The 70,024-nt window shown below is 53.8% G+C and overlaps 1 protein-coding gene across 3 annotated transcripts; it reads left to right on the top strand.

Annotated features, from left to right (window-relative positions):
• The first annotated feature begins 43,484 nt into the window (after nt 1-43,484).
• Nucleotides 43,485-67,420, top strand: MTCL2 (microtubule crosslinking factor 2). 3 transcript variants are annotated; one of them, XM_075438575.1, is made up of 15 exons: nt 43,485-43,783; nt 52,274-52,498; nt 53,899-54,057; nt 56,702-56,764; nt 59,568-60,800; nt 61,788-61,907; nt 62,073-62,198; nt 62,547-62,777; nt 62,955-63,062; nt 63,340-63,507; nt 64,535-64,786; nt 64,953-65,018; nt 65,386-65,456; nt 65,711-67,160; nt 67,253-67,420. In XM_075438575.1, exons 1-15 carry the CDS (start codon nt 43,652-43,654, stop codon nt 67,400-67,402), a joined length of 4,554 nt encoding a protein of 1,517 aa, XP_075294690.1. In that variant the 5' UTR covers nt 43,485-43,651; the 3' UTR covers nt 67,403-67,420. The 3 variants fall into 3 exon arrangements, with proteins under 3 accessions (XP_075294690.1, XP_075294689.1, XP_075294691.1); XM_075438574.1 differs by having other exon boundaries at nt 64,947-65,018; XM_075438576.1 differs by having other exon boundaries at nt 43,560-43,783; nt 61,791-61,907; nt 64,947-65,018.
• Nucleotides 67,421-70,024: the final 2,604 nt, after the last annotated feature.

The raw sequence follows: 70,024 nt of genomic DNA, 5'->3' as shown, positions 1-70,024 counted from the left end.
TAAAATAACTCACCCATACCTTTTCACACCTTGGTTCGTACGTCTTCTTTATGAGGCAGGTTACTGACAGCTCTGGTCCCATCTGGTTTGCACTCGCCAAAAGGGGAGAGTAGTTTAGCTTTCCCCAAAGAGCAGATGGCTGAAAGGCAGTCCAACCCCAAGCCACAACAGGGCACCAGTCCCACAGGACCTCCTAAAGAGTCACAGCAGGTTCCTTCTTGGAGGTTATACCAGTCTAAGGGAAAACACCAATAACTACATTAATATAATGAATGTCATGTATATTACTGTTCATGAAAGAGAAGCATTAACTTTCCTGCATGCTGGGTGGTTTAAAATGGGAGAGCTGACTGTAATGCTAGTCTCTGCCTGCCCAAGGTACCTCTGAGTAAGCAAAGCCGCGAATTTAAAGCACCTAATCTGCCCGCTGTAACCATCCCCGACAAACAGAAAAACACTACATCACTTCTGTCCCAATGTTCGTGTCCATTATATGCCTTCCTGTTTAGTCTGGCAATGTGCCGTTACACTTCCTATTCTCTATTGCTGGCAAGAAAATAAATAAAGCCAATTATTCTTATCAGAGTTGCATTAAGAAAGACTACTTCCTCCAGTGCAATGTAAATGCCACTTTTCATTCTTACTTTTATGATTCTTTAGCCAGTTATGGATCCATGTAGCTGTGCTTATATCAAAGCCAGTTTTAATTTATTTTGAGATTAAAGTTTTATGAGAGATTGCATCAGATGCTTTTCTAAAATTCAGATAGACTACACCCACCACATTCCCTTCAGCTAGTAACTGTAATTCTGTTTTAATAAGATATTGAATTTGTCTGCAAGATTATTATTTTTTCTGTACAAGTCCACCCTCAAAGAAATATTTATCTCCTAATATTTGTTTCAGCTTTAGGAATTCAGTGTACGGTAACTGACTGTGTCATTCTTTCTCTGATTTTCTGGTGAGTAGGACAATATTTGCATTTCTCCCTTCTTCTGGTGCTCCTCAGATACCTATAGTTTCTCAGAAATAAGTCCAGGCAAGAAAGTGACTCCATCTTCTAGTTCCTTTATCATCCTGGCATGCATATTGCTTCTCTTAGTTAGTCTCTGTGTTTTAAACTATCCAAGGATTTCCTTAATCTGCCTTATCTCTTTTTTTTAATTATTATTTTTTAATTTATTGCTCTCTTTTTGTTTGTGTTTAGAAACAGCTCTGAAACAGTTCTGGATCCCCTACACAGACATACAAATCCTATATCCTACCATATATCCCTACGCAGACCCGTGTACCTACTCAGAGGCGTTCATCAAAACGTAAGCGCAGTTCTGTTCAGCAAAGGGCTGTCCCTTGAGGTGTGCCACCGTCAAGATCGAACTCTCTGAGCTAGCTGAGACATCTCCATCTCAGAACAGTGCTCTCAGAATGAGGTGTATCACGAATGTTACTCCATGACAGCCTCTTACTGCCTGACCAGAGACTGTTCTAGCTGTAACACAGAGTTGGATGCTAGGATGTACACACTACATGTTGTAACACTTCCTAAGCAGGAGCTGAACCACCTCGTTCCAGAAAGAACCAGTGCGGAAGCATGTCCGTAGCCGAGCCGTGGCCACTTCATATCCAATTCCCTGCTGCCTTGATTACAGCAGCATCTGCCTCGTCTTAGTGTATTCTCATCTCAGGCGGTCAAGTTGCTTCTGTCAATAATAAAAATAAGTAGCAGAGCATCCAATGTATTATTGATCAGGTAATAAATATTTTACTATTTTTCAATAATTCAACATTTTCTTAAAAAAAAACCAACCCAAAGCCCCATGAACAATGGAGAGAATTCCCCAAATCCTGAGAGGGCTTTGGGAAGAATGTAAAAAGGATAAACTCAGTGTTAAAAGCAGACCTGCCTCTCATTTTAAATAATGTTTTCAAGTTCGATAAAACAGTAGAGGGTTTGATGCACTCAGTGATTCACATGAGCTGGTTGGGAAGGTAAAATATCTTTACTATCTCAATAATTTATCAGAAATAATGTTGCAGTGAGAAGTATATAAAGGGTTGCACCCTCATGGAGCAAAGCAGCAAGTATCTGCTCCAATACCATGTTTGCAAGTGACTGCTAATTTTTATGTGCTACCCCTTTCTTTCCTTAAAGAAACCGTGAGCTCCTTCTCTTACACTACAGTTTGTGTCAGATTTACTCATTTTTACCCCTGGGTGAAAGAAAACACTCTTCTACTTTTGATTGCAATGGACTGTAGAAGCATACACCTGGTGATAGTTTGCTGAGCATTAAACACTCGTATTGCTTTTCTCAGTGCATTTACTGGCAGAGCTATCATGCAAGCAGCGTAGCTCTTCGAAACTATAAAGATCACAGGAAATACATTTCTACTCTGAAACATGACTGTATAAAAAACGGCACCAAGGAATTCCACGGTTGCCGTCTTTTCTCGTATTTGCCCCATTTACAGCTCCAGAGGGATGGTTTCCCTAGCACTCCTTGCTGCATACTAATCCATACCTGATAATGAAGCTCCTTGGCTCTTAACCAGTAATCAGTCAAAACTTCAGCAGTGATTTAATTTAAATGATGCCTGTACTACGGCAGGATTTTGTTTACCCCTGGAATTTCCACCAACAGTTGTGAATTGATGGAATTACTCTTATTTTCACTTGGTTTTCTGAAAAAATTGTTTGCCTCAGCAGTACGCACACTGCAATGAAATAATAGGAGGAGGCAGATCAAGATATTCAGCCAGAGGTTTCGTTCCCAAGGTTCTTTCTCTGCTCTGCCCCGCTGTTCACACTGCAATAAATTTTGCTGTCGCGAACCCAGTCAGTGCCCATTTCCAGGGAGAGCGGGGCTGCGTGCGTGGATTTAGAGCCTGTCGGACTCCAGGCTGGGCGAGCTCTGCAGCCGCACCACAGACTGTGGTCCAGGCTCCGACGTCCGCAGGACCCTTAGGAAGGCTGAAATCACCATCAGGGGATAGGGCTGGAGCTGCTCAGCTTCACCTGAGCCTGAATCACCTAAAAGTCTCTCAGACCTGCGCCAAAAGGGTACTCGTGACTGTTGACGATAGTTTTCTGTATGGAGATGATGCAGTGCTAATCTCCCATAAAAGAGAGATGCTCCACCAGAGGGCTGATGAATTCAGATCACTGTGAGAACAGAGGAGATTTACAGGAGTCATTCTCTGTGCTCTTCCAGTTCTCTAGCCATCACCCCTCCTTCCATGGTCTTAGTAAACAGTGGCGTAGCTCTGAGAAGGTGCCTTGACTGGAGGATGCTACAAAAGAGGGGTCCCTCTCAGCTCAACGCAGTTCAGCTCCGACATGGCTGCAAGCAGAGCAGCTGTGACAGCGCTGACACCTCCAGTGTCCCCGGCACCTCATACTCTGCTTGTATGAGCCCACATTAAACATTCACGCTGCTGAGGCTTGGCTACTCTTATTATCCCTTAGCTAGAACTAAGTCACCCTTGCTCTGCCCAGCCATTCTTAGAAAAGAATGTGTGATTTGATTTTATTTTAGATGCAGACATTCACTTTATTAATAATTATGTGAGCTACAGCAGCGTGGACCAGACCTAATTCACATGAATGGCAAGCTCATTGAAAAAAATGGCCTAGTTGGGGGATGAATCACCATTTTTGTATCAGAGCGGAGAGGTTCAGATGAAATGCGTTACTGATGCTGATTCTCTCCTTGCTGAGCTCCAGTTCCTAATGGAGATCAAAGATCCCATTAAACTGATTTGATGAAGAGACAGTCCCTTATTATAGACTTCGAACAAGCTGAACAAAAATCATAAAAAAACCCAGGGCCTGCTCTTTCTTTCAGCACAGAACCTGCCTCTTCCTCCAGCAGAAGTGTGCTCATCTGAAACATCCCAAGTAAAAATTTTATAAGCTTATTTCCAGACCTTGCCAGAGTTCTAACAAATCTGTCCAGCCTTCTGACATCGAGGAAGGAATGCAGGAATAGCTCATTAGTTTAAATTAAAAATAAACAAGTGGGAAGAAAATGCTCTGAAAAGGAGTCATCAAGGCATTAAAGCTTGGAATGTAGTTTAAATAACCAATTTCTATGGGACACAAGCGAGAATTCAAGTGTTGGAAGAACTTGGGGTTTTGGGGGGGGTTTTTTGGGTTGCACTCGGGGACATCAGCTGTGATCTTCCTGCTAACACCCAGGAGAAAGGCACGCTCAGAACAGGCCAGGAGCAAAGCACTGGACAGGGGTAGGTGTTCATTAAAGGCTCCTGTTCAGGGCAACCCTGTTATCACTGTCTTCCAGAGGAGCTGCTACATCACCACTGAAGCCTGTGCTTGCCAGCCAAGCAGCTAAGTCATCTTTCCAGCAGCGTTAGTGCAGCCTACAGCAGCTGGGAAAGCTCTCTACTAGTCAAAGACATCGTCTCTGGTCCTTGTCCTGTCCTTTCTTGGCCACTGTATAAATAAGCGTGTATTCTGCTATGCCTTAGGGTCTCGTAGTACTGAGATCCCCTAATATTAGCTTAACATACACCAGATCAGCTAAATATCAAGATTTACATTTCCATGGCAAACATATTTCAAAACTTCATGTCATTCTGCGTTGCAAGCCTCTTCACCTTCTCCCCATTTAATCAATATTCCTGGAAAAAAATAAATATGTTTTAAAAGTACGTTTCAGCTTACTGGTCAAGATCTCTGGTCTTCACCAACGGAACTTTAGCCTGATGCACTTTTGAGTTTTAATCTGTGGGGTGTTTTAGTTGTCTGCTAGCTTTGTCTGTTCTTGATGACTGGAGAAGCATTTCCCTGGAGAGGAAAGTCCTTCCCTTTTGCCGGCTCCTGCTGTTCTGCTCCTACCTGGAGAGAATGAGACAGAGAGAAATTCAGTGCAAGAAGCCTCCAGTTTCCTCCCCTAGTGCAGCCCTGTGGCTGCAGCCTCAATCAGCTGCACGCTAAACGCTTTAGTTAATTGGCAACAAATTGGGAGATATGAACTGATTGCAATAAATATTTTATTAATTTTAAAAAACAGAAGGTTGCATCCCTTCTAGCCCAGTTTGATTGTGCACAGTCACACATATTAATATGTAATTGCCACATCAATTGGCAATCGTGGGCTCAGAAGGAGCTCATTATGAAAAATACTTATGTGTGTATCCTCAGTAGGTGTCAATCAGCATCGTGCCGTTGAGATCAATGGAGCTAGGCTGATTTCTAGAGTTAAAGCTCCAACAGTTCACCTGGAAAATAAACCCTACAGTATGTTCTCACTTAAGCTGGGCAGAGGAAGAGCAGATTTTTCTCTGCATTTTTTATTTACATAAAAATGCAATGTTATCTGTATCTCACCTATGCTAAGAAACAAGTTACCGTTTTTTTTTTGCAGTAAACCCCTCAACTAAAATACATATTTTCAAACCCAATAATGTCGTAGCTCTCCACGACCCATGTTTGCCTCCTTGGTTTCAGGGGATGTATTGCAAACACAAGCCCTGGGTTGCTGCCGTGCTGCCGGTGGGGCCAGGCTCGTTCCCATCCCTGCCAGTGCTGCACACTGCACCGGCACAGCGCAGGGAATATTCCTGGCTGAGGGGGGGGAACCCATGTTACCGTCTTTCCATCTCCAGCTTCGAGGTTTCAATGTTAAAATCAAATGTGTTGTATGGCAGAAACGTGTGGCAAAACAACGACAGTAAGCGGCTGAATTACTCATGGGGAATAGATCAGCGATGAGCACAGCCCCTTCCCGGCTCAGGAAGCCTCTCTGAGGTATCTCCGAGTGGACGGAGCCTTGTGTAGACCAAGAGTAACTCCAGTTAACTCAAAAGAATTCTGCTGAGGGGAAACTGGTATCAGGATTAGGGCCATAACTTGCAGGCAGTCATTAGAGCCGGCGCCGGAGTGGTGTTTCATTAGCAAACGTGGTTTTCACTTTCATCAAAATGTTACTCAGCAAACCGCTGATTTCCACATTTTTGATGGGAAAAAGTCAAAATAAAGAGCTTCTTTCTCATTTTGATAAGGAAAAAACATCACATCATCTCCTTAGCTGAGTCAATTCGCTGCTTTACTTTTCTGCATAATTCTGATGTTCTCACATTTTAGAAACAAACAACCTCAATAATATCAAATATTTTGCTCTACTTTTTGTAAGAATCTCATTCTATGGAAATGGTAAACAATTTTTCTTCTCTTTGGTTTTTAATTCAAGGGTTTTCTGTAGAACAGAAATTCCTTTTTCTGAGCAATTTGTTCTGCGGACGGGATGAATAATTTTTCAGGCTGTATTTTCATCATAAGTTGTTTACTTTGACTACTTACTAGTCATTCTGGGGGATATTTGAGCTGTCACTGAAGTCTTTTTGGCTTTCCTTCTGCTCCTGGAACAGAGGACAAACTGTTTAAACAGAAAAATAACAAATGATGAACAGCAAGTAAAGAAATGTAAATAATTCATAGATGCTTGTTCCTGCTCGTCCTGGCGTTTGTGCGCGGCACAGCCGTCCTCTAACAGCTACGCAAACAGAAAGCTGTTTGTGCATCGATGCTCGCGGCCCCTTTTCCCTCACTATTTGCAAACAGCAGCCTGAAAGCGGAGCAAATCGTTGCAACCAGTTGCACTGAAAGGGCCAAGATAAGGCACAGCAACAAATATTTGCCCATCGCAAAGGAGTGCGATCAGTCCGATCTCATCAGTATTTTATATGATACGAGTTCAGCTTTGTGCGAGGGCTGAGGGCTTGCAATGTGGCGATCTACCTGTTAAAGTCATACATCTTAAGGTAATGTCATGAGGCTAATTTAATCCATTTTGTTGAAAGTTTGGGATTTTTTTTCTCTTTTCAGACATGTAGGTGGGATGTGTGTTTGATTAGTAGGATCTGGGATCCCGGGATACCTGAGCCAAAGGTGCGGTGAGGATGACATTATTTATAAGGGGCTTCACTAAGGGCAAAAGATTAACTTGAGATGCTGAAAGAAAATAACAATAAATCTTCAATTAAGACCTAGAGGTGGAAAAAATTTCTATTGAAGATTTATGGTACTTAAGGAGAGAGGGCATAAAACAGGTCATCAGGGCAGGAGGCTTTGCAGGACGAGTGAAGCAGGTTGGGGCCATGGACAGTTGTGGCTCTTGTGCATGGGCCAGGGGAGGAGCAAGATGGACTCATGGCAAGGGTCCCTGCAGGACCAGGAGCAGTGGCCAGCTTGCGTCAAGGAAGGGCGAGTCAACCCAAACATTAGACTCTCCAACACAAGGTCTGTGGGAGATTAATGCCAGCAACGACGGTAAACATTCCCCAAGGATGTGTGTCTCCATCTGAATTTCCAGAAGCACTGAATTTGTCCAAGAAATAGAGCCAGGCATTTCTCTTGGCAACTCCTTCACCTTTTCCATGGCTCTCTGGTGCCTCTGAAGCAGGGATAACTCATTGCATAGCCAACCAGAACAACACCGGCTGCTCCAGGCTCCCAGGACCTCACGCCGGCTGCTCAGACGGATCCTCCAGGCACAAAACAGGATCTTCTAATGGTGGTGCCTATGGTCCACCACAAAGGTGCTCCACACTGGCCCATGCCAGCGGGTGGCTCCAGGAGGTGTGTGCAGAGCACTCAACATTTCATTTAAAGATGCACTTGAGTAAATAAACAATGAAGAATAAAGTATTTGAGACTTTTCACTTTGACATGGGAACTAAGGGTTTCTCCCACCATATTGCAATCTCCATGTTGTCAACTGAAAAGAATTGACAATAATAGCTAGATGGAAGTGGATAAAACTGGGTAACCCCCTGAGCCAGCTCCCCATGTCACCGTAGATTAATCAGTTACCTTCAAGAAAGTACAGGTTTACCATTGGCTCCCTTCTGACTCTTTTCTCCCTTAATTATTCTTATTTTCACCCACTGAGGCAGTCACTGTACTTCTCATAAGCAAAGGGACAGTATTTATGTAAGGTGAAACAAGAACAGGAAGAGAAATGAGTGGCAGGAGCACCACAGCTTTCTCATCCTGTGAGTCTAGCTCTCTGCAGTGCTTGATGGTAGGACAGAAAAAATCCAAAACAAAACAGGACAGACGAAAACCCAACCCAAAACAAACAAATCATGAGCGAACGTCTTACTCTACCACTTTTCCAGCGGAGGAAACTTCCAGGGTCGGAGCTGGGTGGATGAGCTTTTCCAGCGACCCCTGATATCACATGGCAGAGAGCCACCACGTCCCCTAACTCTTAAATCCCTCTTTGTGTTTTACCCAGCATAATTAAATTGCTTAATTCCATTTCGTGGATACATTGTGGGAGCAAAGCTCTGTTCCAACAATGTTAAAGAGCCTTTGTTAGAAGTTAAAGCACCCACTAATGTGTTGAAATGAGTTCTTACTGGGAGCTTTGCAACCAGCTGGAAGACGCCTGGCTTGTACTTTGGGTGGCAGCGGGACAGGACAGGGTCAGCCTCCGGTTAAGGTCCCTCTTCCCACACCTCAGCTTGTGCCCTGAGCTCCTCAGATTGATCACAGCCTGCCGAGACCACCTGAAAGAGCTGAAAGGTTCCCACATACCTCTTGAACTTTTCTCTTCGGAATATTTTTGAATGTCAATGATTCTGGTTTTTCCTAAAATGGTTCTTCTTGGGACCCACCTCCAACTCTGGGGGAGAAGGGAGTTTGTTGCAGATGACCTCTGTCCTCCTGCCAAGAAATCCTTCCGGTGCCCAGCAGCTCCTTCATCCCCCCAGGATTAATTCTGCAGAGGTAACTGATGGCTCCTTCATCAAGTCTTTCTTCTCTCTGTAAACACACTTCCTCGTAGCAAGCATTAGCACGGTCAAGTGAACTCTTTGCAATCAGTGGCCGAGGGTGAGGAAGTTTCTCTGAGAAAAAGACAGTGTTAGCAAACTTGGAGGCTTGCTGCTGGGGCAGAATGGGAGGGCTGAAAGGAACAGCATTCGGCTTCTCGTGGGCTGTTTTATTCCTATACTTTTTGTGTCCTTTGCATAATAATGCAATAGAGTTGACAAAAGATTTATTCCTGGCGCCTATAAAATGACACAATACAATGAGTTTTAAATGGAGAGGAGAAAAAAAATTCAAGAGAAAAAGGTAATTATGCAGGCTCTTCTTAAAGTCTGTAAACGTTATGGACAGAAATTCAATTAGTGCAGAGGAAGCTGCAGAAGCATTATTTTTTTCTTTCTTTTTCTTCAAGCCTTTTAATGTCCAGGCAACAGGGCATGTTTAAAAGATGCCAACTGTGCTTGTGCACAAGCATGCAGGCACATAAAGGCAACACACATCTGCGTGTGTACAATCATCGTTGTTGCTCTCCTCTGTATCCACACACAGCTGTTCTGTTTTATGATGGAGCACTTCTTGCTTAAGTAGAAGTATTTTTATAGGTTATGTATAATCTTAAACTGATGGTGCTCAACCACGGGCTATAGTGTGTGCATATAGTTTATATAAATCAATAACTCTCTCAGAGCACGTTTTGGTTTGAAGTACATGTTCGGACTGAAAAGGAGTTGTTTATATGAGCGCGGGGTCCACAGCCTTTTACAGCACGCCTTGCCTTTTCAGGCCTTATCAAATTCTCACCCTGAATAGTAATGGTCCACAGAGAGGACTTCACATGGGCGTTCATCCTTTCGGAAAATATTTTTGAGGCTTTACTTTATCTACCCATGGATATATCCTCTCAGGTACAAAGTATCATCAGCTCCCTCACAGGCCCTCACGTAAGCGAAACCTAAACATGCAAACTGTAATTGTTATGATTTAAAATGTGTAGCTGGACCAAGCAAAGTGGCAGAGCAGCCACCTGACCCAGAATGGATGGGAGAGCCCGTGGGGACACAAGCACCGTCCCTGCACCGGCTGCCTGTGCCAGGGACACAGTGCCCCAGCGATGGGTGCCTGCTCACCCCTACGCCAAACTTCCCCAGCCCCTTCTCCACTGGTTTGCCACTTCTCATTAAGAGGACACCATAAAACAGAAATCGTGCTTTATTCCTCCTGTCGAAGGTACGAACCAGCTCGAGCTGAGAAGGGTTTTGCAGAGCTGTAAACGCTCTGCTTGCTGACCAGAGTTGCTGGTGCTCTTACAGAAAGTGCCTTCACTGGACACGGCCAAGCACTGGGTACTTTTTCTTGAGGCTTCAGGTTTCTTTTGCTGATGGTCCTCTCTGGGACATGGTGCTTGCTAGGGTTGCAAGGAGCCATGGAGAAGCTGGCTTGTTGCCTATATGCATACTTTGCCTTGGCACCTTCTTGAAGGACTTGTCGATGGACCACGTATATGGTGATCTGGGGGCTGTGGCCACCGGGAGACTTCAAGGCTAACACTGTTTCACTAGGGACAGCCTGAAGAGTGGACGATCTCTTCATGCTGTGCCTGCAGACAGCTAATGCAAACCAAGAGCACCATCTACTGTCGCGTGTTGCAGGATGATGGTATTGACATGTCTGGGGTTCACTAAAGGGGCTGTCAGTACACTCAGGTTTCTTGACTGTTGCACTGAACGTTGTTCAACAGCTTCTTAGAGTTTACTAATAAGGAAACCTTATGGAAGAATGGATTTTTCTATTCAGCACTTACACCACATGCGAAACTCAGCATTTACAGTGATACAGTGAGCCACTCCTAATTGCACGTGGTTGAATACCACACTAAAGTTAATTTCTAGGGTACAATAACACACATTATAGACTCTGCAGCTGAGTAGAAGGATCATAAACCAAAACACTGGCTTCCATTTTTCGGTGGAAGTAACACGTTTGGACAGCAGCGGAAGAAACATGTTATCCTGCACTATGTCAGCTCTGTACGAAAGAGCTATTATAAAAATAGCAGATGAATTGCATGGCACGAGGGCTGGGACTGTCATCACCAGGCTGTGCAGAGCGACCTGCCCTCAGCCTGTGAGCAGCAGCACTCGCTTGCCATAGGTGCTCCTCCCCAAATGTTTTTCCACAGATACCCCAATTTTCCAGAAAACCCGACCTTTCCCTGGAGCACAGGAGCAGGACGAAAGCAAGAGCAAGTTACGAGGCTGTGGTCCGCGCTGCCGGCCAGGCGGGCAGAGGGGTGCAGGATGACGGTCGCCAGGGTGGCTCTTCATGCTGCCCAGCCGGCCACCGCAGCCACCCACACCAAGCAGGGTCCCCTGTCCCCCCCAGCACCCACACCCAGGGTGCTGCATGGGGACGAAGGGACAGCAAGCAGAGTCGGACTGAAACCTTGCTCGTTTGGGAGCAAAATCTTTCCATGCCTTAAATGCACGAGAGATGACTTTTGATTACTTTTGACAATCCTTTCACTTTTTCGATAGTTTCTTTGTGGGTCTTTACTGTATTAAATAGGCAGGGCTTTGCAGGGCAGGAGATTCCTAGCATTTTTGGGGGAGGGTGGTGTTAGTTTAGTTGTTTGTCCTGGTTTGATTGTTGCTCTGGATGTTATTTACTCATTGGGGGGGGCGATGTTGTCCTTAAATCCAGATTGGTGCTTTTAATTATTTTTGGTGGCTCATAGGGTCTTTTGCAGACAGCAGGCAGGTGAGTGCCGATGGGGTCCTGTCACAGAGGGGAGGATAAACAGGCCCATCCTGCTCTATTTAATATCTTCAGTATTGACCTGGAGGAGGACAGAAAAACAGAAAAAAAACCTGTAACGCCTCAGCTGGGAGCGCCTGCTAGGGCTGCAGGAACAGCAGCAAATCAAACGAAGGACTCATCTCTTTCTCGGCCATCACTAGACCACATCTGCACCCCATTTTGGGCCACCCAGTAGAAGACAAACTTCAGCGCAGGCGTGAGAATCAGGGCACCAATAAGGGGGACTCTGCAGCTGGTAGCAAGTGTTGCCGGTTTGATTCAGTAGCATTTTATATCCACTTTGATTTTGTGTAATAAACAGCCAATGCACAGATCAACTGGCCTCATTTTTACAGGGAGGCTTTTAAACCCTTCCTAGCCAGATGAAGAAATGCATCATTTGCAGTCACAGCCATCTAAAATAAATTTGTTTTGATGCACGCTGTTGCAGAGAAGGTGGAGGCCAAATCCCAGATATGGAGACACTAATTTGCTTCTGCTTCTGTTTTTTTCCGTTCCTCTTCCACTTTGCAAATGTCCTGAGTTTCAGCAGTTCAGAAAGTGGCTGCAAGCGCTGGGGCCAGGTTCTGACTGCAGGATTTTTCCTCCCAGTCCCACAAATCTCTTTCGATGGGGTCTCACTTTTCTTGCCACTGCTCGCACATGGACACGGAGTGGTGGGATCTGTCGTGGAGATGAACATGGCCAGTGACCAGAATGGGCTCACCAGCTTCAAGTGATTTGCAACTGGTACCTGCGGCGCAATGGGGCTCTCCAGAAAGCAATTGCTTCTCTTTTTATGCGTTCTTAGAAAACAGTTACCAGCAGGAGTGATGAATGCGCTTCTAATTATATCCTCGCTGTCTCACCCCCTCCTAGTCATGAACTACTTTAATAGCGAAGGCCATTCAGGAAAAAAACAGTTTCATTCAGTGGCAATTCACCCAACGGGAGGGACCTGGTTTGTGCTGGGGGGATGCTTGCAGTGCCCAGAGCAGATGTTGTGCAGGGCTGAGGGTGGAGGGCCAGCAGCCGTATGGAGCCCCCCAAATGCCTTCATGTTTTTTGCACGCCAGCTGTGTCACAGCTCTGTGTAGCACTGTCATTCGCCGGAGGCATTTTGGGCAGTGGATGTACGTTTTATTGTTTTCACTTGCAAAAGTAGCTCCGAGCTCAAGTAGAGAGGCTCACTTGCTATGATCCAGACAAGACCAACTAGCATGATCTTTTAAAGTAAAACACCTACCTGTGCTGTCTTTTGACCACACTTTTTAAGAGAAAGGTGAAAGACATCCTTCAGCTGTCGCCTTCCTGGATGAAAACCTTTAATTGAGGACTGCCAGTGTTTGTAGAGGAAGCCTGATCAAGTACCTGGTTTGGAAGACGTGTCTCTGCTTCATACAGCCTTGTAGGTCTGTTAAACAGTCCCAGGGAGACCACAAAACCATGCATTTTTTAGAAGAGATCAACACTCCAGCTACCTCTCTCAGCTGTCAATCTGACAGCAAACAACTCTGCAAGCAGCAGCAGTGATGGAGCAGTTCAGTCCTAGTTTCCTTCCAAATTCCCGCAAAGATCTGCATCCATCTCATTTTAATTGGCCTTTGCTGGGCCTGTCCTTGGTTTCTCTTAGTTCTTCTTCTCATTTCATCTAAATCGTTTGCATTTCATAAAAGCGCTGCGATGCTTGGCTCGTATTGGAAAGGCTGCGCCGAGAGCCTGCCTTTCTCTGCAGCTATTGAATCAGCTCGCTATTGTCTCAAAGCACTTTTTTCCCCCCTCCCTCCGAAAGTCTTTGAGAGACGTATAATACCCTCTTTAAAATGGCTCATCATGGATGTATCACCTGAGGTTCTATTTCTAACGGAGATTCGAACTGAATAAGCATTATCCTTGATAGAATTTCTCATGCATTATATTGGAAGCAAGCAGTGATCAGTGCAAGTTAAAATAACACGAAGCTACATAAATATAGAGCTCTATTTTGTAACTATTTGCGATACTTGACTATAAGCTTGAAAAATAACAATTCTTATCTTATCAAGTGTGACCTTCTCCATGCGCCAAACACTGAGCAGCTTTTCTACTGGGGTTTCAGACTTCCCTGCTAAACCAAGTAGCCCAGCCAGCCCTGGGAGAGGGCATGTTTCTGGGTGCCAGAGAAAAGTTACCATTTCTAACCCTGGAATGCAGAAAATAGGGCAGCTGCAGAAATTTGATGCGATATCCCAGCCTTTAAGAAATGTGGGTGAACAAAAGGAATTTCAAATGGGTTAATATCTAGATTGCCAAATGCCAGCAAATAAATTGAGCTTATTCTCAGGTTTGGTAAAGAGCACAGATCAAGGCAAGATGGGATGTGATCAGGGACTACTGTAAACCGTGGGTCCTTGCAATGGTGCTCAGAGATTCGCAGCAGCGAGTGTAACAGGGATGCTGTAACGCTTCCCCGCATCAGGGCGGGCTGAGGGTTCCTCAGCAACACACGGCTGTCAGAAATGCATCTTCACATCTTTTTCCTAAATCCCTCTGAATACCGCTCTGTGGTGGCTGAGGCTACGGCCCCAGCTGTTTTGCCGTCACTGAGGCTGACTCAGTATAATTTTAAATCTATTATCTAAAATACATAATGAACTCTCTTTTATACTATAATTGAGACTCCTCTTTTCCACTGCGGATTAATTTTTTTCTTTAGTTGGCTCATGGCGATCAGATAGATTACTTCATCTTCCCAGGAAAACTTCCAGTTCATTAAAACCCCCCTCTTTTTTCGTTCTTTTTCTTTCTATAATTAACGTGAGTCACAGAATATTTTATATTTGGAATCATGTTATTTGTAGACAGTAGTCAAACGTGTTTGGTTAGCAGCCAGATGCTAAGCATATGCAGCAGAGGAGTGAAATGAAAGGATGTAGGTAAACAGGGAAGACGCATGCTGATCGCGAGACCAAACCCCCCCTCCCTCGCCCCGTGCTGCTGTACTTGCTGAAATAGATGCCAGCGTTCACACAGTCTGAAAGGTAAATGAAAGCCAAATTTGGGTGGAAACCAGAAGTAATTTGGAGGATAAATATTTAATTAAACAAGAAGTATGGGACAGCAAGTTTAAAAAGATTGCTCCTAAAAGATTCAGGCTCTGTATCTCTGCCCTCTATCTTTAGCTTTTTTCATTGACATGGAATGAGGAAAGAGCTTTTTCAGGGTGCATTGTAGGAAAGTACAATTCATGCTATAAGCATCTTTCTTATTTCCATCCGATATTACTCCTATGCCCCTTGAAAGGCTGCAAAAAACCACAAATAGAGCAGAAAGGAGCTAATTTCTTGCCAAATTGTATGTTTCAGGCAGGGAGCATATGCATCCAGAGCTGTAATATCTTCTAATTATCTTGCAGGGGTAATTTAAATTACTTCAACTCTTATTTATGAGTGTGACATTTATTTCTTTGTATTGCAGCTGTTCTTAAATGCCTTAATGCAGGATCAATATCACTTTGTACCAAGCCAGACCGGCACAACGTGCTACTCCCCAGAAAGCATTTGTTTTGCCGGTCAGGGCTGTTAGCTTGACCCACCTGCCAGTGAAGAAGCAAAGCAGAGGGCCTGGCGAGGTGGTGTTTGCTTCCTGCCTCACGGCTGCTTGCCTGCGTGTAGCTCCTGGTGTCCAGCTGGGAGCCTGCACAGCGATGGCACCAACCCACCACAGCATGCATGGCCCTTTGCCTGGATGGAGATGGAGAGAAGACATGAGTGTTGCTGAGTATATCAGTACTGACTGTATAAAGCGGGGAGCTGGAAATCTTGCTGCATATAAACAAAAATATTCCCACTTCTACACATTCTTTGCAAATTCCCGATGTATATCTGTATGACAGGGAATACGTTTTGAACCCTTTCTTTCCCTTTGTCGTGCTGTTCCAGTAATCCAGCTTGGTAGATAAAATCAGCCAAGAAGCATCCACGTGGTTCTCTCCAGATTTTCTCGCTGGAGCACCAATGGCAGGTGAATGTGCTGCTTTGCAAATCTCTTTTGCCTGTGGTTTGGAAAGTTTAGGCTTTTGATTTGCTTTGTGCAGCCACAAATGGAGGAGTTTAGTAAAATAAATTACTTCTATACAATCACATGATACAGACACTGCATCTCAGCAGAGGCCAGAGGAAAGTATAAGTAATGGTTATGGTAGGAGAATAATATGAAATCGAGTCTTCCCCAAGGTGCGCGGTGCTGGAGACTGGAAGCTGTTATGTGTGAGAAAGAGATCAACACTGAAAAATGTTTTTAGAGGAATTTCTTACATGACAGATCCCTCTGCAAGATGTCACAGGCAGAAACCTATGAGATTTAGTGTAGCACTAATGTGGTTAGCTGATGTTTTTAATCACTGACATCTATACGGGGAGAGATGAAGTCAGCAGGGTCTGCTCACTCTGAAATGAAGAAGGGCTGGAGATCCATCCACTCTCCACTTACTTTCATAGGATGCAAAACTAGAGAATAGAGACATCAGTATTTGCCGTATTTTTCTAGGTCATTTGCCTCCAATTCATTTTATGGTCAGACATCCACGTGCACATCAAATGTTTTGGTGCAGATTCACGCTAAGCAAACTCCACCAGCTTCAGGATGGTTGGGTCAAGGATGAACATCGTAGCTGATGATTCAGTTCTTGTAAACGTACTCAGCACTGAGCAGAACATGCTCAGCCTACCTGAATGGAGGCTACGCGGGCAAGCGGTAGGGATGGAAGTGATGCAGCCCCCAGCAGCTCCAGCGCAAGGCTCACTCAGTGCTGCTGACATCAGCTTCAGGTTTGCAGATCATCAAACGAGTTCCTGCATGCCAGGCTGGACCTGACTCCAAACAAGCAGGGAAGTAGAGAGGCAGGTACAAGGCAGTTGTGACCTCTTACAAAACAGGAGGATATAAGTTGAAATATCTTTAAAAATACAACTTATATCTTTCAAACTCCGAGACAAATATTAGCTACTCTGGTCTCCACTCTCAGTGCTAACTCCTGTTACACCAATAGAAACTTCTCTGCAATACACATCTATGCCTGTCAGCAAATAATAGACCTGCCATTCCGAAACCTTGGGGTAGATAAATCAAATGAGGGAGGTAAAAACGGTGCTCAGTTTCATCTGACTTTAACAGATAAAAATCAGAGCAGCTCTAGCCAAGCCAGAAGCAATGCACTGAAATCAGATTAGCAAGTGAGAGCGCAGCAGGTCCAGAAAATGTCTCTAGAGGACATTTCACAATCCCCTGATGCTACTCCCCAGCCTTAGCCTCAAAAGCACTGCAGTAACGTCCTTTCTGACGTAGGCAGAGATATTAAAGAGCCAAGTGAACATAGTTAGCTAACATTGACTGTCTGGTCTTAATATTCATCAGTGGCCTCAGAGAACAGCTGATACAGCACATGATTAGGCATGACAAGTTGAACCTCTGAGATGAACAAGCTTGTTGATAAAGGACAAGCGAGCATTATATTTTAATGGCATTTGAAATTAACATATCAAAATCTTGTTCTTTCTTTCCGTAGCCCACTTTTCTGGATAGGGAGGAAGGAGCTGCAAAACAGAGGGCTCTTTTGCATTGTAACATATGTTTGTGTCTCTGTTTGGCCGGTTGAAGTCCTTCATTAGAAAACTTTATCTGAATCTGTAAGTAGCTGCAGCAGAAAAACGGTTAACAGGACCACGCGACAGTGCTTTAAGTCTGAGGATGCAAACCTACAAGGTCTCTCCTTTCCCTCTTAGCTGCAAGGTATGTACAAGAGAGGCCACTCACTGTCAAGATGAAAAAATATATTAGCAATTCATCCTCAACATTACTGCTAAAACACCTTAGGGGTGTTTCACTGTGGCTATTTCAGGAGGGGAGCAAGCTCTGCTGCTTGAGTCCTATGGCATAAAGCAAAAACTGCCAGAAAGAAACCCAAGCTGCCAGCAAATATTCTTGTAACTATCACCTCTTTTTTCAAATCCCATGTGGCAATAATTATTTGCCCATAAAAGTGACATGTACCAAAGCAAAGGAGCTCCGATGAGGACTTGTTCTTTGTCTGAGGAATCCAGATAGCTTTGCAGCTCAAGGTGAGTTGTAAAGGACAGGCAGAAAGAGAAAAATTCTGGCTTTTGTGACTTCTACCTGCAGGAGCCTAAAGGGAGGGGATGAGTGGGTGGAGGGAAGTTATTTGTCCCATTAACTAATTTGCCAAAACCACCTCTATTACATATATTTTTTACCCTCTCACATACTCAACAGACAAAACTATGAAATGCGACTGATGCAGGCTCGTGTCTCACCAGCCTGTCTTGACAATAGGCAGCCTTGACATCTTACAAGTAATTTTAAAAACTGTTTAGAGTCAAGATTAGGGTTTTTTATTTATTTTTAGGTTATCCATTTAAAAGAAAACAAGTGTGAATTCATTGTGTTCTCCAGGAAAGAAAGCTGTTTCCAAGGTTAGGTTTCTGAGAACTTCACTCTAGCTGTATCCTAATGATATTCTGTAAAAAGAAATGGACACTTCACCGCTGGAGATGGAGTCATTGTCTGAGCTAAAGCCCGGCAGCTATTGCTACCAAAAAAAAATTAAATCCATCCACTTTTAGAGGGAATAGGTATACCCATCCAGTAGCATATTATGAAATTTGCATTGTATGCCCAGTTGCTCCCTACAGAAAAGTAGCTTGTGATATTTTATTCCTGTTTATTTAGAGGAATCTCTCAAGACCGACATTAAGAAAGGGAAATGATGCACAAAGTTGGAGCGTCTAGTTGGGTTGTGGTGGTATAATGGCACCCAATGCTGCCTCAAGAATAAGAGGCAAGTTTTGCGGGGAGGTATAATGCATCTCAAATCAAACATACACTAATGTAAGCAAACCAGAAAACCAGACACACAAACTACAAAGTGCTACGTGCAAACCATGCGTGTCCCTTTCTAGCAAATTTCAAAAGGCAAATGCATGCACATTTTGTTGTTTTATTCCAGCTTGGCCCTTTCCTTACTCCTTACAAAGGATGTGGAAAGCTTATTTACCACTGGATGCTTTAGCCTGCTGCTTGTTCCTAGCAGAGCTGGCATGCCTGGGACTTGTACTTTAAAGCATTAATATTGCTCTCTGATATGCTGATGGGGTTGCAAAAAAGTATTCTGGTGAAAGCGAACTGCGATCTGCTCAGAATTTAAACACAGAAATCAAATGCACAGTGGGATGCACCAGCCATAAGAACTGTAGACAAATCTTTGAGGTCTTCCCCTAGACACGCTGGGAACATTTTTCTACTCGGCCTTGAAAGAGGCAGGACTGCTCCAAGTCACCCAAGTAAAGCTAAATCGTTGATCAGCATCCAGAGCAGACCTGCCTGGTCGAGGCTGCAAGTGAAAAATGGCTTTATTAGAACCTGTCAAAGCATAAACCTGATCCCATGCTGAAGACTCTGCTCACTGTCTGTGATAAAGAACCTCCAGGTAGTGATAGGTTCAGCCCCTGCAGTAAGACAAATAGGCAGCAGAGCCTGTCCGGGTGCACGCCGCTGTTTGCACTGGATGTGTCCTCATCGGGGAGCCGCTGCGGGGGACACGGTAGTTCCAGCTCTCAAAGCAGCAGCTCAGCTGGGTTTTTAAGCTGCCGTGGACTCTTACAGCATGAACTTTCCCTTTGTGCACCAACATCAAGACTTGTCCGACTTGCTTGCGTGCAGCACCTCTAGGCTACTTCAGCTTGTGGGAGAGGTGCGCCTGCGGAGCCATCCTCGCTCCGGTGGCACGGGCACTGCCCTCAGGAAGATCACAGTGAGCATCTGCAGGATTTGACTACCACATGCTCAGGAGCGCTATGTCAGACTCCTGAGAGTAAACGAGTCTCTGTGTAAGCCAGGAACCTCTTCACTTCAGAGGGGAAACGCAAGCAAAAACCTCTGGAAACACTGCTGCCCTGCAGAAAGCAAGCTACAGTTCCCAGAAGTCCTTTCTCCTTCCATAAATTCTTGTCCCGAGTAGATTTTATACAAATGAATGAAGCATTTCATGGCATGGGCAAGCGCTGTCCTAGCAACACATCAACTTCTGCTATTCTTCTGACTCATCAAGACAGGAAAATTATAAGACCACAAACTTACAATTAAGAGAAATGCAAAAATCAAAATATCAAAGCATTGTCTTGCTTCTACTGGCCACCAAGCCTGGGTAAAGCAAGGTGAGAGCTGTAACGGTAACCTCGTGTTTGTTTCTATTGACTGGGGTGTTCAGATGGCACCCAGAGAGAGGGCATCAGATCTGTAGTCTTCTTATCAGAGTAGAAATATAGTTCAGACCATCTTCAGTCCTAGCCTGCAAAATTGAGAAGCAGGAATGTTCTGCCCAGTGTCACGTGTGTCCACTAGCAAACTGCATGATGTATGCCTGTGGAACCAAAAACAGAGTTTCAAAATCAGGCTGCTGAAAGGCAACCGTGTGTTATACCCTGCGCTGCTGATGTTTCAGCAGGGAAGACTCTCTAGTTGTGGCAGGGAGGAATCGTTCAGCCTGGTACTTTGGGACTCATGGTGGTGCCGAGGAGGCTGTCATGCTCAAGGTGTATGGGCATGGGCAGACGCAGACAGCTGCCTGTTATCACCATCTCCTCTCCAAAGCCGACAGATACAAGACAGCTCTAGACCAGATAATCTAATAGTCATGTTAGCATGGCATGGAGCCCAAGGTACTACGCCAAGCCTCTCAGTTTATTCCTACATTGTTTATATGTGTTTATAATCTTTAAATCATAGCTCTCTCCCATAGTAAAAGATCCCAAACAGCTGCAACAATAAACTGGAATGCAAGATGAACAGATTGTGAGGCAGAGAGACAGAGCAGAAAATAGCACTGGTGAATCACAAATACAGAAACAAAATAAATGAATCAGTCCTAAATAGTTTAATTAATAAAGGTTAATTTATTTATCATCCTGGCTATCTCTGAACTCCTCTAAATTAATGCAAAAGGAACAAAGCAAAAAAGGGCAGCAGTAATTGGAAAGCCTCAGTAGATACATTTTCCAGAAGATTCTTTTTCTGCTACATAAAAAGCATCCTAGATTTATCAGTACATCAATGTGGTCAAGGTGTACAGACATGCTCGCTCCCATCCTGACTGGCAGCAGCATAATTAAAAGGACATTAACAGATCAACTCTTTCTGAGTTAGAGACAGATCTTTCTTCTCTTTCCCTTCTCATGAAAGGCATCAGATGGTCATCAAGACCAATCCTGCTCACACATAAGATGATGCCTCCATCTTACCCAACACAGTCTGCAGGGAGGAAGAATTGATCAATCCCAGCAGGTAGAGCCTGGGACATTACAGACTGAGAAATAATTGTTTACTGAAGCTAACTACAAAGTCCTTCCAGTGTAACATGCTATTACTTTTCTATATCTGTATCTACCCCAAACTAGTACATGAAATTCAGTATTTGAAATAGCAAAAACATCATTGCACTTACTGGCTCACAGTAACTATAAATGCAGTTCCCCAGAGAAGTGCCATACACATCTGTCCTTTCCAAAGTACACAATCTCCCAACCTTGATGTCTTCAAAAACAGTCACTAAATTCATCTTTAAGATTCAAAACTTCAAAATAAAGGAGTTGCATGGTTCAGCAGGATGGGGTTGATGTGAGCACTGTCCTAGAGGCTGATACAAGAAGTGCTGGGAGCAGCTGCAGGTGTCCCAACCCTCCCACTGCCCCCTAAGCCATCTTACATGCAGTTCATACAACAAAAATAATTTCCTAATACTTCAAGAACACAAAGAAAATGTAAGTTTTGTGCTTCCTGTTGCACCATTAAAACACTTCAACACATGCCAGGTAAATTCAAGGTTCCCATGGAGCTGTTACCACTTTTTAACTTGTGGGCCTCACTAGGTTCTCCCCTTCCATTTTGGCTTCTTCGTATGTCAATTATAAGACTGATTTCTAATATACTTAAACAGGAAAAGAATTGCCTAGAAGGTCTACAAAGACTGCTTCATTTTGCTGATTTCTGATTTTGTTGAGGTTATCTCGATATCCACCATTTGATGCCCTTTCAAACGCCATGTACTTGGTGGCTTGCCCAGGAGGTACTTCTGCTGTCCATCAGGAAGGAAAGACATGACCCTCACTGATAAGCTTCAATAAATACCTATGAAACTTGAAGGCTTGAAACATGGAGTTAAAGAAACCTTGTGGAGGTAAAAAAAGTAGAATCTGAGATTATACAGCAGAGCTATGGTCATAAAGTTACTAATTTTCTTTTTTTTTTTTCTTCTTTAAGAGTCCTTCTGGATTATTGTATCCTGTACACTGTAGGTGGCTGCGTTTCACTGCTCAAGGCATAAGTGGCTGTCATTTAAGCAGCAACTAACTGTGGGAAATGGTAGGAGAGCATGTCAAAATGTTCAGTTTCAGATGGGCATGTGTATTTTTCACTACTTCTTTCCTTGACAATGCTGCAGAAGTTAAGGAATTCTTTCTTCTTTCAGAAGAAGAAAAAAAAATAGACATTTAAGACTATTTTTCTGGTTTTAAAGAGGTAAGTGCAGTTTTTGAAAGTGAAGATAGCTTCCCACTCTGTCTGAGCAGAGCTGGGAGCTCTGACGTGTCACTGGAGAAAACAGCAGAGCAATTCTGGGAGGTTTTAAAGGTCACAGCTTAGCTGAACTGTAATTGACTTTCAAACATTGATCCATTATTATTAGTGTTTGTTTGAAAATCAAAGGTTATTTGATCTGAAGCTATTTTGCTGCTTTCAGAGGCCGGAAACCCTCAGTTTGACTGCACTAAATTTGGTCATTTCACCAAAACAAGAAGCTTTTGATAAGCATTTTTTCCAGTAGTGCTATCTTCTTCCACTCACTCCAGAATTAACTTTTCCATACCCGAATGCCTGTGGAGAATTTGCTTAGCTCTAGAGCAGCTTCTGCTTGGCTTTGGCTTCTTTATTGTCATGAGTACTACCCATCAATATCTTCCAGCTTCCAAATGTAGACAGCAACACTGGATAGGAGTTCTGGATAAGGTCAGCAAGGTTCTTCAGAAGTAGCTGCACAGTGGAAACAGCAAGCTTTTCCCAACACAGTTACTGGAGGTAAAACAGCTCCTTTCGTGCTTTCTGTGTTCAGTTCTATTGAACTGCGAGAGGCAATTATGAGTTGTGGCAGTAGCCACAGGATAGAAACCCTTTTGCATTTCAATTCCACTGGTCCAGATGACTTTATTGCTGACATCTTGAAAGAACAGATGCATTACAGCCAGAGTGCCCAAGTGGGTTACAGAGAAATCATTTCCAATTGCTTATTCATGGACTACTGCAGAGAAGAAAGCTCCAGATATTTCATTTGATGGACAACATTTAATCATTTTTTTCAATTACTGGGTAAATAAGAAAGCAGACAGTTTAAAAATTGTGTATACCTCCATTACAAATTACCAGACATTCTTGGAACAGAATTGTGATTATTAATCCCAATTCTCAGCTCAGCCCGAGGTTGACAAAGTCAATGTCATCTTAACCTTAAGCTTATAAGAAATCCATTTACTTTGCTGGACCCACTGAGGCTTGAGTCTTTAGGAGGTTAAGTTTTCATAAGAAAAACTATGGTGATATAAACTTCAATTTCCTTTTTCAAAAGCAGTGATTTTCATATAAGCACATGACTCCACCCGGGACTCGAAGAAAATGGTCAAATGCTGCAGAAGAAAAGCTATGATCCACAGTGATTGACTAGAGAAAGTGTGTGAAGCCAGATTACATTACAGCCAGATATGGAGCATAATTGGTACTAACATGTATTACTCCCCAGCGCAGGGACTGGTTTTGTATGATTCTGCACAGTAGCTAGCACAAAAAGGTCCAGGACCTAAGGCACAGCAGTGGCATGAATAATATAAATAATTTGGGCACCAGCCATATGGGACCAAAACCGAAGCTAGAGCAAGACGAGTTGTTCTGTTATGGAGGATGGAACCACGCCAGCTTATGCTGAGGAAACGGCCCAAGATCTGATCATGTTTGTGGGAAACAGATGGTGTTTTACAATCTTTTTTTTTCCCCCTCCTCATTTAAACTTTCTCAGAATGGCAAGGGGAAAAGGGAAGAGAGGAATGGTGTGTTGCAGCAGGTGGGTGAGTGGTGATGTGGGGGAAACAGCAACATTTTCCTAGCTTTGTGGAGTGTGACGTAGAATGAAACAGCATCAGAGACTAACCATAGTGTTTGATACTCATGGACATGAGTATATACTGCTATTATTGGATAGAAACTTTTCCATCTTCTGTTCCACTGAAGCCAACAGGAGACCTGGCTGTTTTACTCAGCTATGGGTCAAGTCTAAGTCTCCTACACCTCCACCCTGTGCCTCTCCTTAGAGGCTACAAGGAGACTGCTAATGAACATGAGCCCATTGGTTCTCCTGCATGTTGCTCCACTCAAACCTCTACCCACACTTCTCCCATGGAAAGAGTGAGAAACTACACTACTCCTATCCCTTTTCTTTAAAAGGAGTGTTACTTAAGTTGAAATGTTGAAGAGCAACAACTCCACAAAGTACAATGAGGAGGATAAGAAGCTATTTAAGATCTTCCCAGGACCTTCACCTTTTGGAGAAAATAAATAAGCTACTAATCAGGCAGTAGCGCAGAGCAGTGACTTTTCAGAAGAAAAAAAGCTCAGCAGCAGCTCTGCCAGGCAGAAGCTCCCCTGGAGAGCTAGATGGATGGCAGGAGCCTTGGTAGAGTGGCTGTCGGGTCACTGACTGCCCCAGAGTGAATTTGGGCTTGTGCTTTTCTTTCTCCATACATGTATATGTAGCTATATGTGTGTGCATATACACAGATTTATAAAATCTCAGTCAATGCTGTGGAACATGGGTCTTCAAACACTGTATACAACAATTTTGCAACAAAATGAAAAGCCATTTGCAGTCAACCCAGCTAAGGTTTGCCAAGTGATTGTCACCCAAGTGGGCGCAGTGGAGGCACGGGTGTCCCTTTATTAATAGTCTCTGTGGATATTGTGATTTTTGTATCTTGAACTTGGAAGAGTAGCCAAGGTAGGCAGAGAAGTCAGAAGTTACATCAAGAAACCCCACATAGTCAGCCAGCCAGAACATGGGGATCATGATCACCCCCTTCCCAATAAGAACCAGTTGATCCTCCAGATCATTTGGTTTTCATTGCTGCGCTGGGGGTAGCTCCCGCCATCTCCCCTCAGCTGAAGACTGTGGGCAGCAGATCCAATTTCCTCATTCGCACTCCCAGTGCCTATTCCCAACTGTAGAGAGATATGCCAGGTGGCGAGAGCACAGTGGGAGCTGCTTATTCAAAGGCAGAGAACAGCAACAGTCAATTCAGACAAAGCCTATCCGCTTGCAGGGAAACAGAGACAGTGATGAAACCTCTGATACTGCTTCTAATTGCAGCCTTTGCCCGTGGGAGCTGCAGTCTTTATTAATGCAATTATGATGTAGCCAAAGGCAGCGAATGCTTCTGCTGACCTTGGTAGGGGAATGGAGGCCTTTAGTCACCACAGGAAATTGCTTCCTCCCCTGGCAAATGGCACATAACCCGCTGTGTTCCCGTTCCTGCAGATGCACCAGCTTCTCATTGAACCAGAGAGTATGTAAATTGCTGTTTCGTGCCACCTCCTTCACCCTCGCAAATCAGAATGGTTTTCAAGTTAGTGTTTGGTTTTCAAGTTACTGTTTTCATAAAGGAAAATCAACAAAAAAAAAAAAATCAAACTTTAAATTTTACTACAAGTACACTCTTAAATCTTGACTTACAAGAAGTAGTAATACTAACAACTTAGAGTCCTAATTACAACACTTTTTGAGCTCCAATTTAATTGTAATTTGATGCTCCAGTTCAATTACCCTAAAGGCATTTGACATGGAGACCCGCTCTCAGAAAAATGTTTTCATGAATTGAAATTCTGTATCATGGCAAGAAGCTGCCATTAGCAATAACAATAAGGTGTTTGGGAGAACACATCTGAATCATTCAAGATGATATTTCCAATCACACTCTACAGACTTATAACCAAAGCAAGCCCTAACCTCGGACCATCGTCTAGTCTTAGTCAACAGAGCATTTCATAAGGCTGCTATATATGCTTTGTAAATACAGCACTTAAAGCGGTATCCCAGTGGTGCTTGCATTTTAAAGGACCATATAAAACCCTCTTCTCCAGACATTAGTCCCAGCACTTTATCCCCACTAGTTGTAAAACTGCACTGACTACCATCAATGTTTGAGATTCCCCATGTAATAGATCAATCACAGAAGGAAGTAAAGAACATACCAGGACTGAACATGTCTATTTGACTCCTCAAGGCAGGCAGCAAGCGGAAAAGTGAGAACTGTTATTTTACATGAAGAGATAGTGAGACCTTGAGGAGCTGGATGGCTTGGCCAAGGTTACTGAAGAAATAGTCAGCACAATTATGGTGTATGCTGGAGGCACTGGGCCTACTTTTTCTGGTGCTGACTGTTGTATGCTGGTGGTGGCCCCAGGACAGCCTGTGTGCCAGCCACGAGATCTTCACCGTGGAAGAAAGTAAAGCCTCCACCTTCGCTTTTCACCCTGAGGACACTTTTCCTTGGTGCAACTGGTAGATACTGTGACCAGGCCCTGGGGAAACTGTGTGGCACCATCTAACGGCTCAGAGAACTAGAGACCCTCCCATAGTGTGAGGGAAGAAGACACAGGCAGAGGCTTTCAGTCAGATGGCTCATCTTCAAGAAACCTAAGGGCCAGATTTTTTAAAAGACATGATGCATCAGTCAGCCTGAAAGTAAAGGCTTCTGTGAACCTCAATATCTCAAAACAATTACGCCTTACAGACTTGCCCAAAGTTGCACAGAAACTGACAGCATAGGGAAAAAAGCATGCTCCTTACAGCCCCAGACCACCACGCTGCTCTTCAGGAACACCCATTAATGAGCAAAGGGGGATTTGCATGAATTTTACTGTGCTGCTCACAGCCCATGATAGCTCTCCATTTTGCATGATGCTATAGTTTAGTCTCCTGCTGTTAAGCATGAAAAACAGCCGTAAAGCAACAGCTGGTGCTAGCAGTATCTGCTCAGCCTCCAACACCACCCAGCATGTGCTAGTACTGAATATTGATGAAACTCCAGTCTTATTACAATGTAGCACAACATGTTCCTTGCCTATACATTCCCTTTACACAGAGTTTTCTTCTTACAGAAAGCTAAGATGCAAAATGAAGTTCCAAGTCAGGTCCAAAAATAACTCTCTTAACGCCAGGTTTTGGGGGACCCCATGGAAGGAGTGCTTCCTACTGCAGAAGTCTAACCCAGCTGCCGAGTGAACCCAAAGTTGGGGGATGACAGGGCTTGATCCATCCATACTTCAGATTGCACCAAATTGTGTTAGGTCTTGTGTCCTGAAGACAAACAAACCACTTCAGACCAGCGAGAATTTTCATGCACAACAAATTTTGTTCTCTCTGTAAAACCCAAAATTAAAATCCTCATTTATCAACTTTGGTTTTTCATTTTGATACCTTTTTCAAGTTCAAAACCGGAAATGAAAAAATCTTATGAGCTGTATCAGTCCAGAAATAGAAACACAAGAGTAAACTAGAAGACAATGCTATTCCCAATACAGATAAATGTTGGAGGAGTTTTACTTCTGGGAATTTAGTGAACCCAGGAGATCTGTGCATCATTGATTCACTCTTTGATAGTGATCCAAATTACATAAGATCCACATTATTAACTTGTGTAGCTGATAAGACATTATGAATTCCCATATTCACCCCCACAGCCAAAGAAATTTGTAGAAACAGCAAAAGCAGTGTTTTGAATACTCTGGCGGTCTGCAAGTCAGTAGAAGATGCTCTATAGAACAAGAAAAGATAGAAAACTCAGTGGCAGGGGAACATACATGTTATTTTCCCACCAGCACCCATATACAGGGCTGATTTCTGACTGCTTGTAGTGATCGCAGACAGCAACCAAACCAACCTCTCCTGTCTCACAGACCAGAATCAAGGAGGGAGGAGACCTCAGCAGGCCAGGCCTCTACACTGGGGAACGACCACCTTTGTACAAACCACACATTAATTTCCTTCTCTTACATCATGCTTGTGTTTAAGCTTTCACACTACCCTGAGGCAAGTGATGCCAGTAGTTGATTATCCTTCCTGCTGGAAAGCTGCACTCAATGGTCTAAACAGATGAAACCTAAACCCATGACTTCTCCCATGAATAGCTGTGGTGAATGATTCCACAGACCCCAATCTGTGCTCGATCAGAATTGTTTTATTGCTCAAGGGAACACCTTATATACTAACACAACAGCTACTAGGGCCAATCAGCTTTGGATTCATGGCTTTGTGGATGCCAGTTCACCATTGCTGTTTACCAGAATCTTTTGCAGCTGCGTCTGCGAAAACAGCTGATCTCATGGGAACAGCAAAGGGAGGAACAGGATGCGCCGATCCCTCAGGGTCACGGGACAGTGCTGTTCTGTCTCAAGTTATACCACTTCCCACAAACAGAGGCATGGAGAGCATTTTATTCCTCAGCTCTTTGTTCAAAATAGTTTAAAATCCTAATCCTTCTCTGATATATTTGCAGCTGACACCTTCTCTTTGACCCCATTTGCAAATTTAACAAGAACAATCTCTATCTCATCCTTGAGATTATTAATGAAAATACTGATCAGGATCATTAGTGAAAGTACCAGTTGACAGTAAACCCAGGATAAACCTTTGCAGAATCCCACTTTGCTAAGTCTTGTGTTCTGATGAGAAACAGCTTTCTAGCATGACTTTTCAACCAGTTTAGCAACCACAAAAATGAAAGTTTTCTTCTAATGAGGTTTCTCTACCTTGATTATCAAAACATAACTAGAGAAAATACAAAGCTTTATTAGTGTCAAGTTATACAGTACCCACTGCTTTTCTTTTGACCATAAAACTGGATTATACTGTCACAGGAGAAAACTCAAAATGTTTGGAAAGCAATTTGTTCTAGACAAAGCCCGAAGGATGCTGCTGACCTCCTCATTATGTGCTAACAGTTTCAATATTTGTTCCAGTATTTTCCTGGCAGCTAAAATTGCACTGCTGGTCTGTACATGGAGCTTGCTTACCCCCATTTGAAACAGAATTACTTTATCTTTGCCAGGAGAAGTCACCCGTTCTTCATAAGGTCTCAAAAATAGCAGTGAACAGCTCTGAGTTTGTGGCAGGCTTTTCTCTACATACCCCATGGTGATTTTTCATTGCACTTCGCTGATTTGAGAACAACAATTCACATCCTTTTCTTACATTCTTCTATGTTGGCTGCAGCATATTTTAGTTGAAGCAGTTCAACGTGAAACACTCCAGCGTGCTGAGTATTGCTCATCCACAACCTTCCTTCTTCACTGAGGACCAGACCAACGTTTCCCCAACTTCCTCTTGCATCTAATACTTGTGCAGTATCTTCTTCTCATCCTCTCTATCCTTCCTAGCTCCCTCATCATTCTGTGCCTTGGCCTTTTGGTTCCATCCTCCCAGGCTCACACACTAGCCTTTTGTATTCCTCCTTAGCAATTTGACCCAGTTTTCATACTCCAAACTGTTTTGGTTTGCATTTGTGGTGACCAAAGACATCGTGACTTAGCATGAATAAACAAAGCCTATTAGCTGCACAGACAAAGCATGGCAGAGAGATCCAGGCCACAGCCCTCCCAGCCAGCACACCCAATTTCTCACTGCATACCTGAGAGACCTTTGCCTGCAGAAAAATAGGAGACAGCCACTTTTCCCTGGGATGCAATTAGCAACTATTTGCACAAATGTCTGTAAAAACTGGCCTATGACTCAGCTGTTGTAGACACCCAATGTACAGAACAAAGAAGTCCCTTCCTTAGATGACAAAATTGATGGGATAGCAGAGGGAATCGGGAGCAGAACTCCAGGCCCTGGGCTGGAAGCAGCAAGAGGCAAAGGGCAGGGAGCTAATCTGAGCTCCTGCACAACACTGCTTCCCCCTGTGATCTACTGCTGCCTTCAGTAAGGCAAGAGAAGCACGAAGGAATCGGGGAGACTGCCGAGCAACTCCACAAGCAAAAAATCCCGTGTCAGTGATCTACCTGGTGTCAAGACTGGAGGGTGCAAAACTCTAGAAGTGTTAAAAGAAGAAAGTAAAGGACCATCATGAACAATCTAGCAGGTCTTTATAGGCAGTATGCCCAGCTGTGGGAAGCTGCTCAGAAGCAGCTGCAGAGATGCTTGTCAAGAGGGCGGATTAGCATAAGGGAAGGGATACATCTGAAGAGCCTTGAAGAGTGAAGACAACAGCTTCACTGGCACTTTGGGGCTGTGGCAGGGAAGGGGAGCAGCAGGGGTGCAGGCAGAGGAGAGGTGGTCACAGCAAATTGGTAAAAACAAGCTTCTAAAAGAAGTATGCTAATTGAGCAGAGTAGGGCAGGACTGCATTTGCTGAGGCCCAAGGCAAGGGTAGGGCAGTAGTGGAGATGAAGTCACACTCCTAGGTTTCTGGCATGTCTGGATTTACCTACTTGTGTTGGGTTCTATTCCTTCTGAATGAAAAAAGTCTTGGGGAAAAAAAACAGGATTCATGGTACTTCTCCAGGTTTTCCATTACTCCAGAAGCTAAAGTTACATTAAAGAAGTAATTGGGGTTGGCTTAAAGGTATCCACAAGCCTGCCTATGCACAAAGAAAATCTCTGGCAAGCCTGCAAACAGTTGGTCGAGCCCCAGCCCCACTGTGTCCATGAAAGCCTTTAACACCTCCCCCTGCTCTGTGTGAGCCTGGTAGCACCAGAAGAAACATAGGAGCCCCAGATAAGCTAACAGGCACGACACCCTACCTGTGTGGATGGGTCAGAAGGGTTGAATTCTAGAAATGTTGATCAGTTGAGAGTCTGGAAAAAAAAAAAAAAGAAGTCAGGACCCAGAGGGAAATCTTAGTCAAAGACAGCAACAGAGAGCTGACCTGAATGATAATCATGGTATTGGCAGCAGATCAAGGAGAAGGACTGAGGGAAGTAGATGGGGAAGAAATTGAGGGCTCCCTCAGCCATGTGGAGACTGAGCTGATGGTTGCATCTCCCAAGGATGTTGAAGCAACAGGCCAAGATCTTTGGACAGAAGGAGACAGTACTGCAGTGATTAGGCAGAGATACGAGTCACCAGCACAGAATCGGGAGCTATTTCTTTGCAGCAGAATTTGTGCCCAGGTAAGGCCTAAGGAGCAGAACATGCGAGTCAGAGGTAGGTGTCATCACTGCAGAAAGCCAAAGGGGCCAATACCGCATTGCAGCCTTGGCCCTAGGTCATGCGGGTGCCAAACACCCCCAAGCCAAGAGCAAGAGCCCAAGCACGACCATGTTGCTCCACCAACAGCAAGTCACCATAGTCTTAGAGCAGACATGCATAACATCACAAAACAGTTCATTAAAGGAAGATCTGGGGGAAGATCACACCTGAGTGACTCCATTCGATGAACAAATAAGAGGAAACAGTACTTTGGTGAAAATACAACTGATCATCTTCCTTACTACTGTAGAAGCAGAGGTTAAAATCGTTGTTTGGACAGTAAGAAAGAGCCCTGCTGATCAAAAATCAGCATGAGAAAAAACCCAAACCAGGATTACTTTGGTTTTGGCATGTTGCAGAAATAGGTTGCAACTTGTGTTACGCTTGTTACTTGTCCAACCTATTCCTCAGAATAAAAACAGACAAAAAAAAGACATATTTAACTAACTGAATTAACTAATTGCCCCAATACAACCTAGTGAAGATGCATTGCAATAACTCTCCTGGGTACAGAGACACAAGCATCACTGGGCAAGAGCACACACCTCTGTTCTTCACCTACTTACACCCAGGTAGGACAAATCCACCCCCCCCCACCCCGTGGTGGGAACATGGACAAAGCCCAGCAACTGCCAAAAACAAAGGTTTTAAGGACCCAGGCAAACTGCGAGAGGCTCAGCTGCTGCTGGACCCAGCCTGTGCATTGGCAGTTGAGGGGGATCTCCGCATTCACGGACATCTCGGTGCACCCTTTGGCTCTCAGCATGTTTGGATAGCAAACACACAGCAGTGGGAATTTCTCACTAAATTATTTAGTCTCTCAGTCCAGTATTAGCTGTTACTGAATCACTTTGAGGAAAAAAAATCTTCCTTTGGCTTCAGAGGACTTCAGATCAAACCCCAGTAATACTTTTATTTCTAGGTGGAGAGACTCTGAAATTAAAAACAAAAACACTGTTTGACATGTGATTCCTGGATCTTTTTGTATTTTATATAATATCTTTTTCTCAATTGGAATAACTCAGGTGTAAGCTTGAAAAGAAAGAAGGATCCCTGTGGCAAATATTTGTTCATCCATTCACTTTCATTCAGTTTCTTTGTAAAGTATCAAATCTTTTCAGAACTGCCCACATTTTCCATGATGCTGATCAAAGGTATCATTATTAATGAAGAACAACATCATCATTCAATGCATCAGGCTCAGAAAAAACATTTTCCCCCTAACAAGAGTCTCGGAGATCAGGAGCTGGGCATCAAAAATGCCCCAAACAGCCCTCCTGTGTGCAGAGCATCATAACTGGAGGGGAAAGGCACGGACAGGGCTGCAGGATGGAAATCCCATGCCTGCTCTCCACTGCCTACACAGCCGGGGTAACCATGCACCCTGTCACAGCCTACTGCCATCACCAGTAGCAGGCCAGAAGTTTTGTACCAAGCTTGCAAAACCTCAGGACTGCAGAAGTGGAGACACAGGAGGCAGCACAGAGACATGCAGCCGTGGGGCGATAGGAGCTGGGGCACAGGCTGGCACCGGCACCCCACAGCTATAAACAACTGTCTAGCAGTCAGCTGAAGAAATGCAGGCCTGGAGCTGGGCAAAGTTGGTTTTAGGTGTGACAGTACAAAGAAGCAGAATCTAACACATGAAAAGGCCATAGCATATGATAAATTTCAACAGAACACAGCTGCAGACTGTGAAGAAAGAAGAAATGATGTAAAGGCTTCTCTGCTCCATGAAGAAAGAGCAAAGGTGTAAAGGCATGTTAGCAAGTAAAGAAATGACCCCCAAGAGGACCCTAGAGCAAGCAAACCAAAATCACCACCAAGAACACCGTACTCTTCCCAAAGGACTCGGGTGCTGACAACTTGCTGTTACATTCCCCATTGCTACCAGAAAGACCCCAGCAACCTTAAGAGCCAGGGGAGGAAGGCAGGGATGAGCACAACCCCCAGAAAAAGCGGTAGAAGCCAAGTGCACGTATAAGCATTTTAATTGCATTATTTCTTTTTCTGTAACAACCTATCTTGTCTAATAACCATTAAATTATTAAGGTACTGTATATATTTGCAATATGTTCTTGGCTTTAGGTGTGCTCCCTTTTTGCCCATAAAGATTTTGAGCATTACTTTAGCAGCATTAATTTCCAAGTGAAAAGGGGCTCAGCACAAGTTGTCAATTATGTATCATTTAAAGATGTTTGGTGATTATTTTCCCTTGGATTCGGTTTTCCTATTGAGGGGACTGTCTCTGTTGCAGCCAATGTTGCTCACTCCCCACCTCTGCCCCCTGAACAGACCTTTGCAAAGACAGCACGAGGAACGCTCTGTTCCTCTGCTGAAGCCAAAGATTAATTTTCTGTAATGCCCAGTGCCATAAAGCCGCAGCGAGGGCCCTGTTCGCCTCCCTGGCAGCATCCCCTTATCCCACAGCACCATCTCGTGGGAGACTGCAGTTTGTGAAAACCCACCAGCAAAACCACCCGCTAGGATTAAATCCACTTCCAAGGGTCCCGTCGCTCTTCCCATAGCTTCAAACCTCTGCAAGAAGCTGCCGTGGCACAACAGGACCAGGGCTGCAGCTTTGTAGTGCTTGCGCTGCCTCCTGATTGCAACTGAAAGAGCAAGGAGTGACAAGCAGCCCCCCAACATCACACAGCCTCACCAGGGGTTTATTTTTCCAGGAGGAAGCAAAGCATCCTGCTCCACGTTGCAAAAGCCATGCCCTTTAACATGCTGGGAAGGGTCAAGGCTCAGAGCAGAAGTGCAGCAACTCTTTAGCCCATCTATAAGGTGCCCTGTTGCAATTCCCTCTCCTTCGCAGAAGACCTTCAAGTGCTGCATGCTCAGCTCTCGGGACATGATCAATAATAGGAATAGCCCATGCAAGCCCCCATCGCATATGGTCATGTCCAACAGATAGTAAAACCTCCAACTCCTCAGCTGCAACTACCTTCCTTGAGCTCCAAACAAATATCCCCAAAAAGTCTCCCCAAAGTTGTTTCACAAAACCTCTCTTTGGACTGTCTGGGAGATCTCACAGGGGACCCCAAAACATACATATCGAGGATATAAAAGGTGCCTGGACCAGAGAAATTTTTCATTATTTCAAGAAAAAAGTTTATATTTGTGGTTCTGTTCCTTTGAGAGCACAATCGAAGTGAACTGGCTCTTGCTTACGTGGTTCCCTCCATATTTACAGGCCGTCCCACAACAGTCCTGCTGTATGCCAAGGCAAGGGGAGCTGGGCTCAGCGAACACGGGCGGGACTCCTGCCCAGAGGCTGTGCCAGGCTTGGGCTCAGGGCCCACCCTTCCTCCTGAGGTTTCCTGAGACCATATTGGAGGGTGGAATTACACCCCTTCTCAGAGGAAAAACTAACATTGAAAGAGTATGACTTATTTTCTGCCTGGTTTTAGGGAAAAAACATGACTTCTCATGTCTTAGGAGCTTGCCTGCAGCTGCAGATGATTTGCTGGGATACAGGGGAAACCAGAGGAAAACAGCTCTCCCAAGCTTGGGTTCTGCAGGCCGCCAGCTGGGTCCTACCACGGGGCACAGAGACACCCAACGCTTTCCACCTTCCAAGGCATCTCAATGGCACTGTTTTTCCTGATGGGCATCCACAGCAACTCTCCTCCCCACAGAAACATCTTCTGCTGCCTTTTTAATAAAAATATCACCCTTCTTAGCCAGCACGGCAGTGAGAAAATAGTAGGAGTAGCAAACAGCTGCTATCTGCTACACACATTTGACATAAAGCATATCAAATCAGCTCTACCACTCAGTAGCTAACGCCTCGTAGCTACACAACTCAGCAGTGCATCGCCCTCAGCCACGTGCTGGGAACCCCGTCTGGTAAGCAGCAGTCTGCACGTGATGGCAGGAGACCCAGATGTCTGGCCCCATCTCCCACACACGTACCCAGGACCAGAGTTTAGCCTCTGGCTGGCCACTGCAGGAGCTCAGCGCTTCCCATTTCTTTAGGTACCAGCCCCAAAGGCTTATTAACGTGCTCAGTTTGTAGCAGCACTTTGGAAGCGTGGTGTCTCAGCCATCCATTAAGCTTTCAGGTATCCTGCTGAGCTAACAACATCCAGGCTGATTTATTTTTCCAAACAGAGCAAGTCAGATCTTGGTGACAGGGAAAGCACTGTCCCGCTGGTCCCACAGCCAGCATCAGGTACAGGCAGCAGGGCGAGCACCTTCATCTGCCCCTTTAGACCTCTCTGAGGAGCGGCCAGCAGAGGGGTTTGTGGCAGTGCTATCCGTCCTCGCCCTCTTCACTAGATGCTCTTTGCACAGCAGTGACTCACGACCACTGCAAGTCCAGCCCTGTGAAGCTCAGCAGGGCAGAAACCAAGGTTCACCCTGCTGCTTTGTCCATCCCCTAAATGAACCAGCCCTTGCAGTAAGGTTCTATTATTTCATGTCCTGGAGCTCATTTTGCACAGACTTTCTTCTCAGCCACGAGCATTTTGGGCTCCCTCGCACCCAGCAAAGGCTGGCCTGCCCATACAGGGAGTCAGCTGCAAGCGTAAACCTCCCAAAACATCCCGAGAGCCCACTTCCATGGGCTTTCTCCAACATTTATTAACCCATTATCATACTATCAGCCCATCAGCTCCCCACTTCTCTTCTTCCTTGCAGGAACCTGCTGCCCCAGTCTTCTTTCTCAGCCTTTTCCCCTTCCCACAAGAGGACAGCAAGTTTTTTCATTAAGCCTGATCAGCAACAGTTGCCTGAGCAAAGGGCTTGGCAGAGGAAGGCATGAGCAACCAGCCAACGTTAACCCAACAGACCCCAGACACAGAAAAACACGCAAAACAATTTGCTGCTTCTTCCAAACCCTCAAAAGTTATATCCACATTTTCCCTAGAGAAAGACCATGCTGAGCAAGATTTCTGGTCACCCAAGGTAACAGAGAGCCAAAGCAACCAGGACACACTACCCAAGGACATGCACCACAGCCACATGCCAGAGCCCCATGGGACAGACCCCAGCACATCACGGGGCTCACTGAACAAGGAAGCAGCGGCAGCACAGCAACAGCTAAGAGTTTCCCATCAAGGGCTATATCTCCTACTAGGAAAGATGCTCCGTACAAGGCAGCTCTTCTCTGGGGCTTTCCAGAGATACCTACCCTTAACAGAAACAACACAGGCAGAAACCTCCTCAGGGCTGAGCAACCACACACGTTTCCTCTGTATGCAGAGGGAGCTGTTCACAAAGAAGCCATCAGATCACAGAACCATCACAACACTTACCATCTTCTAGGAGGACAGTAGAAGCAGACGAGGACTGCAGCAAAAACACCCAACAACAACATTTCTGAGAAGCCTTGAGAGAGAGAGACCACCTCAGGAGGTGCCACAGGCAAGAATGGAGAAAGGCCTGGGTCTGAGCTGAAATGGAGCTCCAGGAGCACAGGTGGAGGGTGTTAGCAGGGCCCCAGGTGAGGGTCCTCAGGGGTTCAGGCTTATCAGTGCACTCAGGGCACTGGTTGAGTACAGGTGCTGCTGGGATCACTTATAGCCCACATGATGAGCTGCTCCGAGCTCAGCTGGTAGAGAATTTTGACTAAGGTATACTGAGAGTGAAAAAAAACCAAGATTACGTGGGGGGGTAGGTGTTTCTTCTTTGTGTTCACTTGCTGTTTCTATCCTGCTATTAAATGTTGGTCTGATATTATTTTGTTTTTAAAGCTACTAAATGTCCTTTCAATCTTTCTTAAGTGATCTTCTCTAGGAAGAGCATTCATTGCTGCTGTAGCTCTCTTCCTTTATGCTGTTCTGGCCTGCTCTGGGTTTCTGCCCACAAAGCCTGCTCTAAAGGGTGAATGCAAATATAGCTGGGCTTGCACTGGGGTCAAAGCTTTAAGCTCTGAACACTACTATGGCTTCCTGCTTTGCTGAGTTTCTTTTTTTTCCTTTCTACTAGATATATTTTTCAAAAAAATCTAGATCTATGTCCTGGTGATTTCTTAAAATCCAATTTGTCATCAGCACATCAATGTAACCAACTCTGAAATCTTTCACATAGCAGGAGATGATAGTTTCTTAGTAGCCAAGTTAAGAAATAAGAAAAACTTGTGTAGGCTTTTGCTTATGTATGCTTGGGCCCTTGGTTGAACCATAGAGTTGCTGTCCTTCCTCCCTTCCCAGCACAGACCCACGGCTGAACGTCCTCAGCTACCTTCGGTGGCTGTAGGGGAGATGGAGCAGTGCCCACACCTGTGCTCTCGGCTCAGCCTTCGGGCTGCCCTGACTGAGTTTTGTGCCTGGAGTGTTGCTAGATGTTCTGCTGGGTATCCAGAGAAAAATAACCAATGAATAATTAGCATCCTTTAGATATCAACCTAGCGTTTGCAGTGTGACTTTCCCTACCACATCACCAGCGGTGAAATGGGAGCAAGAAGAAGACTTCTTACCTTGCTAGCGTGTTGCTGGTAGTGCTCACTGGGATGCTGGTGCTCTGGGCAGTGCTTTAGCAGAGCTCTGGTCTATGCCCCTCGCTGCTCCCAGAGGAAAGGCACAAAAGCATACAAGGTATCAGGCACAGGGATGTGAAATACAAATTAAAAAAAATAGATGAAAACTGTAGTAACTGTGTATCACATTTATGTATAAAACTGAACATAATAACATTTATACCTGTAATGATGTGTAAGCCCTGCAGAGTGCTGGAAGGTGCAGTTTCCGTGCCTGTTTTTACGGAGCTTGCCCCATGCCGTGAAGCCACTTATGTTCCCCGGAGCAGCACCCAGAGCAGGGTCACCAGGCAGCAATGCAGCCACCAGCAAGAAAAGGGGCAGAAAACACTGATTTGGATGCTTATCACAGAACCTGGCTTGCTAAGGACCTTGGTTTGCTTTGGGCTTTTGGGGTGCGGGGCTGGGAGAAGACTCATGGGTGGGAAGACCCCCGGTGATGTCCTTGCCACTGTCCCAAGCAGAGCAGCTCCTGTGAAGTTGAGCTGGGGGAGCGGGCAGCCTGGGAGATGCCCTCAGCTTCTGGGGGGACCACTCTAATGGCCTAAGTCCCCATGGCTATTCCTGGACTTAGGTACCCATCTCCAGCCTGGGAGAGCTGGGCTGGGGTCCTGGGTCACAGTGCTGTGGCACTTCCCCTGATGCCCAGGGGTTAAACATGGGCAAGACCTGTTGAATGCTGCAGTGGGTTTCTGGAGCAAATTTCTCCCTGTTGGTCCTCGTGAACACCCCCATCCTGCCCCGCTGCGGTGTCACCGGTTCTGGAGACAGCCAGGCTGGAGGGCTCAGTGTGCTGCCTGTACCTGGCCGAGGACCTGACCTTACACTCCCGCGCTGCTGCCGTCGCAGAGCCACATTGCTCAGTGTGTGGGAGAGGAAAGATGTGCCAGGGGAGTGCAGCCTGGACCCGAGTGTGGTGGCTTGGTACACCAAGAACAAGAGCCCCCCCCCCCCCCCCCGAAAGCAGCTCCCAGGAGCGCTACTGCAGAGAGAAGGGGAGCACTGAGCAGCAGCAAACCAGCCCAGAGCCCCTCTGGATCATGCCTTGAGGGGAGGGCAGGCTGAGGGGGGGCTCTGTGCAGGTCGGGAACCCGCACCGAGGGTAGGGTGAGGAACCACGGGCATCACCGGTGATGGCAGGAGAGGAAGAGCTACAAAGTCTGCAATGCTGGAAGGTGGGGTTGGCTCAGCGAGAGGCCGTGGGGCTTGTGGCCAGGCTCAGCCAGCACGGGGACAACACGTGCCACAGCTCCAGCAACCCCAGTGCCTGCTGGCGTGGGAAAGGGAGCAGCTCGGGACCAGGGAAGGGGAGTCCAGGGTGGGTCTTGTGTTTTTCTCATCCTTGTATTTTTTTAATGCCTTCAGGTCGGTGAGACGCTGCTGTTGTGCTGTGGAACCCAGACGCTGCTCTGACCCCAGGGTGCCCTCAGCATCTAGGAGGGCCACTCTGACACTCTCTATGACCATTCCTGGACCCAGGGACCCCATGTCCAAACCCCAGTAGCCATTTTGGTGTGCAACACCATCATGCTCTGTTGTGCAATGCTGTGCTGGCGCTGCTCTCTGCTTACAGGTTGCTGCTGATGCCAGAGACGTTTGGATGCTTGGCTCTTGCTCGCTCCTCCTCCTTGCTCTTGTGGGATCCAAGCTGTCGGGGCAGGCAGGCAGTGCTTCCTGCCCTGCTGATGCTGGATGGGATGCGGCTCGGGGCTCTGGGGAGGCTTGGGATGGCGGAGGTGGGACTGCCTGGAGCCTGCGGAGCTTCTCTCCAGGCCCCACAATGGAGTCCTCACCAGGCACGGGACAGCAGAGCCCCAGCCTGGGTACCTTTCTCAGGGGCAGATCAGCCCCTCTTTCCTGCCTGGCCAGAGGTTTTTGCTGGCGTCTCTCAGGCAGCAGCAAATTTGGGAGAAATCATTACCATTTCTGCTGGGAAAGGTGGCAAATAAGGCAGCCCCGTTGCTATGGTTGCCGCCGACCGTCCTCGGTGCAACATCATGTCAAGCAGCTCTGCAGGCAGATGTGCCGCAGCTGGAAAGCAAAGCTGTTCCCCAGGTGTCAGCATGGCGTGGCAGGCCACACACACTGTCCCCTCTGCTCCCGTGGCCTCCCCTGGGATGCTGGCTGTGCCCTTGGCTGCGTGTCCCTGTCCTTGCTATCCAGGACCCTCCGTGGCAGCAGAAAGCCCACCAGTGACAGCAGCGCTGGGGAGGGGGAAGCATGGCACTTACAGCAAGCAACACCTGCAGGTGTTTAAAAATAAAGCAATCAGAATATTTGTCATTCAAATAGTGCGTGTATGTATAAAGTGCTTAATATCAGATTCAAATGTTGTTTGAACAAGTGGGATGCTGAATATTGGCAAAGCTTTACCACCATTTCTAAATATTGTTCTCTAAGAAATTACAGGATCATCAGTTTATGAGGTTTTCTCACCTTTGGTCAATACACTTCGGGCCAGTGCGCAGGTTCACTGGGTCCTGCGGCACCCTCGGAGGCTGAGGGCTCCGACTTCACCACTGTCCGGTGCCTGCTGTTCTTTGCTTTGTAGCTTTTTGCTACGAGGTTTTTAGCACCTTAACCCAAAAGGCACCTGACAGCCTCATCAGAGGCCTGGAGCGACGCCAGCGCTGCCGCCGAGAGCCAGAGGAGAAGGAGCAGGCAGCGTCCAGAGCCCAGGGCCTGAGCCAGAAAGGTGTTCAGGTGTGAAGACCTGCTGCTGCGGTGCTCACCCGGGCTCTGCCCTGCATGCTCAGGACATGCATTTTGCGACACATCCCCCTGAACCCCTGGGGTGCTTCTGCCCTTGTCCACAGGGGCCGCCGAGCAGAACTTTCCCTCCGCGCCGCGCAGGGATGCGTCGAAACCTGGCTCCGGCTGGCTGCCGGCCAGACCTCCCGAGGGCCCAGGGGGCTGGTTAAGCTCATTGCTTTTCTTTCAGAGGCTTCAGAAAGCCGCCCGCCCGCATTTAATTCAAATTTATTGAATACTTCTCCTGGGAGCAGCTAGTTCAAGACCAGCCCCTACAACAGGCCATCAGCGAGACCAGTTGGCACTGCCCCGGCCATGTGTCCTCCAGCGCGTCTCCGCGGCCGTGCCAAGGGGACGGTGAGCACGGGACCAGGCGCCTGGCGCAGGGCAACGTTGGCTCAGCTTTAAACCCGGCTGCCTGCGTTGTCTCCAGCGCCGGGGGATATTTTGAGGTCTGTTGATACCCCTCCTGCTTCCACCCCAAACCTGTTTCTGGCTTTGTCCCCAGGCAGCGATCCCAGAGCGGGGCTGGCCCAGCCCTCGCCTGCCTCCAGCGCCCGCTGCCCGCTCGCTGTGCCGCCGCGGTGGGGAGATGCCACGCGCCTGTGCCGGGACACACGTGCACCGCTGGACGCGCACCCTGCTGCGATGAGATTCGTGTCCGCCATCGGGCGCAACAACCTGAGGCCACGTGGAGGGGAGCAGGGACGAGCCAGCGCCAGGCTGGGAGTGCAGGGATGTGACCCCAGCTCCAGCAAGCGGGTGGTGGGACATGAGACCTGCTGGGTACTGGGAGAGGAGCTTCCCCGGAGGAGGCTGCTGTCCGGGAAAGCCATTTTATTCTGTGCTCAGCCCCGAGCAGTTTTGGGGGCTCATCGTGTGCCCCATCCTTACAGCATCCCGGGGGCTGTCCCCAAGGACAAGGCTGGGGACAGGCTGCCCACATCCCTCGCTCCTCCGCCGCTGTGCAGCTCCATGAGGGCAGCCCACGGCGTGCCTTGCGTGACGCGATTAACCACGGCTCGGAGGAAAAAGAATTATCTTCATTAACGAGCGCAGCACTCGTCGGTCAGGGCCTGCCGTCCCACGCAGGGGCATGTGCAGTCGTGCAGCGGGGATGACTCACAACTGCGCTGACGACGCTGCGAGGCCCGTGGGGTGAGCAGCCTTCCCGTTAGCTGCGGGCACGAGTTGCTCCGCAGCACGTACAGAAAGGCAGCTCCGTGCCCGCCCTCCGTCCATCCCTCCTGCCCCAGGCTGCAGGGTGGGCTTTGCAACGGCTCAACCTGCTTTCCCGCAAGGTGCGGGATCAGGCGATGTGCCAGAGCCTGGAAAACCACGGCTGCCATTCGGTCTCGGAGGGGCTGCAGTGTCCGGGGGCCTTGCCCCAGCGTGGCGGCTGTGCTGCAGCGCGCGGCTGGGGCACCGAGCCCCCTCACTTTCCCGGGGTCCCTTGTTCCCCCCACATCCCCCTGGTCACGGTCACCAGCTGCCGACTGGCTGGAGCCACCACCCAGGGATCCACGGAGCCACAGGAGGGGCTCAACAAGCCGTGGCCAGAGGCACCCACCCGATTTATTGCGCCCTGCTCACGCCGCGAGCAGCGCGGAGCTATTTCTGCAGCCAAAGCCCGGGTTCGCTGTACAATCCCGATTCTCCCTGTGCTGGGTGCACGGCTGGCTCGGGGCAGAGTGGGGGTGCAGACCCACCCCGTGTCTCAGCGGGTGCCTGGGGAGGGCAGGGGGCTGTGCGTCGGGCAGGGAGGGGTGCGGAGCAGCGCCCTGACAAACCTCACACGCGTTTGTCTCCGGCAGAAGCCGACCGAGGCGTGCGGTGGGCTCTGCGCTCCCGGCCAGGCTCGCGTTTGCCCCCGGAGAAAAGCAGCCGTTGCCCCGGGGTCGTGCTGCCCGGCGTTGAGAGCCGAATCTGGGCAGCGTGGGGGTCCGGGGGGTCCGCACGAGGCGGGTGAGCACGGCTTCCCGCCGCCGGCCCCGCTGCTGCCGGAGCAGGCACGGAAGAGCATTTTTCAAATCCAGCCTTCGGATGCTGGCGGCGGGTTTGGTAACGTACGAGAGACGCGGGCGGGAGGGGGCTCGCAGAGGGGCTCCCCGCCGGCGGGGTCCCCCCGGAGACACATTCGCTGTGCGGGGCAGGCAGCTGGAGCCGGCCCTGGGCAGCGGGGTGGGGGGCCCCAGGGGACCCCCCACCCCCCCCTATGGGAGTGCCTCGCGGGATTCTCACCAAAAGGGGTCCTGGGGACCTCCCACCCATGGGGTACATGGGGGAGCCCTGCATTTACAGTGGTGCCCTGGGGGACTCCCACCCACGGGAGAGCCCCAGGGACCCTCACCCACAGTAAGCCCTGGGGGGACCTGCGCTTGCAGGGGCTCCCAGGGGGCTTGCTCTGCTGAGAACGCCCCGCGGACCCCCGCCCCCAGACCCACCCTGGGGGACCCTTCCCCTCAGGGGCGTCCCAGGGACACCCCGGGGTGACCCTACTCCAAAAGCACTGCCCCAGCGACCCGCTCTGAAGGGGACGCGCGAGGGTCGTCGTCCGTCGTCGTCCCCGCCCCGCGTCCCCAGGGATGCCTCGGGGACCCCCACCCCCAGGGACGCCCTGGGGGGGGACCCGCACGGACAAGGCCACCCGCCAGGACTGAGGATGCCCGGGGACTCCTCACCCCCGGGGGGGGGTGTGCGGGCGCGGGGCGGGCGCAGGGGTCGCTGTTGCCGCCGGCGCGGCCGCCCCCCCCTTCACTCTCCCCCCCCCCCCCCCCGCCGCCTTTTGTTCGCCGCCCGCGCGCGTCCCCGCCCGGCGGCGGGGCGGGCGGAGCCGGGGCCGCAGCCGCAGCCGCAGCCGGGGCCGAGCACAGCGCAGCGCAGCGGGACATGGAGGCCGCGCCGGCGGAGCAGGGCCCCCCGCCGCCGCCATCTCCCCCCCCTCCCCAGCCGCCGCCGCCGCCGCTCCCGGAGAAGAAGAAGAAGCCGCAGCGGGCGCCGTCCCCCGCCCGCCCCAAGGAGGTGCCGGGCTGGTCGCTGGCCAAGAGCCGGCGCGGCGGCGGCGGGGGGGGGGGGGCAGCCGGGCGCGGCCCCGCGGCTGGCGGCGGGCGGCGCGGCCCCGCGGCGGGCGGGCGGCGGCAAGGAGGGGCGCCCCGAGAAGCGGGCGGCGGCGGCGGCCCGGGCCGGCGGGAAGGGGCCGGCGGCGCGCGGCGCGGCGCGGGCCAAGGGGCGGTGCCGCGGGGCGGAGGCGGCGGCGGCGGCCGGGGCGCGGCGGCCGGGGCCGGCGGGCGGTGCGGGGCCCGGGGCCGCGCTGACCGACAGCAGCTCGGAGGCGTCGGACTGCAGCGCCTCGGAGGAGGCGAAGCTGCTCTCGCTGGAGCTGGGGCTCAGCGGCAGCGACGGGGAGTCCCCGGGCAGCGCCCCGCCGCCGCCGCCCTCGGCCGGGGACGCCTCGCCGCTGCCCTCGGAGCCCTCGGCCGCCTCCATGGCCAGCAGCCGGCTGCAGCTCAGCACCTCGCTCGCCTTCTCCGACCTCACCGAGGAGCTGCTGGACGCCGGCACCGACGGGCTGCTCCGCGAGCTGGAGGACCTGCGCTCCGAGAACGACTATCTCAAGGTGGGCACGGCGGCGTCGCGCGGCATCCCCGGGCATGGCTCGGTACGGCACAGCATCCCTGGCCATAGTGTCAGCATCCCCGGGCATGGCACGGCACGGCATCCCTGGCCGTAGTGTAGTTCAGCATCCCTGGACATGGCACGGCATGGCATCCCTGGGCAGTAGCATGGCACAGCATGGTATCACTGGACATGGCTCAGTGCAGCATTGCTGGGCATGGCTTGGTACGGCATCCCTGTGCAGCAGTGAGGCACAGCGCGGCATCCCTGGGCATGGGTCAGCAAGGCTCAGCATCCCTGTGCATGGCTTGATATGGCATCCCTGGGCAGTAGCGTGGCACAGCACAGCATCTCTGGCATGGCTCGGCACGGCACGGCATCCCTGGGCGTGGGTCAGCGTGGCACGGCGTCCCTGGGCAGTAGTATGGAACAGCGCAGCAACCTCAGTAAGGCTTGGCATCCCTGGCCATGGCGTAGTTCAACATCCCTGGCATGGCTTAGTATGGCTCAGCATCCCTGGGCAGTAGTGTGGCACAGCACGGCATCCCTAGGCATGGGTCAACAAGGGTCAGCATCCCTGGTCATCGTGTAGATTAACATCCCTGGGCAGGGCACAGCACAGCATGGCAGCCGAGGGCATGGCTTGGCATGGCTCAGCATCCCTGGACACGGAGTGGCATCCCAGGGCATGGCTCAGCGTGGCACAGCATCCCTGGGAATGGCATGGCGCAGCACGGCATGGCACGGCATCCCAAAGCATGGCTTAGCATGGCTCAGCACCCCACGGTAGGGCGCAGCATGGCACAGTGTGGCATCACTGGATGTGGCTGGGCACAGGGCACAGCTCAGCTCAGCCTGGCATGGCACCGCTGAGCATAGCCTGGCCTGGCTCAGCTGGGCAGCACAGCGTGGCACGGCTGGGTGCAGGGGTCGGCATGGCGCAGCCCCCCATGGCATCGCTGGGTATGGCCTGGCACAGCACAGCCCGGCTCAGCTCAGCATAGCATGGCACAGCTGGGCATGGCCTGGCGTGCTGAGGCTGGGCTTGGCTCAGCTCAGCGTAGTGTGGCATGGCTGGATGTAGGGCATGGCTTGCCTAAGCCTGGCATGGCCCAACTGCACACAGGGCAAAGCTCAGCTTGGCACAGCATGGCCCAGCTGGGCCCCAGACCCAGTCTGTCTCAGCCCAGCTGGGCACGGTCCGGCGTGGTGTGGCATGGCTGGGCGCAGCGTGGCGTGCTTTGGCACAGGGCATATCTCGGCACAACGTGGGCCAGCTTTGCCTGCCATGACCCAGCTGGGCATGGCCTGCCCTGGCGTGGCACAGACTGGCACAGCTTGGTTCAGCACAGCATGGCCAAGCCTACCATGGTCCCAGCTTGGCAGGGCTGGGCTCAGCACAGCCTGGCCTGGCACAGCTTAGCAAGGCACAGCTCAGCATGGCATGGCTGTGCTCAGCCTGGCTTGGCACAGTTTGGCTCAGCCTGGTTTGGCATCCTGGGACACAGCATGGCACGACCTGACCCCACGGGGCTGGGCACAGCTCGGCCCGGCGCAGGGTGGGATGCTCCCTGCCTGCTGACGCTGCCAGACCCTGGAGAGATTTTCCAGCTCGCTTCTTTCCGCTGGTTCCCGTGCTCCCCGGGGTCTTTTTCCAGGCGTGCGGCGTGGCTGCCCGCTTCACAGGCACGTGGTGAAGCCGGGGCACATGTCCTGCTTGGGGACAGGGGCACAGCACTGTTCTACCTCCGGTGTACACAGCGACCCGACGCACCTTCGCACGCGCTGCCTGCTGCGAGGTGGGCACGAACACCCACCAGGTACCGCGTCCTGGTGGGCTGCAGGCGTTTTGCACCCCCTGCTCTGCTTCGGGGGGGAGCTGTGGATGAGGTGCTCGGGCAATCACCTGCTGGGGGCTCGGGGGTAGGTACTGCGTCCCGCTGGCTGCTCTTTGGATGCTGCAGGCTGGCAGTCAGGCCAGCTCTCAACCACTGGTGCCAAAGTTTGTAAATGCGTTGGGATTGTAGCTGCGAGGTGGGAGCTAGGCGTTGGGTGACGCGCTGGAAGATGCTCAATCAGGCCCTTTGTCCATTAGCAAAGCCCCAGTTCACAGCTGGTGTCCCAGCTCCTGCCAGAATTAGCAGCAAGAGCTTGAGGGCTTTGATTTACTGAGAGCTGGAAAAATACAGATGAGGCCCCTCCAGCTTCCAAGAACGCGCATGCAGACACTGCTGTTCCTGTGGACCGAGCAATTGCTTCCTCCGTTTCCACGTGGTTTTCTTCCCAGCAAGCTGCAGGCGCGCGGGGTGCGGGTATTTTACCTGCCGTGAGGGATGGCAACTCGCAGCCCCTGGCCGGGAGCAGTGGGGAAGGTGGAAAGCTGCTGGAGACGTGTGCCCTGAAGCACCATGGGGCTGCTGGTGGCTTCCTCTCGTCTTCGCCGCGGCATCACCAGTCCCTCTGCTCGCACCTCCCTGACGCGTGCATCCTGCTTATAACCAGGTTTCGGTGTTGTAGCTCGCACCACCTGAAGCTTGAGCAGGAGACTGCCGGGCTGGTACCCTGGCTCCAGCTGGGCAGACGTCACAGCCAGCTGCACGCACCCCTTGTGCTCCAAAAAACCCTGAAGTTCTGCCTGGTTTCTCCAGCAAGGAGTGGAAAACTGTGCTGGGCTGCAGCAGAATGGTGGCTTGTACCACCTCTGCTAAAACTTTGGGGATTTGAGGCTTTAGGGCAAATAGAAAGCCCTAAGCCAGGCAGTCGGCATCCCCTGCCGCCCGGGCTGGAGAAGCAGTGTGCAGGGACCCTGCGGAGATGGGCTCTGGCCTCGGCAGTCCCCTCCCTCGCTGTGGATGAATCAGGCTTATCAGAGGTGACTTATTTCCTAGGACTCACCCAAAGAGCTGCAAAGGAGGTTTTTTTTTATTATTATTTATTCATTGGAGCCAGCTAAAACCTGGTGTGTTTGTAAAGAGAAATGAGGGTTTTGGGGGTGGGAGGGTTTTGGCACGGGCCAGGCGCGCGTGGTGCTACTACTCCCGTGTGATGCATGCTGGGCTTTGGAGCTTCCCAGCGCTGTAGCAGTGCCAGCTCACGTTGCATCTCTCCTCGGCTGCCATAATAAAACGTACGTGTTTAAGCACTCTTCACCCATTTCTCTTTGCAACCCGGATTTTTGCAAGGCTCTGCTTTCCTCCTCCCGCTCCGGTTGTACAGGTTGGGCTGGTGTCTCCTCTTGCCCCTGCTCTCAGGTGCGTGCACCTGCGGTGACCCTCCATAAATGGATTATTTTAAGCGTTTCCCCAAAAAAGGGCTGTTTTTCGCGTGCAGGTTGGCAGCCCAGTGAGGGAGGAGGCGTCTCGGGTGTCCTTGCCCCGTCTCGCTGTTGCCGAGCCGTGCGATGGAGAGCAACTCCCGGCCCTGCTCAGCGGGCTGGAAAATGTGAGATGCGATACGGCAGCAGCTGCGGAGGGACAGGCAGACAAAGAGTGGGCATGGGAGAGGGTTTGGAGCGAGGGGAGGGGATGCCTGCAAACCCTTTCCTCTCCTCTCCGCGGGAAGGGGCTTAGGCGAGAGCCGTGTAGTGCTGGGAGTGCAGCCCTGTGTGCCCCTGCTGCTCCCTGCCTGGCGTCCCTCGGGGCTTGCGTGTATTTCCAGCCCCGTGGAGAAAAGCGTAGGGTGGGTGGGTGGGTGGGTGCCTCTTTTCCCCCAAAGCAGCTGGGCACCAGTACATGCCACCAGCGAGGGCTCGCTGAGAGCATCCCACGGAGGCACCCGGGGGGCGTGGGGCACCCGGAGGTTGCGTCTGGGCGGCCCTGTTGGCTCTGGGTCCCAGCTCTGCTGCTGCTCGGACCCTGCTCGGCCACAGGGGCAGGGACCGTGCCTGGGGGTCCCCGTAACCGCAGGCAGAGCCGGGGCGTGGGGCTCTGCCGCCTGTCACCCCACCAGCAGCCGCCCTGCAAGGGGCTGTGCGGCCTCGCGCCTTTCGGACGCTGCACGGTGCGGGTTGCGCTGCCGAGAGCCCCCAGATGCTTGCCGGTTAATTTATGAGGGCAGGTGTAAAGCTGAAAAATGTTGATTTTTCCTTTGCTGATGTGCTGAGCTCTCTGCTGAACGGGAGCTGGCGTGCTGGCCAGGGGCAGGGCGCAGCGGGGTGCAGCGTGCAGGCTGCTGCGCCGAGCTCCAGCCTGACACGGAGGGGAGGGTGGCCCATGTTTACTGTCAGAGCTGGGCTAGAGCTGCTGCTAATGCACCTCAGGAATCACATGTGTGGGACACATGGGTGTCCCTTACCCATCCTTCGACCCATTGCACCCTGGCGTGGGCTCAGGGTGAGCTGCATTTGCTGGGACCCCCTGGCTGGCAGGGGACATGCCTGGGCACCCCGGGCGATTTCCTTTAGAAATCCCCTCTGATTTTATTTTTTCCCTAGCAAATTCTAGCATAATAACCTCTTCTGTCTGGGGGCGGCTCAGAGTTAATTGAAAGCTGCTGCTTTTGTCCTGTAATCTCAGAGGAAGAGGTGCTTGTTGCTCCTGGACGGTAATCCTTGTCTTTGCACGAGGGATCGCGGGCGCGCCCGCCGCCAGCGCAGCCCCGAGCTCTGCACAAAGGCGTCGAAGCAGAACACACAGGCAGCTTCCACTCTTCCTCCTCCTTTGCACCCGGCGCTGAGGTCTGGGGGTGCGGGCGGAGGGTGCGAACGCAGGCAGGGCTGTGCTCCCCGGAGCGGGGCGGGCGGCTGCTGCTTGGCTGCGCCCCAGAGCCTGGGGCTGCCGGAGCGGAGGGTGTGTGCGCTGTCAGCAGCACGACAGCCAGCCATGCCATCATTTGCATCATCCTCTTCGGTATCCGTTGCTGCTTTTGGAAGATAACGGATCCTGCTGAGGAGCTGCGAGCGTCGCACAGCGCGAGTCCCCTGGTCTGGTCTGAGCTTGCTGCATTCTTGTGGGCGCCTAAGCCAGCGTGTAACTGCCCTCGGGCGGGAGATCCCGGGGTTTAACTCTTCTGCCGCAACCCGTGGTGGGTCTGATCTGCATTTCGAGGTGTGCTCTGCCATCTCTGCTCATCCCCCTCCTAGCATGCCACCGTTCAGGGCCATCACCCTAAAGCTCAGCCCTTTCCAGGTCTCGTCCGTCCTGGAGGAGCTGATGTCCTGCGACTGGCCGTGCGGACACAGCTGGAGCTGTTGCCTTCTCCTGCTCTGAAAATCCATGGGCTTGTTCCTGAACTGGAACCAGGCGGTTTGCATCCCACCTTGCCTCTTCTTAGTTCCCTCCGTAATCTCCCCAGGGAGAGACAGTGCCTCCGAGCTTTGCTCAGAGAAGGTTGAAGGTGTACATTGTCTCTTGGGTTCCTCCGTCGAGTGTAACCTGGCTCCTGCAAACACAAGCGCTTGCGTCTGCACACCGTCATGCTTCTGTCATTGAGCCAAGTCTCCCTGGACTGCAGATCCCCAGCGTCTTTTCCAAGACAGGTGACTCCTAGTGTAGAAACACCGTGAGATCTTTGCTGCTGCAGCGATGGGGTGAGCACGGATGCAGTGGTGGATAATGCCGGAGGACGGAGGGGGCGAGCAGCCCACCGGTGCTGGGAGGGTCTGACTCCACGCAGGAGTGGGCGCCTTTTTGTTACTGGGACAAGTGGCCAAGCCTGGCAGCCCCCATGGGCAGTTGTGCTGGAAAGAAGTCATTTATCTCATCCCCAGCGTTGCCCACCTCGTCTCCATGTCACACTTTATTTAGCGTCGCTTACGGGGCTTCATGCTCGCGGCACCAGCCCTGCGTTTGGGGTGTTTCTGCAGCGTTCCTCCCCGCTCCTGGCTCTGCTCTCGCCTTTATCCGAATGGATTTTTTGCTTTGATTTTGCTAAATTGGGCATCAACTCCAGAAAACGTGCGGATGCAAAGGGTGAGGCTCAGTGGCTGTCACGGACCCCCAAAGCCCTCAGGGGACCCCCGTGCACCCCACGCGCTGCCTCCAGCTCTCCCAGCCACAGCCCCGCCGCCAAGGGGTCCAGCTTTGCCATCCTAAGCTCTCTTCCAGTTTGCTGGCACTCGTCTGCTCTCCGACCCTAATCCAGTTATTACGGCTTAGCGGCACGGCTTGCCTCCGAGGGGCAAGCTCCGGGGGGACTGTGCGGCTGCCGGGCTGCGGCTGCTGCTCGGGTTCGTTGGCGTTACGGGGCGCGGGCGAACTCCTGCCTCTGGAGCGAAGGGAGGCAACACTCTCCTTGCCCTCCAGTGCCAGCCCTGCTGCAAACCAAACCCCCCAGCCCCGCTCTCGGGGTGAGCACCCTGCGAAGGAGCAGCTCAGGGCTGGGCTTTGCCCAGGCAACGGCTCACGCCAGGCACGGCCTCCCCCTAAAATAATGGTTGCTACAACCCGAGCTATAAACAAGCAGGAGCTCTTAGCACAGCGAGCTCGGGCTTCTTTCCAGCAAGTGTAGGGTTTGGTTGGGTTTTTTCCAAGGTCCCTGCTCCCTGCCCTGCCCGGCTCCTGCCTGGGGAAGCCACAAGGCGAAGGGGGGGCCAGTAGAGTCAGCGCTGGAGTGGGACGCAGGCAGCCCCACGCCCCTCTGCATCGTATTCAAGCCACGATTCTCATGGCTTTGGTGGTGAAAGGTTGTTTTTCACCACCCCACTGCAGAACGCCTGCTCACCTGTGATGCAGAATGCATTTTTCCCCGTGAAAGCTCCCACAGAATAGATCCCGTAAACCAGCTCCCCCCGCTGGTTTGGCTTGCGGGGGTTTTGCTGGCGTCCCCGGGGCGGTGGCACTGCCGTGGGGGGTGGACAGTGCTGGCGGGGGGTTTCCATCGGGGTGGTGGCCCCGGGGTGCATCGCAGCGTCGCGGGGCTGTCTGCCGGCACGTGTGGCTCGTTCCCGGGGTGCTTCTGAAGCACGCCTGCGGTGATGCCCCGTCACGGGACGGTCTCCGGCTGTCCCTGGAGCCGCCCAGCCGGGTGTCCCCATCTCGGGGCTGTTTCTGCCCTGCTCTTGTGCTGAAGACCCCCTGGCAAGGAGCAGAATGGCGGAGGGTGGCAGGACGCTGGTGGCCGCGATGCCGCCGGGCTCCAGCAGCCTGGTCTGGGAGATAATCGGGGATTGTCTAATTGACGTTCCTTATTTGTCACGTAGTGTTTAAAGCCAACAGTGAGCGACTGTGACTTGTCCCCGCAGCTGCCTCCCCCCCGCCCCGGGCTCAGCTTCGCCTTTTGGGGGATTTCTTGCAGCTGGGGCTTTGTCCGGGCCAGGCAAGCGCGGCAGCGAGCGTGCCAGCGCCTGGCAGAGCCGGCGCGGTGCTGCTGTCTCAGGCTGTAGGTCACTGTCACCGGCGGTGTCGGGAGCAGCGGGGTCCCGTCCCACTCCGCCTGGGGTGAATGGGGGCTCTGCGTCCCCGCTGCCTGTGCCGGATCCTCATCTTGTCCCTTCCCGGGCCGTGCCGCAGTGCAAGGCGGCAGCGTGAGCCCCTCACCTCTCGGGTGGCAATTGCACTTGGCAGCGATGGGCTAGATGACCCACAGAGGTCCCTTCCAACCCCTAACATTCTGTGATTCTGTGTTGAGTGGTGGGGTTTTTTGGCAGAAAAGCAGATGCTCGATCCCTTCCCAGGAGCGGGCTGGGTGCACCAGGTCCTGTCGAGGAGGAGAACAGCTGGTGCGGCGGCTGGAGCGTTTTCTCGGAGGATTTGGGTTGAGACCACGTTCACAGGGATGTGAAAAGAGCTTTGGGCAGCCCACGTGGGTCTCTGGGGACCGGAGGGGACAGTCCTTGAGCATCCTCGGTGGCCATAGCCCTGCACGGGCTGGGGAGGTGGCCGTGGGGCTGTGGCTGTTGCGGGGGTCCTGCGGCAGCCATGTGCCGCAGACCCGGAGGGGGCTTCAGGTCGGCGCTGGTGCCGGCGGGACGTCAACCCTGGCCCTGCTGCGACAGCGATGTCACGACCCCGCGCTGGAGGCTCCGCTGGGCTGGGAAAGGCTCGTCACCGTGAGAACTGGTGAAACTGGGAGCCGGTGGAAGGGGGACCCAGCCCAGCAATTGTTACTTGGAGGCAAAACGAGGGGTAGCCTCTGGTCCCTGGCGCTGGCGGCGTCTTGCTCGTGTCCCCGTGTTGCCTCCCTTGTCCTCGCCTGCCATCTCCTCCTTCCCTCGCCTGCCTCCCTGACACATCTTTTCCAACAACGACCTACATTTTCCTCGCCGCGGCTGCCGCCCGGGCTGCTCCTGCAGCTCCTCTCCCTCCCCCACCTTCCTCTTTCTTTTACCGCAAATATTTACAGGCGCCCATGTTGGCTGTCCCCCCCCGCTGCTGGCTCTCCAGTGGGTGATGGTGCCCAGCTGGCTCTGAGCCCTTTTCCTGCAAGGATGGGGCTTGACCCGAGGGGTTGCGGGTCTGTGAAAATGGCTCGCGGGATGGAGCCGTGGTGGGGAGGTGTCCCAGGGAGAGCACGCTGCGGGGTCCTGTCCCCTCTAACACCCACCTCCCCGCAGGATGAGATCGAGGAGCTGCGCGCCGAGATGCTGGAGATGAGGGACGTCTACATGGAGGAGGATGTCTACCAGCTGCAGGAGCTCCGTCAGCAGCTGGACCAGGCCAGCAAGACCTGCCGCATCCTGCAGTACCGGCTGCGCAAGGCCGAGCGCCGCAGCCTGCGCGTGGCACAGACCGGCCAGGTGGACGGCGAGCTCATCCACAGCCTCGAGCAGGACGTCAAGGTCAGGCCGGGAGGGTGACGTCCCCGTCCGGGCAGTGGACACGGTGGCTGAGGCACGAGGGGGTGGCAGGGGATGTTGGGGTGCGGGGAGCTCTGTGAGCTCGTGCCGTTTCTGGGGCCGTTGATGGAGGCATCGCGATTCCCCGCTAGCAGCAGCGGTGTGAGAAGTGGGGAGCGATGCTTTTCAGGTCTGGGCATGGGGGTGTTTGGGGGGATCCTGGCAGCGGAGAGGGCCAGCGTTGCCCGAGGACGGGGGTCTCGCAGCGCCGTGTGCGAGGTTCACCCTGTGCAGGCTGGAGCCCATCCCAGCACCCCGGGGTCGAGCTCCCTTGTCCTGCACCGACAGGGACGGGACGATGGGCAGGGAGGGAGCAGGGGACCGCGACCCTGGGGACCTGGGTGCTGCTCCCCTCGGCCCTCGGGGAAACCTTGCAGAGCCCCGGGCATCGCGGCGGGCGGGCTGGGGTGACATGGCCTCGCCAGCCGCCGGCCCTCGAGGACCGCTGGTGCCAGTGAGTGTTTGCTGAGGGCTCTTGCCGACACGGCTGCTGCCAGGAGGGAGGTGCGGTGGCAGCTGGAGACGGTTCGGGGGGTCGGGCAACATCTCAAGGAGTAACGTAGTTCTTTGAGCAGAAAACAGCCAGTCCCAGCGCTGAGAAGTGCCACAAGTGCAGGGCTGTGAACCCACCTTGCCCTGGTTGTCCTTACTGGGGGCCTGACCCCCTCCCCAAACTGCCTGGCAGCCCCCGGCTTGGGGTGTTGCTGCCAAAACCACCCCCATCCAGCTTCTCCCATTCTGGGAAAGAAAGCGCAGCCCATGCTCGGGGGGAACGGGAGCCCGGCCCCGTGGTGTGAGCCCCCCCAGCCTCCGCAGCGCTTCGTGCTGTTAAGCTCCCTGTGTGCTGAGGGTTGCTCCCTTGCAGGGATCTGGAGGGGGGCTCGAGGCACAGCACCCTTCACCCCGGGGGCAGCTGCGGGTTTTTTCCGTAACGTGATGCAGCAGCTCGCCTTTCTCCCGGCCGGCACAGCTGCTGCCCGCAGTGAGGGGCTGCCTGCTCCGGTGCTGCCCGCCGGCTTTTCCAGCCTCACCGCATGGGGAAGAAAGTCTGAAATGACGGCGAGCGTCCTGCAGCATCGTGTTAGGGCTGAGGAAGGTAGAGTTTGGCCAGGGGATGGGGACGCGGGGCAGCCTTGCAACTGGCAAAGGGGCAGCGGCAGTCATGGTACCCGATGGAGGGGACACACAGAGGGGCCAGCATGTCCCCCGGCACGGTGTCTGCTCCAGAGGGTTTCAGTAACAGCCTGATGATCTCTGCATGAGGACTGTAGGTGCCTAAGCACTGCGATCCCAGCCCCATGTGCACTGCACCCAGCCTAATGACAGCCCTGTTGTGTCCCCAGGTAGCCAAGGACGTCTCCGTGCGGCTCCACAATGAGCTGGAGGCGGTGGAGAAGAAGAGGATCAGGCTGGAGGAGGAGAACGAGGACCTGCGCCAGCGACTCATCGAGACGGAGCTGGCCAAGCAGGTGGTGCAGAACGAGATGGACAAGCTCCGAGAGGTGAGGGGGACACGGGAGGGGGGACCGGGAGGCGTCCCCAAGGCTCTGCCCGTGGCAGATGTCCTGGCCCTGCACCGCGGGATCCCCCACCCCTGCTCGCGTCGCTGAAACCCAAACTGTGCTGCAGATGCTTGCGAAACCCGAGCAGTGCCTGCCCTCGGCGAGGCAGGCTTCGTCCCACCCTGCGGGCACGGGGTGCCTCTGCCGCGTCCCGGGGGGGCTGCGGGACGCCCCCCTGCACTAGAGCCGCCTGAGTGTCCTCGGCCACTTGCTCAGCCCGCAGCCATGCCCAGCTCCCACCAGCCAAAGCTCTGCACGATGTGTGGAGTCCTCCGTGTCCCTGGCACAGTGCCCAGTGCTGGCCATATCCTGACCGCACGCTGCTGGTTCAAACTGTGCCGGGCCATGGGGCTGCACGGCAGCGATGTCCCAGCGATGTCCCAGCAGTGTCCCAGTGGTGCTGCGGAGCCAGGGAGGGAACACGGTGCTGTCTGTGTCCCGGGAAGCTGTGTGCCACGCATGTACCCATACACACGGGTCCAGGGCCCTCGGTGCCATGCCGGGTTTGGGACCAGCTCCCAGCCAGAAGCAGTGTCCTCCTCGGTGACAGGAAAGGCATCCCGGTGACAGCATGGGCTTGTGATCCATCGCAGCCCTTGTAACCCACTTCCCCACTGCCCGGGATGCCTTGGTCCCCAGGGAGCCTCGGGAAGCGTCGCTGGCTGAGCCGTCAGGGCAGCGCGTGGGAGATGTGCCGTGGCAGAGCTCTGGCCCTGCTCCCACCGAGGACGGGGACACGATGCAGGGAGGGCTCTCTCTGTCCCCAGGGGCACAGCTTGGGATCGCTTGGGGCCTGCGCTGGTTAATGCCGGGGCGAGTTCCTGGCCAGTGGCAGGACCCGGCTGCGGTCGCACCCCTCCCCTCTGCAGCCACCTTCCAGCGGGGTGGCACGGAGCAGCGTCACCCCGGACGGGGTGCCTTGTCCCTCAGCTGCGCAGCCTCTGCTAACAGGCGTGAAATGGCTTTCCCTGCAGCCAGCGAGCGCGGGCGGAATAACAAATGGCAGCAGCGGGAGCTGGGCTGGGAGGACTCTGGCGCTGGAAAAACAGGCAGAGAAAATGGTTGGGTGGTCAGTGAGCAGGGAGACCTGGGCACCGGCCGCTGCCTGGCCCTGGCACAGGAGCGTGGGACAGGGCACGGCCCCTCTCTGCAGCTGCCCGAGCCCAGCGGGGACGCTGCCGGCTGGCACGAGACCCAGCACAGCTCAGAGCGCAGCTCCCCGAGCTCGGGGTGGCGTGTCCCCGGGCTGGCAAGGGCATGGGGGTTACTCACTGATTGCAGAGCGCTAATTAGAGTGAGTTAGCAGCTCTCCTCCACCTCCTCCCTGCTGCTGGAGGGCGCAGAGCGTGGCAGAGCTTGTTAGCAGCCAAGCCGGCGTGGAGCGGAGGCTGCGCAGGGCTGGGCTCACCCCTCAGGGCTGATTATTTCTCCCTTCCAAGAGGTTTCTCCTGTAATTGGATAATTGTCGGGATGGGCAGATCATCCCCAAAGGCGCATGCATGCGTTTGCCCCTCTGGCTCTGCTCCTCTGTGGCGTCTCGTGGGGGGCAGGAGAAAAGTGGGACCAGGCCAGGTACCCCATGCATCGAGCTCGGCCGTGGTGGGGCCCTTAGGCATGGCCCCCCCGAGGGGTGCACCCAAGGTGGAGCGATGACAGCCGCAGTCTGACCCCGGGTGCTGTGCGTGGGGCTCCTCGGGGCCGGGCCATGCCCCAGCGTGGCGGGGGCAAGGGACGCCGACGTGGCACAGCCAGCCCCCGGGAGAGGCTCAGCAGCAGCAGCAGCTCCGGCGATGGTCGTGGCCTTAATAGGAAAGCCTGGAGCCCGGCACCTTGGCACAGGCAGCAGCTTACATTTCACAGCTGCTTTCTTTGGCTGCTGGGCCTCAGCGCCAGCTTGGAAATACGTCCATGGCAGCTGCACGGACCGGCCGGCGCTCGTGAGGGGCTGCGTGGATGTTCTCGAGCATTTTCCCGCAGCTCCCCTCCCCAGATAACTGGCCCTGCTCTGGGCACCCGCTTTTTCCCCCTCTTCTGGTCACCCTTATTGCTCTGTCTGGCCTCCTCATCTCCCAGCTGTCCTCACTAGCCTGGAGATTGTCCCTTGTGTCCCCAGAGACCCCGAGGGCAGAATAAGGGTCGTCCCGCTGAGGAGCCCTCCCCATAGCTGAGCACCCAGGACATGTCCCTTGCTTGGGGAAGAGGTGACGGGGAGCGTCATGGTCTGCTGCTCCCACACTGGGATGCTCTGAGAGCTGTCTCTTGGCCTGGGGGGTGGATTCCCCACTCCATCCAGCCCTGACAGGACCCTGACTCATCCTCTCCATGGCTCATTTCCTGCTGGCTCCTGCTCTCTCGCTGCTCCCTTGCCTGCAGGGGCAATTTCTGGCCAAGCCTGATGACATGATGCTTGCCAGTCCAGCTCCCCCAAAGCAAAGGGCCTCAGCCCACTGGGGCTCCGGGGTTTTCCTGGGGTTCACAAGCAGCTGGAGAAGTCAGCGATGATGTCCACCCACGCTGGGTCTGTCCGCCCACGCCGGGGTGCTGTGCCATCGCTGTGGGTAACCGCTCTCTCTCCTCTCTGCAGAATTCCCTGAAGAAACGAGGGTCTCGCTCCATCGGGAAGACCGAGAAGAAACCATCAGTGCAGGTATCGGCGCTGGCACATTCAGGGCACGCCACGGTGGCCCGCCGGCACCCCAGGTCGTGGTGCCAGCCAGAGACTGTCCCCTGGCAGAGCTTTGCTGCCTTGCAGAGACCCTGCATAAGGGAGGGATTGATGTGCTGGGCCATGTCCCCATTGTCCTCAGCTCTCCCTTGTCTCATTTATCACTGCAGCATCGGTGGCCACCGGTGGCTTTAACCCTTCCCGTGTGTCTGCAGTAAGGAGCTGAAGGACCCGGCTTTCACATTGCAAAGCTGCTTCTGCTGCTGGGTGGTGGCTGCTGCAGCCCGGGGTCCCTCCTGCCTGCGCCAGCAGCCGTGGCCCTGGAGCCCCGCAGGGTCTGAGGGAGCTGAGGGTCCCCGTGGGGAGCGGCTCGAGGCCGAGCTGTCCCTGCCCCGTGCCAGGCTGCTCGGGCAGCGCCGGCGAGGGGGGATTTGCCGGCGGCAGCGGGATTTCAGCTGTCACTTGCTGTTGCGTTGAGCTGCTGTGACTCGCTAATGCTGTTACCGGGGCTCGGAGGGGCAGAGCTGCTGTTGCGGGAATAGAAATGCAAGTGTTTTAAGACTGGAAAAATCCTCTTTCAAAGGCAAAAGGCCTGAAAGGTTTATTTTGAGGAGCAGATTTGCTCTCCTGAAGCCAGAGCAGGGGGGAGGCCCCATCAAGACACTCCCGCGGCACGTTGTTGAGAGCATCTCATGGCGGGGACCCCGAGCACCCGGGGGGTTTTTGGGTGACCTGTGTCATTGCTGGCACAGCCCACCCCACGCGGCCACGCGACAGGGAGCCCCAGGCCCTCAAAGACTTTCCACTTTGGTCTTTTATTTATCATCTCCCTTTAACTCCACCCTTGAAAACCCTTTCATGCCAGCTGATGGTCCCGCAGTCCTGCCCCCCATTGCCCCAAAGCGCAGTCGGTGACTTTGCACCTACACCCCGCTGTGCCCCGAGCTGAGGGGGCTGCCCCAGAGCCCCTCCATCCCCCCCTTCCCAAGGCTGAAATGCAGCTCCTCCTCTCCCTCCTCCCGGGCTGCAGTAAAACCCCGTTCTGCTTCCCACACTCCTGAGGAGCCGGGACCCCTCAGCCTGGGGACGCAGGGCTGGACGCAGCCCCAGCTCTGCGGTGGGACCGATGCTCCAGGAAGGAGCCGCTGCTGGAAAGCAAACCCCGAGCTCCCCCGGGTGCAGACAGCCCTGGAGCTGGCCCCTTGCCCGCTCCCTCTCCGTCGCGGCCGTGGCCGGGTGGCCCCGCGGGCAGAGCCACTCGTGACTCATCGGTGGCTTCCTGGGCGCCTTTCCTGCCCGGCTGCACTGGGCGAGCGTCAGCGCTCCCCGAAAATGGAGCTGGGGGGGACAGGCTCCACGCTGAGGTCCGTCCTGGACCCCAGGAGCACCCGACGTGGTCTTGGGGACGTGCGTGTCCCTCCAAGCGATGCCAAGGGGCACGCCACCGAGCTGCTGCTTTTATTTTTTTCTCCTGGAAAAACAGGAACTGAGGTCACGTCTGCGAGCTGCCCGCGCCGCCCTCCCCTAATCTCCGCAGCTAATTACGGGGAGCACAGCTTGAACGCGCCTTAGCGAGGCCACGTCTCCATGCGCGAGCGCAGAAGAGCAGCAGGGGGGTTCCTGTGGTCACGACGGGGCGTTTGGGGAATAAAACGGCCCCCCAAACTCATGGGACACCCCCTCACCCCCCCATCGCCCCTGGCCTGGGTATGAGCAGCCAGGGAAGTTTGCAGAGTAAATGGCTGCTGCGGGGTTTGGGGAGCGGGAGCTTGGCGGGGGGGTCAGGAGCACCCAAAGAGGGGGACGGCTTCTTTCTGCCAGCCAAGGGAACAGGAAAGGGGATGAGTTCAGCCGGGCAGAGGGCTACCAGGGCTGGCAACCGCCCTGCCGAGGGGCTTGGCCACCTCCAGCACCCGCCTGGGGCTCCAGTGGGTGCCGCGGGACGAGGGTCGCAGCCCGGCAGGTCCCCTCCGGCGGTCACCGCGCCGGAGCTCGGAGCACTCGAGTGACCCCGTGGCACGGGAAGCTGCGAGCTGGACGTCAGGAAATCCTGGTCCTCCATCCAAAAAGCTCTCCAAAGCAGAGAAACGGTCTGCCTGGGCAAACAGCCGAGATCCTAACTGCTGCATTTAAAAAAAAACCACGTGGAGAAACGATCGCAAGAAGCAAAGGGGCTCGGGAAGGGACCCGCGAGCTGATGCGGGGCGGGGAGATTGCTGGGGTTTTCTGTCCCCTGGCAAGGTGGTGGCAGCAAGGACGAGCGCCGAGCGAGGGCTGGGACTCTGGGAGGTTTCCAGCCGAAACCGCTGTTTCGCTGCTTCTCCTCCCTGTGAGGGAGCGTTTGGGGCTGAGCGGGGGGAGCAGAGCCGCGGCGGGGGTTGCAGCAGCAGCACCAGTTGTTTCAGCGCTTGCCAGCTTTCGGGAGGAAACCTTGTTGGTGGCTTTGATTTTGCTCTGCGGAGTGTGACAGCTTTCCCTCCCCCTCCTGCCGACGGTGGATCGGGCTGCTGCAGGGCTGGGCTCAGTCCCCGCGTCCCCAGCAGTGGCTCGATGTCCCTCCCGGGGCCGGCGCCATGGGTCTCCTCGCCTAAGCGTCCTGTCCTGTGTCTGTGCTCTTCCTGAAAGCCTCCGGCATGGATCCCAAGGTTTTTTCCCATCCACAAGTGGGGGCTGCGGCTCCCCCAGGATCACCGGGGTGGGAGCGTGGCGTGTCCCCAGGGCTCGGTCGGAGCCACCGTGGCCCCTGGGAACGCTTTTCTAACGCCCGTGCCTTCTCGGTCCCCAGGAGGACAGTGCGGACCTGAAGTGCCAGCTGCACTTCGCCAAGGAGGAGTCAGCCCTGATGTGCAAGAAGCTGACCAAGCTGGCCAAGGAGAACGACGGCATGAAGGAGGAGCTGCTGAAGTACAGGTCCCTCTACGGGGACCTTGACAGCTCCCTCTCCGTGGAGGAGCTGGCCGACTCTCCCCATTCCCGGGAGGCCGAGTTGAAGGTCCACCTCAAGCTGGTGGAGGAGGAAGCCAACATCCTCAGCCGGCGGATAGTGGAGCTGGAAGTGGAAAATCGCGGGCTGCGGGCAGAGATGGACGACATGAAGGGCCAGGGGGACAGAGAGCTGCCAGGGCAGGACGGGCGGTTCCTGGCGGGTGTCTCGGGCTGCGGGGACGCAGGGGACACGGTGGCGGAGCTGCGCCGGCACCTGCAGTTCGTGGAGGAGGAGGCCGAGCTGCTGAGGCGCTCGCTGCTGGAGCTGGAGGACCAGAACAAGCTCCTCCTGAATGAGCTGACCAAGTACAAGTCGGACCACGAGCTGGACGTGACGCTGTCGGAGGACAGCTGCTCGGTGGTCAGCGAGCCCTCGCAGGAGGAGCTGGCCACGGCCAAGGTGCAGATCAGCGAGCTGAGCGGCAAGGTGAAGAAGCTGCAGTACGAGAACCGCGTGCTGCTCTCCAACCTCCAGCGCTGCGACCTGGCCTCCTGCCAGACCACTCGGCCCATGCTGGAGACCGACGCCGAGGCCGGCGACTCGGCGCAGTGCATCCCCACCGACGGCTGGAGGGACGGGATGGGCAGCAGCGAAGCCGACGGGCAGGACAGGGTGCTCGGTGGTGGGAAGGTGCCCGATGGTCCCGCCAAGCTGCTCAAGCCCAAGGACCTGGAGACCTTGCTGGGCATCCGGGACCAGGCAGCGCTCGTCAGCAAAGCGATCGACATCTTGATTTCGGATGCCAACGGCTTCACCTCCGGGCTGAAGGCTTGCTTGGACAACGAGTGCATGGGGGGGCTGCTGGGCGAGGCGGTGGGTAGCGGCGGCGAGACCCCCAGCGATGCCAAGCTGATGAACGTGCTCCTCATGCGGCTGGGCGTGCTGCAGCAGGACCTGGGCTGCTTCGCGAGGAAGGTCGACCACCTCACCAGCGGCCTCAGGGAGCACACGGACTCCTTCCCCTTCTCCAGCCCCGGCAGCCACGAAGCCACCAAAGAGGGGCTGCAGAAGGAGCACGCCTCCGACTTCCAGGTAGGGGCTTCTTCCCACGTCCCCCGCAGCAGCCGCCGCTTTCTTTGCCGCCCCGTTTCCTCCCGCTTTAACAGAGCAAACCCCGATCCCCAACGTAACCTCCCTCCTGCCTCTCCAGAGCCAAACCCACACTAACACCTCGCTGCATGCCAGTGGCACCGGGGACAAGGTAGGACTCTGCTCCAACAGAGTGTGCCCAGGGCAGGAGGCGGTGGGCACCCCAGCACGGGCTGGTCGTGCCGAGGCTGCCCTGCCCGCGGCCAGGGGCTCCTGGGTGCGACCCCATCTTAGCAGGGGCCGGCTCGCCCCCCGGCGCAGCCCAGTGTCCTTGGCTCGGAAGCTCTTTGCTTACTGGGGATGAGCTGGGTGGGCGGAGAGCAGCCCGCAGCCTCCCGAAAGCAGCCCAAACTGCGGGGAGCCCGGCTGCAAGCAGCCTCAGCCCCCAGTGGTACCCGGGCGGGCTAATTCGGAGAGCAAACGCTCCAGGGCAGACCCGCATCCGATGGGGAGCACCTTCGGAGCAGCGGAGAGCAGCTCGGGCCCTGCCATCCCCCTCCTCTCCGGGGGGTCCAGCTCATGCTGGGGGCCAGGGATGTCAATGGTGGTTGGGGCCACGGGCACAAGCCCCTTTCTGGAGCACACTCGCTTGTTCAGAGTCCTATTTTTCTGCATGTGGTCCCACCAGCCCCAGGTCCCGGTCTCCCCCAGTCACTGCATGGCACCGTAATTGGTGTTTGCACATTTTTTCCCTCTTTCTCTCTTTTTTCCCGTTTCCCCAAACAATCCAGGCCACGTGTCTGCTCATCCTGTGTTTCCTTTTGGTTTCCGCATTGTCTCCCGCCATGGTGATGAAGCTCCTTCTCCTCCTCATCCTTTTTGTTGTCTTGTAGTTCTTTACTGTTTCGGAGACCCATTGTTTTGTTTTCTGGCTTTTTTTTTTCTTCCCGCTCTTTTGGTTTGTTCTCATTAACTTGCCCACGCATGCAGCAGCCTGATTTTAGGGACGCCGACCCTTACCACCTCCCCCACGCCAAGGACATGGACCCCGCGCATCCCCGGAGCTACAAAACCTGCCGGCCCGAGGAGAACGACTCCTACGCCTCCGAGGTACGACACGGGCAGCGAGCCGCGTCCCCGTGGCCAGCGGCGGTGGGGACTGGGGTGTCCCTCTTGAGAGCCAGGGACGAGGGAAGCCGCAGAGCCCTGTTGGGGAGGGACGCGGGGAGGCGAGGTGCAGCCCACCATCCCCGTCCCCTCCCCGGGCCGTTGCAGATGAAGGAGCTGCAGCTGGTGCTGTCGGAGGCCAACGAGAGCCTTCGGGGACTGCAGGAGCAGCTCTCGCAGGAGAGGCAGCTGAGGAAGGATGAGGTGGACAACTTCTCGCAGAAGATCTGCCAGGTGAGCGGGCAGCAGCCCCAATCCCTGGGAGATGGGTGTCCCCGCGCCCTTGGCTGTGCCACCTCCAGCCCCAGGATGGTGACCTGCTTGGGGACTGAGGTGTCACCTGGGACCACACACAGCGTGTCCCATCTTCAAGGAGCACAGAGGCTGAGTGCAATCCTTCTTGCACGTGGGCGTGCAGCCATGCAGGGCTTCCACCGACAGCGGTGCCTCGATGGCCTCGCTGTCCCCGCCACGCAGCCATGGTGTTGCAGTTCCCCGGGGGTGTTAAATATGGGGCCATCACCAGGCTCAGCCCGGACCTGCTGCCAGCCCCAGTCTTGGAGCCCACGCGTCTCTCCACAGCTGAAGGAGGACCACCAGAAAGCGCTGCTGCGGCGGGAGTTCGAGCTGCAGAGCCTGAACCTGCAGAGGCGGCTGGAGCAGAAGTTTTGGAGCCAGGAGAAGAACCTGCTGGTGCAGGAGTCACAGCAGTTCAGGCAGAGCTTCCTCCTGCTCTTCATGAAGCTCAAGTGGTTCCTCAAGCGCTGGCGCCAGGGCAAGATGGTGCACAGTGAGGGCGAGGACTTTTTGGAGGTACTGTGGGATGGGGGGCTCTCACCTCAGCTGCCATGGAGGGGGGAGCACGCTGTTGGGCATCCCCGGGGCTGTCCCTCCTGCCTATGTGTCCCACCCCGGGCTGCTCGGTTGTCCCCCATCCCTGGCCGCGGGCTGTGGGTCCCCTCATCACCCCAGCCATGGTGTGTCCTGCAGGTGAACAGCATGAAGGAGCTGTACCTGCTGCTGGAGGAGGAGGAGCTCGCCCCACAGCAGCAGGCGGACAACAAGACGTGCGCTGGGGACGCCTGGACCCCCAACACGGTGAGGGGGGTCCCCGGGAGCCCAGGGGGTGGGCAGGATCAGCCCCCACCACGGCTGTGTGGGGTGAGGTGGCTGCTCCTCCCAGGGCGCATGGCAGGGAGGGGATGCTCCCCGCTGGCGTGTCACCCCAGGGGTGGTCCCCTGCCCTGGTGGCACCCCCATCCCCACCCCGGGGCTGGGCAACCTGCAGGGACGGGGTGCCGAGAGGGCAGGTCCCACGGGGTCCCACGCTGTTGGGGGCCCCAGCTCCCTCCGCTCACCCCCAACACCCCGGCAGCCCAACGAGTGCATCAAGACACTGGCGGACATGAAGGTGACCCTGAAGGAGCTGTGCACGGAGCTGCGGGAGGAGCGGCGCGGCGCCAGCGAGCTGCAGCAGCAGTTCACCAAGGCCAAGGCCACCTGGGAGATGGAGCGCGCCGAGCTCAAGTGCCACATCGCCCAGGTGGGAGCCCGGGCACCCCGCGGGCTGGTGGAGCTGCCCCTTGCGTGGGGGCACACGGGGCTGGGGGGCTGCCCGCGCAGTGTGCCAGGCACGGGCTGGGAGGCAGGGTGGCACGGTGGGAATCTCAATTAGCAGCCGCTCCGGCAGGCGAGTTTCTATAGCAACGGGGCTGGCACGAAAATCTGACTGTGGAGCAGCGGAGGATGCTCTTTATTCCTCTGCTGGCTTTGTCTGGGGTGGGCAGGATGGTACCAGGGCTCAGCATCCCTCCCCAGGACAGGCATCGGAGCTGCGTCAGAGGCCTCCTCTCCTCCCCGGGGCTCCGCACCCCCGTGGATGCAGGGAGGGATGTACGGCCGCGGCGAGGGCAGGACGTGGAGGGAGGGCAGCCTCGGCGCTGGGGAAGCTTCTGCCCGCAGAGCCAGTCCCGTCGATCCCCGAGCGCTGCGCTCACAGCCATGAGGGTTCTCTGCTCCCTCGCACCGTGCTGGCCATGCACCAGCTCCGCTCCCCGGAGCGGGTGCCAGCACCTCCCAGGCGGGATTTCTCCAAGGCACAGCTCAGCGGTGGTCCCCAATTCCCCTGTCTTCCCCCGAGAAGAGAGCAGAGGTGCCGCAGTGGCAGCACCCCGGGTTCAGGTGCCTTCCTGGTGGCCACCACCAGCAGCAGCATCCTTGGGGTCCACTCTGCCGGCCTCGCAGGCAGTGGTCTCCCTCTCCAGGAGCTGGGTCCATCAGGCAGGCTTGCAGGCAGAGCACAGCCGAGCAGGTAGGACAATCATCCTGTGTCCCACTGGGTGACCATCTGGCATGACATGGCTGCCAGCCGGGGCCGGCTGTGGCTCGGCTGTGCCCACGGACAAGCTGCGATGTGCGACACGGCCTTGGGGACACACTTGTTGCCCAACCTGGGCAGCACAGGACCTACACTGGGAACCGGGATGCCCACAGCCTTGCCCCATTGCTGGGGATGTCCAGCACCACCCTGGAGCCATGGGTCCCCCACAGCCACCCATGTGTCCCCGCAGCTGGAGTCGAAGGCAGGCAAAGGGATCACGGAGCGCGCGCTGCCGGATTGGAAGGTGGCGTTGAAGAGGGAGCGTGAGGAGCACCAGCATCTCCTGGCCGAGTCCTACAGCGCCGTGATGGACCTCACCAAGCAGCTGCAGATCAGCGAGAAGAACTGGAACCAGGAGAAGGTGGAGCTGCTGGCCCGCTTCAAGGAGGAGCAGCAACAGGCAGAGCAGCAAGCGAAGGACCTGCAGAACAAAATCAACCAGGTATGGTGTTCCCCATCGTGAACGTGTCCTCCAGCCTCTGCTGCTTGCCCCCTGCGTGTGCCCTGTGAGTGTGTAATCGCTCTGGGGCCAAGCGGCAAATGCTTTTGCTTGCCCAGAGGGGCACATGTTGCATGCGTTGAGTGACTGACATGTTCTCCAGTTGCAGAAAGGATCCAACCCATGGGCATTGAAGCACTCTGAAATGGAGAAGCACAGCAGCAACTGGAAAGAGGTGGGCAAGAGAAAGCAGAGGGCTCTTGGGGTGCTCGCTGGGCTCAGGTCTATGCTCAGGGTTAGATGGGAGATCACGTGAATCCCCTTGGCCAGCAAATGAGGTTGGAAGGGTGAGCACTAGGGACTGTGGAGAAGGAGAGGGTGGAGAGCATGGCTGAACCATCAGTGGGGTTATAAAAAGTTGATTTAAAATAGATGTGGGCACAGGTGGCCTTGTGTAGCCCTGGGAACGGGATGCTGGGCCTGGGTGCGTGGGGGAAGGTGGTGGTGCTGGAGAGGAGCAGGGTGCAGCCCCTGCTCCAGCCCATCTGCGTACTTTGGTCCTGCGTTTGCTGACACCAGAGCTTTCTGCTGTATCCTCCTAGGCTCTCAATGAAAAAATCACAGACAAAGAGACAATCTCTGAAGCAGAAGCCAAGGGAACCAACCTCAAAAGGTGAGTGCGCTGGTGCCTGCGTGGTCCCCGGGGCATGGAGGAGGCTGCATGGGGCTGTCCCCAGGCTGCGCAGCCCTGGCAGCCAGGGAGAGATGCAGCTGTGGTCCAGGGTTGTCCTGGAGGCCAAGGGCTCCCATGAGGAGCAGGACTGGGTGGCCAGGAGGGTCCCGTTGCGGTGGGAGTAGGGTGCCTCCGGCTGCCTCCCAAGCCCCTGCCCTGTCCCCTTGTGAGCCCCGTCCTCTCTCCTCCCACAGGACCAAGTCCGTTTCGTCCATGTCAGAGTTCGAAAGCTTGCTCGACTGTTCTCCCTACCTCCCTGGAAAGACCACGCCGGGGCTGGGCGACCATTCCCGGAGCAAAAAGGCGTCCGCGGCTGCCCAGCTGCTGCCCAACGGGATCCGGGACAACGCCGGCGTTCCTCCCTCAAACTGTACATATGTGAATATTGAGCAACCTGCCCCCGACAGCTTGGCCAAAGACAAGCTGGGTATCTCCTCCTGGGACTACTCGCGGGCAAGCAGCCTCTCCGGGCACGACCCAGCCCAGAAACAAATGCAGAGGAGCTACACGGCGCCCGACAAGACGGGGATCCGCATCTACTACAGCCCGCCGGTGGTGCGGCGGCTGGAGGCACCTCTGGTGCACAACAAGGAGGGGAAGATCATGATCGAACCCGGTTTCTTGTTCACCATGGCCAAGCCAAAGGAGCCGGAGGAGTCGGCCAGCGCTGAGAGCACCTACAGCCAGTGGCTGTGCAACTTCTCCAAGCAGCAGCGGGAGCTGCTGGACGGCGGCGCGGTGGAGAGCGCGGTGCCACCGGTGCCCCGCTTCCCCCCGTCGCTGCACGACCTGGAGATCTCCGGCAACATGAGCGACGACATGAAGGAGATCACCAACTGCGTGCGGCAGGCCATCCGCTCCAGCTCGCTGGAGAGGAAGGTGAAAAGCACCTCCAGCCAGACGGTGGGGCTGGCCCACGTGGGGACGCAGACCATCCAGACGGTGAGCGTTGGCTTGCAGACCGACCTGCCGCGTGGCAGCGGCATGCACGGCAAGAGCTGGTCCCCACGCAGCTCCTCCCTGGTGTCCGTGCGCAGCAAGCAGATCTCCTCCTCCCTGGATAAGGTCCACTCCAGGATCGAGCGGCCGTGCTGCTCCCCAAAATACGGCTCTCCGAAGCTCCAGAGGAGGTCTTCCTCCAAGCTGGATGCCTCCAAGGACAGGAGCCTCTGGAACCTGCACCAGAGCAAGCAGAACGGCTCCGCCTGGGCCCGCTCCACCACCACCCGTGACAGCCCCGTCCTCAGCAATATCAACGACGGCTTGTCCAGCTTGTTCAGCGTGGTGGAGCACGCGGGCAGCACCGAGTCCATCTGGAAGCCAGGCTGCCCCGAGAGCAGCCGGGCCAAGCCTGAAGCGCCCAAGTACGGCCTCGTGCAGGAGTTCTTCAGGAACGTCTGCGGGCGGGCGCAGAGCCCCACGGCCCCTCCGGAGAAGAAGGAGTCCACCGGGGAGGAGGTCAGCAAGAGAGCCGAGTACCCCAGCCCAGCCACCCACCACCCAGCCGAAAACGTCTCCCGCGTCTTGAACAAGAAAGTCCTCAAGCAGAGCAGCTGCGAGGACCCCAAGCCCTCGTCCCCCGGCCAGGGGAGTAAGGACGCAGCCCTGCGGGACCCCGACCTCCTCTCGGCCATAGCCAGCGAGGTAACGAGGCGGGGTGCCCCCCGGGGTGTTCCCCCCGTGGCAGGGGACGGGGTGCCCGACCGCACTAACCCCCTCCCCGTGTATCTTTGCAGGACGTGGCGTGCGACTGCAGCTCCCAGTCCCTCACCTCCTGCTTCGCCCGGCCGTCCCGCTCCGCCGTCCGCCATTCCCCCTCCAAGTGCAAACTGCACCCCGCGGACCCCCCCAGGGCGGAGGAGAAGCCGGGGGCCTCCAGTGAGTGAGGACGCGGGGCCGGGGGACGCAGCGTGCCCGCTTTCCACTCTCCCGCCGGAAGAGCGTCCGCGCCGACGCCCCGCGGGGTCCCTCTCGGAGGCGGCACGGGCGCATCTGTCTCCTAACCGTCCCCTCGCCCGCGGGGACGCTTACGAAGCAGATGTGGGGTCCGAGGCTGCCGGCCGCCCCGGGAATGTCAGCTGGGACCCCCCTCGCTGGGGCCCTGCGAAGGGGAGAGCGGCCGGGGGAGGCTGCTGGTGTAGATAGGGCAGGGCTGGGGCAAAGCGCGACCGGGACGCCGGGCGGGCGCGATGGACAGAGGCACGACGCCATGTTGGTCCCCGCGGGCGGAGGGCGCTGGCTCCAGCCCCCGCAGCTGCTGCCAGCGCCGCCCGAGCTCCCGCGCATCCCCGCGGCCCCGATTGCAGCGCGGTTGCATCAGCCGCGGGGCCACGCGTGCTTCCCCGGGCGGTCACCCAGGCTGGGCTGGGGTGGGGGGCCCTCCCTGGCCACCCGTCCGCTCTGGGCAGGCTGCGGAGGTCCTTCGGCGCTGGGAAGGGTCCGGGCGGTCTCCGTGGCTCCTCCAGCTGCGGAGACGGCGTGGCCGGGGGCACGGCGTGGGGAGAGACGGCGCGTTGCTGCGCGGGGGTGTGCGTGCACACTCGTGTGCGTGCGTGGCTCCTGCCGCCGTCCCGAGGGGCCGCGGCTGTGGTGCCCCCCCACATTGCACCCACCTCCCTGCCTGGGGCCACTTGTAGTTATTTGCTCCTCCAAGTGCTGAATATACATATTTCTCTTTTTTTTTTTTTTTCTTTTTTCCTCTCCCCACGTTTGGCTCTGCCCAACTCCGGACAGCCTGCAATGTAAAACCAAGTGCATTTTAAAAATACCGAAATGAGCTACTTTGGAGATGCCCCAATTGGATTAAGAGATTGTGGGTTGGGAGGCTGCAGCGTGGCCCGCGGTCTGCGCCGCACGGCCCTCGGTCACCACCAGAAAAAGCCTTATCCGGGGGGGGGGGGGGCAGGCAGCGGCCGCAGCCCCCGCGGCGGTGCAGAGCTCCCAGGGCCGGGGGGCTGCGTCCCAGCCCCACGCAGAGCAGCGTCGGTGCCTGTGTGCAGCCCCAGGAGAGAACAGCAATTTCGGAGGCGGCTGCCTGACCTCTTTTTGAGCTGCCTGACGTGGGCCAGGCAGGGATTCACCCAGGTGGAGCTGCCTGCGGGTGCCCGCGGCTCCTGGGGCTCTGTGCAGTGCCCAGGGGCTGTGTGCCTTGCTCGGGGGGCTCTGTACGCTGCTCTGGGGGCTCTGTACACTGCTCCAGGGGCTCTCTGCATTGCTGCAGGGGTTTTGTACGTTGCTCTGGGGGCTCTGTACACTGCTCCAGGACCTGTGTGAATTGCTGCAGGGGCTCTCTGCATTGCTCTGGGGCTCTGTACACTGCTCCAGGACCTCTGTGCATTGCTGCAGGGGCTCTCTGCATTGCTCTGGGGCTCTGTGCATTGCTGCAGGGGCTCTCTGCATTGCTCTGGGGCTCTGTACACTGCTCCAGGACCTCTGTACATTGCTGCAGGGGCTCTCTGCATTGCTGCAGGGGCTCTATACACTGCTCCAGGACCTGTGTGCATTGCTGCAGGGGCTCTCTGCATTGCTCTGGGGCTCTGTACACTGCTCCAGGACCTGTGTGCGTTGCTCTTGGGCTCTGTGCATTGCTCTGGGGCTCTGTACGTTGCTCCAGGGGCTCTGTGCATTGCTTTGAGTCCACGTACACTGCTCCAGGGGATCTGCGCGTTGCCGTCATCTTGCAGCTTCGCTTAAAAAACGCTCCTGCTGCCGAAGCTGCTGCCCTCTCCCGTCCAGCCGCACGCTGCCCGCAGCAGGCAGTGCTGCATCACTGCCACGTCGCAGCCTCCGTCAGCATCTCCGCGACGGCCACGCACTGCCTGTGTCTCCGGACACACCAGCATCAGCCAGGGCCCAGCAGGCCCAGCACCGGTGGCCTTCTGCTCCTGCGGCGCCTGTCCGGGCCCCCGGGGACCCTCGTCACTGGGTGCGGGACGCGTGGGGCAGGCGCTGCCCACCCTCACCAGCAGCCGGGGCCGGGCAGCATCCCTGCCCGCCACGGAGAAGTCGAGGCCCCGCAGCCCGGCAGGTGCAGCGCTGCCACGGGCAGTCTCCTGCTGTACATAGATCTTTTCGGGGCGGTTTTTAGCATTTTCATTGATAACGGGGGTTTTGGTTTTGGTTGGTTTTTTGTTTTGTTTTTTTTTTTTAAAAAGACTCTCTACTTTTGGAATGTGGTTTCTCATTTTTACAGCTGCCTTTTAATTATTTGTAATATTGATCAGTTCTGTCTTACTCTGTAAATAGCGGTGCTGGGCATTTCCCGTGGGGCCGGGGGCTGAGCCGAGGCCAGCAAGGGCTTTGCAGAGGCCGAAGGGAAGATTTCCTTGAGGTGTGGAGGTGGCTGCCTCCGCCCCGGCCCCCGCGCAGCCTCTGCCCCTGTCCTCCCCCCACGCCTGGTCCGGGCTGAAGCCCCGAGGTGCTTCGGGCAAAGCCACGCTTGCTCCTGCCCTGTTCTCCTGCTTCCTTTCGCCAGCCCACGCCAAGGTCGCGTGAAGGGCACCTTCTGC

This window comes from Opisthocomus hoazin, chromosome 18 (assembly GCF_030867145.1).
Source record: "Opisthocomus hoazin isolate bOpiHoa1 chromosome 18, bOpiHoa1.hap1, whole genome shotgun sequence".
Classification (NCBI taxonomy): domain Eukaryota; kingdom Metazoa; phylum Chordata; class Aves; order Opisthocomiformes; family Opisthocomidae; genus Opisthocomus; species Opisthocomus hoazin.
The sequence above is the reverse complement of the archived record's forward strand: the minus strand, read 5'-3'. Positions and strand labels throughout refer to the sequence as shown.

Bases quoted from the DNA above. Each gene is read 5' to 3' on its own strand.
- MTCL2 (XM_075438574.1), top strand. From the start codon at position 43,652: ATGGCCAGCAGCCGGCTGCAGCTCAGCACCTCGCTCGCCTTCTCCGAC. The intron at 63,063-63,339 runs GTGAGGGGGGTC...ACACCCCGGCAG, and splicing joins ACGCCTGGACCCCCAACACG to CCCAACGAGTGCATCAAGAC. The intron at 67,161-67,252 runs GTAACGAGGCGG...GTATCTTTGCAG, and splicing joins TCTCGGCCATAGCCAGCGAG to GACGTGGCGTGCGACTGCAG.